We start from the raw sequence: 71,467 nt of genomic DNA, 5'->3' as shown, positions 1-71,467 counted from the left end.
AGGAACTGGTGCTATTTTCACAACCTCTGAATGACTTCTTCTGTGTTTAATCCCTTGCTGCTCTCTATCCATTTGTGTACACCTGAGTGACACAGCTAAGAAGGCTTTTCGTGACAAATTGTCCCTGCTTTTCCAGCTGACTGGTGCATTGCTGTGGGTTTTTCTCTGCTGTGGTGCTGCAGTGGCTCTATTGTGCTCTGAGGAGATGGTCAGCTCTAAAAGAGCTGGTTCCTGACATTGCCAAGCACCCCTTGGTGCTGAGCCCACCCCACTCACTGCCATTGCTTCACTGAAAGAAGTGACCACAGCAGGTAAGCAGCCCTTTAATTAGCTTTGTGAGTTCAGGATGCACTTGGGAGATGCCTTTGGTGTTGATAGCGGCCATGCAAGTATTTAGATACCTCGTTTCTAGAGGCACTGAGCAGTTGAAGTTCTTGCCAATTTTCTCTGGAGTAATGAGCACTCAATGCTTCTGAAAACATGCATTAATTAGCCTGCTTGACATTTTAAACAGCCTTTGCCTTGACCTGAGAGTACAGCTACACCAATAAATACAGCAGACCAGCGCTGCCTGCTAGCCCTGAGGACAAGCAGCGTCACCCAGCCTGTGTCCTGACAGCTGAGACTTCTTCACCCCTCAACTAGGGTGGCCTTACCCATGTCTGACTACAGTCCGAGAGCGAGTTGGCACAAGCCAAATCCACGCCAGGGAGTGTGCTTAGCACAAAACCAGCATAGGATGATCCCCAGACAGTGCTCAGGCCCTGGGCATATTCAGCACAGATGTGGTCTCGGAGATAAGGATGGGCCACGGGGAATCTGTATGTTGCAAACACCCCTATCTGCATGCAGCATGAGAAGGGCAGGTTGGTCATGGCCAAGTTTCAATAAGCCACAGGAAAAATCTCACTGCCTTGTTGCTTTTTGAATTTACGGCAAGGAAGAGATTGATCTCTCGGCTGCAGGAGTAAGGCTTGGCGTGGAAGCTCCTCCTGGGGCAACTTGGAGAGCTACTACGATGGCACCACCCCAGAGCACCCAGAGTGGATCTGAGCTTGCCTGCTGCTGGGCCATTTCGTGGGCACGGCGGGGAGATGAGATGCTAGAAAAGTAGCAAGAGTCTTAGCTGCGTCCCTTTGGCACTGACTGCGTTGGCTTTCCTGCTCTTGCTGCCCCACTGCCCCGCTGTGCAGGCTTCTTGCTGCTCCTTCCTTCAGGCCCTTAGGAGGAAGCGATGGCTGATCTTGCTGGATGGGACACACACGTGTGCATCAGGAGCAATGGCTGGTGTTACCCAGGAGGAGAAGTCGCGTGGATAACAAAGAGAAAATGAATCCCTGGTCTCTCAGCACTCCCAAAACCAGCCTGCAGTAAGGGCTACATCATTGCAACACTTTTGGCTTTCTCAGAGCCAAATGCCAGCAGCCGAGTTATCTTCTTTTTTAACTGTATGATGGGCTTTTCTGAGATTATATTGTTTTGATTGAATATTCCTTGGGTCTGGTTCAATTTTCTACCAACATCAGTCCCAAGCCAGGCCTTGGAGTCTTCTAATGAGGTCAAGAAGCTACCACAAAATTTAGAGCAAATGGGAAAAAAGCAACATTGGTGACAGGTCGCCTACAATTTTAAAGAGCAAGAGCCATCCTCCCTGGCAGGCTGCCCTTTTCTATCTGTAATCTGTCTTACAAAGTGGATGAGAGATAACTCACTGGCAGATCCCTCCCCTGTACCGATAAAAGGGGTTTTAATTTACCAGCACGTTAGCTTGGCACTGCAGAGCAATATTAGAATGATGACTCCCCTCACGCTCAATGCACTTCCAAACCCTATTTCTAAACTTAAAAAAAAGGAGCTGAGGATTCATTGTCCTTTGGATGAAGAAGAGGAAGTAAAATGACACATACGTCTTGAAGTTTCCCCCATTTAATAGCCACAAATATTTTGTTCTGATGCACCACCTCCATCAAAAAAATGTACAGTTTTTCTGAGGTCAACCTCTGGTTTTCTTAGGGAAAAAAAAAAGGAAAAATTATCATCTCTATAGATAGGAAAGCAGAGGCAAAAAGAGGGCAAGAGACTTGTTCTGCAGAGCTGGAAAAAGATCACATCACTGATTACTAGAGTAGTAATTTGATCACAAGTCCTTTAACTTTGAGGGCAGATTAGCTAATGATGCAATTAGCAAAGAAAATACACATATTGCCACTTGCAATGTGCTGGGCTAATCTGTTGCTTATTTTGTTATACAGCTGTCTACCTACAGCAAGAATCAACACAGTTTAGAAAATCCTTTTTGTCTACCCATATCCTTTGAAGTTAAAAAAAAAACTTCATTGGCTCTTTCCCTGAGCCCTAGTATTTGGGGCAGGGCAGGATGGTAGTGTTTAATACATATGTTAGAAAAATAGACATTTTTTTAGTCTTATTTACTGAAAGAAAACAATTGCCTTTTTGTATAAGGTTGTCCTGCCTTTCTGCCTGTCAGATCTTCCTTAAAAACTTCTGCATCCCTTGGCCAGTGTTAACCATGCTTGCTGGAAGCATTGAGCTCTCGGCAGTAATTACGTTCTTATGAGTTTCGTGTAGTTTAGCTACGAAGAGAGCAGGGGCAGCAGACAGTGCCTCCTGGAAGGAAAAGTGAGCAAGACTTGGCAAAAAGCCTTTTGGAAATTTGGAAAAGTTGGGAGGGTCTGGGGAAAAAAACACCCCAAACCCCCAAAACTAGAAGTCCCCATGCAGCGTAGCATCCATGGGTGGCTGGTGCCCTTGTGCTTGGCTGAGAAGGGCCCACCAGCAACTCCTGAGGATGGCCTGGTCTACTGGTGGGACATATCCATCTACCTTTCCAACCATACTAATTTTAAGAACCCACTAATGTTAGAAATTAGTCAAACTGGGGAAAAGACAAACAAAAGTAAATCTTTTGTGTGTCTCTGATAGCTCCAGTTTCAGAGTTAGAAAAGGGATTGTTTTGTAGGTGTCCAAATCTTCCCCAGAACTTCTGAGGCCAGAGGGTTCCTCCTCTCAGTCTCAGGCTCCGTCTCCTGCAGGACAGACTGACTGCAGAGAGGCAAGGAGTGATTTTTATTCTTAACATTTTGCATTTAACCATAATGGGAGGTGGTACAAAGTGAGACCGGGAGGATGGAGGGAGGCTCTTTGGTTTTGACTGAAGCCCTCTGAAGGCTGCTAAAAACCCCATAACTGGGGTTTCTAATTGGGCCAGGGAAACAAATGCCTGTGTGCTAATCCTATTAGAGAGTGAGGCTTAAGCCTTGGGTATCTGTCAGCATGAACCTGTTCCCCCAGGCCTTGGTGGTGCTGGCTTCTTAGCGAAGGCTTCCTGCTGTGTGTAAACTATTGTACCACTAAGCCTATGAGCAGAACAAGGCTGCGTTAGCTTTTCCCATGGTGCTGCCTAGACCGGCTCCAAGCCGTAGATGACGTGATGCCAAACGCAGCATCAGCTCGCCAAGGTCATCGTCTCATCGGTGCCAGCCCAGGTATTAGTACAAGGAGGAGACAGCTTCACCATGTCCTCACCACAGCCCTGCCTTGGGTTTGACTGCCAAAATGGAGCTGTACCATGCATGCCATCACCTGCACGTCATCACAGAGAGGACACGAAAAGCCACGGAGGAAACTGCCATCTCCTGCCTGAAGGTTTACCTGAAAGCAGGGGCATCGGCAGCCGCTTTGGGAAGACTGCATTTGATGTGCATCAGCTGCTCTTTGTCTCATGGGAATTTAAATACACTGGATTTGGGGTGATCCTGAGCAGAGCGCAGTAAAGAGAAAGGCAGAAGCCCACGTTGCAGGCCAGATGGATCCAGGCAAAGCTGATTTTGAGAGCAGGCATGTCTAACAACATTTTATTTTCCACTACTAGAACTGTATGTCGACAGATTTCAAATATCTTGCAAAGTCCCAGTAGGCTGACTGAAAGTGGTATGTCTTTACCAGACCGGTTATGGCCCTTCTGAAATGTGAGTCTCACTAACTGCATCCAAATCTTGTACTTTGAGTACGTTCCTAATTAAAGCAGATTAGGCCTTTGGGGAACGAGGGGCTGCAAACCATTTCCTAAAGCACTTTCTACTTGAATTTTATTTAGAGAAAATATACCTGAAGGATGATGCAGGAACTAGGATCAAGACAAATTTGGGTTTGGTGGGTCAATCATACTTTCATAGTAAGTTTCTGAGGGACAGTGAGAAGTGCAGGAAGCCCAAGTGATGAGCCTGAGGGAGCCTAAGGGTTTGACACAGAGGTTTCACCCTTCGGAAGTATAAGGCATGAACTTAAAGCCACTGTTAAGGTGCTGACATCTTTTTATTTTAGAAATGCCTTAGAGCTGTTTTCTTCAATCATTTTGAATGTGAACTGAAAAAAGCTATTCAGGCTAAACCAGAGGGATAAACCACCCGTCTCCCCGGTGTAATAAATACCAGTTCAAACACAAATGAAATCATCTCTCATCAGACAGGCCCTACAATGTTGTGCCAGAGACTTTCTGCTGCCACCTACACAAGAAACCATCAGGCAGGAAATAAGAACATGAAAAACAGGTTTCTGCAGTAGTAAAGCGGAGCCGGTTTGATGGCTGACGCAGGATGACGCCAGCACGAGCTCCGAGGAGGAAAGTGTAGATGCATCTGAGTCACCTTCCTCCTGGCAGCATCAGCCTTAGTTTAAACCTAAAATAGTCATTTTGTAGTAGTTGTTTCTACTGCTAAAACTCTTTCTCTGTGGAGATCCGGACACATCTCGTGTAAATGACACAAGCTGGGTTCATGCTGCTGCTGGGTAAAGCACAGCCCTCACCTGCCTCCAGGTGTGGGATTTGCCTTGCCCAGGTGATGCTGTTGATGAGTGTGGGGAGAGGGGATATAAAGAGGGGATATAAATGCTCCCCTAGTAGTACTGCTAGATGGTATAGGGCATTTTATCCCCTGTACTGCTTACTTCCAAGAAAACTGCAGAGAAACTCTTTGCTGTTCCCTTCCCCATCATCTCTGGTTACCCTTCAAAATGTTTCATGGTTTCTGAACACAGCCCTAGAGGTAAGGATCCAGCCCTGTCTCTAGGAGGGTGGTGAAGTTCAAGGTGATGGTCTGTCCTAGCTAACGCCATGGGAGAGCCTGGGCTTCCCAGCAAAGCCCACCAGCAGCATGATCCCGGAGAAGCATCACTTGCTGCCCCAGAGGAGAGTTTCCCAAAGGATTCTCAGGCTCAGAGATAAAGAGTTGCTTGCCTGTTTCATTGCCAGCTTCTTATGTGACTTTTTCTACTTCAGTGCCGCTTTAGGGACATGGCAGCCTTGCAGTGTGATGTGCTGGAGAGAGGAAAGGCTGTGGTGTGCAGTAAATGGCTGGGTAAGTGCTTGCTTTCCCCTCTCCTCACCCTCAGTACATTGGATTTACCCACAGTGCCATAAAATAAATGTGCAGTGCCAGTTTACCCCTGAGCACCTTCTCCTGTGTAACAGGAGTCTCAATAAACTGGCTCTACAATCACCCTGGGCCAGGAGGATGGCTGTGGAGAGGAGGGGAAGGGCGAGGATGGGGCATGGAGCACTCCTGCCTCTCTGCTCCAATACACCTGAGAAATGAGGGGGACTCATGCGGATTAGCTGCCCCGAGTGGTGGTGAAGTCTAGATCAGGCTGAGTGCAGAAGGCAATGGGGAAGCTGGAAGCCCTCTTGAATGGTCATTAGGATAAAAATCTCAATTTGTTTGATTGCTTAAATGTGGAGAATTCACATGGGCAACCTAAAATAACATGTTCATTAAGGTTTTGGCTGAATTGAGTGACTAAAGTGCAAAGCAGGTGATGGCACAAGGTGGAGGATCTCATGCTTATTTGCACCTGCTGTGGATTTGGCCCACTGCAGTAATCATGGAAAGGATGAAATGTAGTTCTTCATGCTTCTCCTACCCCCATGGCTTCTGAATGCTTTAGTAGATGTACAGCAAACAGCTGCAAAGTAAAGCGTGTTTCTACCTGCCAGCAGCAGCAAATTCGTGAAGTTAGTGTTTTATGAATGCCAAATTACCCTGAACTGGGAGAATCTGCAGCAGATACAGAGCAGCGTAGAGCAGGAAGAAAAGACCGTGAAGCTTGGGGGTGAACAAACAGGTCTAACAGTAATAACTGTTGAAGCCAGTGTGAATCACTCTTCAGCTCGTTTCTTAAATCTTGGCTTTCCTGGTATTGCCTGTGCCACTGGTGACAGTGTAATGGGATCTACGTGGTGGGAAGGCTGCATTTCTGAAGGCTCAGCTTTATCCATCTGGTCAAAAATAAAAAATGAATCTTAACCAGGGGCAAGGAAAAGTTAATTGGGACAACACAGTTTGTGTGCTATTCTGCTTGCAGACTGTAACTCACATCAAGGGCTATCTCCCGTGGTCACTTTAAGGCATGTGCTGTGCTAAGCACGTTGGGTTATAGTACCTACTCTGCAAGGGAGAGAGCTTGACAAAGGATTTTCATCATGAAATGAATTTTTAATCTCTGCTGAACATATCTGGTGACAAGAGAAATGTAATCATCTGAGGTATCAACTGTCCCTCTCTACTGCTGGCAATGGGATTTGTGCCTCTTGCATGTGATACCTTCTCCCATGCTTTTCCTCTCAGGAGGAAGATAAATGTATGTAATGTCTTATTTTGGACAGTATAGTTTTTCTTTAGGTTTGAAATGGCTATTCCTGGAGCACTTCTTGTTGACTCTTCATTTCTTATGAGGTAGAAAGCTAAAAATATCACTGGTACATCTGTGTTGCCTTGGGATCCCCAGTGCTTGTTGCATGGATAGAAACGTAGGCAGGTGGGACATATTTCTACCATACTCCCTTGGTACTCCCAAGCAACTCAAGCTTGCAGGGAATGGGTGGGCTTTGCAGTGCTTAACTGACTATAAAGCCTAGTGCTCCCCAAAATAGCACATCTCTCGCTTTGGGCAGACTTGGGCTGGCACAAAGCTGGCAGTGGCATCTCTAGCTCTCAGAAGTACGTAACAGCGAAGGCCATAAATGACCTTTCTCTGCTGGGTCAGGGAGATGAGCTAGCATCTGGTTGAAAAGCAAGGAATGATCCAGAAACAACAAGGCTGCCAGCCTGCTGATATACCTCCTTGGCCAGCTGCTTTCCAGAAATCAGTTGCTGGGATAACTCATGCATGTGCTTTGGCTGATAACGCGGGTGTATCTTTCCCAATGGTTTCTTTCTGGTGTCTTTTCAGACCCTTCTCCTGCTTTTGATCTCGTTGTTTGTAGCTGAATTTCTAGCCCAGGGGGTCATAGGGAAGCGGATTCGCAGCCCCCAGGATGGTACCTAATGAGGCAGGTCTGCTCTAGCCAGGTCAGACATCCAAGTACCACATCTTTCTTCCTTCACCTAACCCTAAAATAACAGCCAGTACTCATCAGACCTAAAGAAAGATCTTCTTGTATCAGCTCCCACTAGACGCCTAACTGAATCGACCTTTTTGGCAGCGTTACGCTCTGAGGTTGCACGTTGGTCCCATTTCTCGAGCCGTGTGCCTCTCGGGCTGTTTGGTCTGGCAAATATTAAGCTAATCCTAAAAAAAGCTTCTTAACAAGCAATGTATGTGGCATCTAGATAGAAATTTAATGAGAGGAGGCTTAGAAGCAAAGCTGACAAAGCAGTGAACTTTCCTCTGTGGTGAGCCAGACAGAGTCCATCACAAGGTGCTGAGATTAATGAACATGTTGGTTCCAGCCAAAAGTAAATGGGCATTATTTATATCATAGGGCTATCTTATTGGGATGTAAATTTCATAGCGCTGAACTCTTTGCTCAAGAGAAGCCTTGAGCTGAGCCAGCACAAAGAATCATTGAATTATCTGCAATTCCTAACATGAGCATGCTCAGGGGTCAGGGCTGGAGCAATCTATCAAGTGTGGGGTTGGCCATCTGATATGATTTAGCAAGTAACTCATTGAAGAGGAGTACAGGTTTTCTGTATTTATGTCAATTTGCAACATGAAGTAATCAGCATACATTTTAGTCAAAAGAGAAAACAAGATGCAGCTATACTAATAAAGAAACTGTTATTACCAGGAATTCTGAGCCATCCATGTCCTGAACGCTGTCAGACTTTTTTGGCATTGTTTATAAAGTGCTAAAGTTTAGCCCTTTGGCCTATTTTGTGTTTTAAAGAATGACTTTGTCTGCTAGATCATCTGACCAAACATGCTATAACGTAAGAAGCAAAAGTTCTCTGTAAAGTTCATTTGATACTCATTTGTTGCAATGTAATTCTGAGCTTGCTACTGGGGAATGAGAGCGGGGATATCTCTGGTGGTTTCAGAGCTCCCTGGGTGGCAGTCGGCTTCCTGCAAGGAGAAGCAATGCCACCAGCAAACAATGGTTGGGTGGAGAGGGGTGTTGCATGACAAAAAAAAATTAAAAAAAAAAATTAAAAAAGATCTGAGCCTGGGACATGAATAGGGGTTGAGGAGACAACACTGAAAACAACAGGCAGCCTTGAGACTAGAGGCAAGGAGACGAGGTGTCGTGGCAAAAGTGGAAGGGTGACAGCAATGTAGGAACTGGTCTTCATGCACTGAGTTAGTCTGGAAAACTAGTAAAGGGACAAAAACACTGGAGCATCTGGGACAGAAAGGTATGTGCCAGCTAGACTCGGCTATTACGAGTACAATCTGCTCTCAGCTACAACTGCTGCAGCTCCATCAACAGTCTGGCCTTGGCCCCTGTTGTTCCTGCCTTTCTGTAGCCATTAAATGGTAGCTGGGATGAACTTCTATAAAAAAGTAACTGAAGCTATGAAGCTGAACTTGATGCATATTGAATGTTGGCCTTTCAAGCCTACTAATACTTAAAAAAAAAAATTAATGTAGAGACTGCTTGTCTGGCATTGACTCCCAGCCCTGCAACATCCATACAGGAAAGGAGGTGACTCCTTGTCATGGTCCTGTCTTGTTAGGGTCAGACGTTGGTAAGAGTTTAAGATTAGCCTTTATTGCAGACTGCTCAGACCTTGCTGGGAGAAGGCAAGAGATCAGACAAGAGGATCAGAACAGTTCCCTTTGGCCCTTTGTCTTCCTGTATGAGAGGAGAATAATTATCTTCTTGATAAGCACTTCTTGGCTTTAGACTGGGTTTAAAAAAAAAATCCCCCAAACATCAAAGTTAATGCAATTACTAATGCATTTAAGAAATAAAATTGCTCAACATAGGGTCAAGTGAGTCAGTACTCTGTGTCCTGGCGGATGGGGAGGGAGGGCAGGGGGAGGCGATGCTCTGGCACACTCTCATCTGGGCAATGCCCAGTGACAAAAATTGCTCCATATTTCTGAAAGGCACTGAAGTGTGTCTTGTACACGGCTTCATCTTCTCAACGCCTAATTAAGCACAAGGTCTGTGGTTTTGTGGAGATGATCTACGGGTGTGTGTCTGAGTTGTACTGCGTGTCCATTTCTTTTGACAGGTTTTAGTTCCACAAATTAAGTGACTTTAGTTTTATGTGTGTTAAAGGAAGTCATTTAGGTGCAGCAGGTTTCTGTGACAGGAGTCAGGGGTTTTTTTAGGGTCTCACAAAGATTAATCTGCTCTTTTAAAGTGCTAATCCTTCCATCTAAGCTGACGTGAGAATCCTAACCACCTTTCTATTACACCCCATTACCCAGATACATGAATCTGGTCAGGAAAAATCAGCTTCCAGCAGCTAGGAGTGATTCATTTTTGATGCAAGCAGAATCCACGCAGGTTTGACATGAGGTTCCAGCAAGGTAACAGGAATTAAAGGGCACATCTTAAGCTGATGAGACATTCGCATATCAGGATTCTTATGTTACAGTGTAAATAATCTCTTACCACTCCATTAAATGAGAGGCTTTTGGGGCATGCAGCTATTGTTAATGACCGCCTCCTAATCCTGCCTTTCACGGTGCGCTAATTCAAGGTCTCCCGGTAACTTTTGCAGAACGCAACTGTTTGCAAGTTAGGACTGCACAGGGAAAAGGATGCTAGGCTGAAATGCAAAATGAGAGGCCAGCGTGTGCAATGAATCCTTGCTGCAGTTGCTCAGTGATGCTTATTTACCTCACTTGAAGATAAAATTGCTGTGAAGGGGGAGGAGGGGAAAAAATCCTTTGCCAGCTTTAACCAGAAAGGAAGAGGAAAGCATGTTGCTAACAGATAGAAATGTCTGTTATTGACACAAAGCCAAGTCCAGAAGACCTTGATTTTTTGAAAGATGTTGAACTACTCCTATAAAAGCTTAATTTTAGGCACTATCAGCATTCCCAGTAAGGGTTTTTTTCTGTGAAGAAATTAAATAATTGTGTAAAAACTGGTTAAACCCAGCAAATATTTGCACTGCTGTAATTCCTTGGGCGGTGCCATGACTGAAAGCAGTGCAACACTGGAAGAAAGCTGATAAATGGTATTCATTTAAACTTGCAATTAAAGAAAAGAAAAAAATCTCTTCATTTGATGCTTGGAACAGTTTCACACAGATGGTCAAAACTGTCAGCACATCTTGTGGGTGTTCTTTGCCATACAGTGACAATTGTGGGGCCCTTCCTGCCGAAGGAAGAGGAGAACTTTTATGCGCTCATTGCGCTGAGCTGCGGCACTGCTTTTCACCTCTGAACAAGTCCAGCTCTTGCTGATGTGTGATATTAGGGCTACAAAGCCTTGGCTGCGAAGGTGACCTCCCTGGTGACAGCGGTGCTGGGTGGGATGCTTCTGGGCACTGGGCTTTGCAGGTTTGCATAAGAAACTGCTTGCTCCTGAGCCTGTTGCACTACAGTTACTGGCTGAGAGGTTTTATTTGGATGTTTGTCAGTTAGTTTCTGTGCTTCATGTATTTTAATTACTCAGGTGATAAAGCAAAGCTTTTATGATGTTCTAATATGAAAGCTAAAAGCACTCTTTTAATGCGGAGGTAGTAGCAATTTACCAGTCCAGTTGCTGTGGTCCATCTTGGGGCTTGCATCAGCGTGCCCATGAGGGGTTTTTTTGTTACTGCTGCAATGGTCTCACTGGCAAAGAGACCCTGTCCTTTGCTGGGGCATTTAAAGGAAGCAGAGGGAAAAGAGCTCGGAGTCCTTTTTGGATGAAGGTGCTCTTTCACAGATGCCAAAGGGAAGGGAATCTCCTGGCTACATCTGCAAAACCCAGACTGCCAAGGATGAAAATGGCTGATGATGAACGAATGATGAAGATGCAAAACCCATCTGTTTTGTGTGCTTTGAACCACAAGGAGTATCCTGGCTGTACATGCAAAATGCTAGCTCATCAAGTATAGAAATTAAGCTTATTCAGGCAGTTGTCTTCCAAGGGCATCCATCTGTGAGAAAGCTGTACCAAAGCTGACCACATCCACTTAGTTATGCTATTTGGGGGGGGTGGGGTGGTGTTTATAATCAGTGTTTCCATTAAAACATCAGTTCAGCCCAGCTTGGAGCCTGCAGCCTGGAGCCTGCGATTCCTGATGGATATACAGCCCCCTCTTCAACTGTTCACTGGTTCCACCACTCCAGCCAGGTCTTGCTTATTCCTCCTCGGTCATGCCGGGGAGACAAGACCTACCTTTGTCTGTATGGCAACACGGTGAGGGTGGGTAGAGACCGCATTTGTGGCTTTTCCCAGCACAAGATGCAGAAATGTCCTCATGAACTCCATAAACAGGAAATAGTTGGAGGCTGGAGGAGTATTTGGAAGCATAGCTATGTTTGCTCTAGTCTTATATTTTTTCCTGAGGCATCTGCTTTTGGCTTTGTTAGAGATTGGTATGTAGGGCTACATGCATGCTTAAGCAGCTTCAGCTCTTAAAGCCTTTGGAAAGTATCTGCTTTTGGTTTTGATAAGGATCTGCAGAGCTCTTTTGCCTCCTGCCAGCTATAAGCTCTGCATCCTCCCAGAGCAGTCTCTTAAACTAAACCCTGTTGATAGGAACAGACCTAGTGCCTTGTTTGTTCACTAGTGACAAAACAACTGCACATGAATTCCCAAATCCCTCTGTAAATAGGTGCTTACTGAGATCCTGTCCTTCAGGTTTTGGTTGTGGTGAGAAGGGTATGTGAAAAGCAAGCAGCTCTGAAGCAGACAAGCTAACCTCTTGCCTGCTGAAGAGTTGGATAAAGCAAAGCTATGTTCAAGTTGTAACCAATAACCTTAACTTGCTGTTATTGAGTGAGCCATATGGACAAAGACTTAGTGTAAAGTTTATTAGTCTAATCTCTGTATGTGCATATATGGAGAATGGCCCAATATAGACTCATTGGGGAGGGGGAAGTAAAAATGGATCCAGTGAGACTCGGTTCAAGTACCATGCCAGTTGCTCAGGACATGTGGGAGCTCTGGCACTGCTCCTCTACTGGTCTTCTACCCCAATGGGGAAGTCTAACTTGAGGGCTAAAGCTGTCCCATGATAGCACAGATGCTCCCAATGAAAATAAGTGTGAACCAACTAACAGTGACCTGAGTGGCTGTAAAAACTTATGTGAAATTTGTTATAAACGTCTGGAGGCACACTGGCAAGCAGAAAGCCTGTCCTGTAAAGCAAAGCTGCTCTCGGGCACAATCTACAGTCAGTTCAAGGTGCACTATTACTATTCATGGACAAGAAACCCCATTTAATAACATCAAGGCTGTGACATAAATGACTGTAAACAAGGAAGCTCATAGCTGAGCTTGGCACTCCATTCTGGCTTGGTCACCTGCCAGCAAGGTCTCTTCTGGGTGACATAACTACAGGAGTGGAGGTCACGGAGACGGCTTTGACCTCTGCAGCTCAAACTGAGGTGCTGCAGTGGGGTGCGCTTGGTCCCACGGGTGCACGCTTGGCTGGAAAGAGCAAAAAGTGCCTAAAACTAGAGAGGGCTTGTCGGAGATACTGTGTATGTGTAAATCTGCATAGAATGGTATTTTACAATAACCTTGGGGACTTTGGTCAAAGGTGTCACTAAAGTGCAAGGTAGCTAGTCCAAGGGAGGGCAGTCTGAAATATGGAGGTGGACAATCATATCTTACATCAGGATAGCACCAGGTCATGGCATCAGCAATGACTTTAGACCTCAAACCCACAACAGTGTCCTATCAATAGGTGCTGTTCAGGGGAGCTGAGCTTTGGCTGTAGACCCAGCAAACCTTAGAGCCTGGCTTGGTTTTTATTCTGAAGATGTGTAACACTGCACAGGAGGCTGCCTGAACCCATTTCTTGGTGTCTGTATTTATTTGGATCAGACCAGAGGTACCGACATTGTGCGTGAGGCAGCAAGTCTTACGTTTCCATCCTGTACTTACAGTATTTAGTCAAGACTGCAAAAAATATAGCAGGGATAAAACACTGCTGACCAATTTCTCTGCCTTAGTAATGCTCACCTGGAGTGAACAGAAAGTCTAGAATCAATAAAAAGCTTTATTTAGAAAGCTGAGGCCAGAGGAGAAAGAGCAAATGCTCTGCAAAAGGCAGAAAGGGTTAGACAGAGCAATTATGAAATGCAGAAAATTACACTCAACCTTTCGAGACATAAATGGGGTGCTATGTCAGCACTTTAATCATCCATCCTCTTTTCAGCACTATGTTTGGATTTAAAACTCCCTCAATAGGATATCCTGGGTAAATAAGGCTGGGTCAGGGGCATATTTTCTGCTCAGCAAGTGAAGTGAGTTAAATAGATACATGTTTTTCACCTTTTGAGGAGAGCTTGTTCCAAAGGAGGAGGAGTGGGAGCTCAGACCCCACTCGCAGGTAGTGCCTATTGCGCATGTCTTTCCCTCTGCCTTTTTCTCATTTTTTCAAAGGATTTTTGAGCTCCTCTGTGCCGTGTAATCAGAACTGATGATTCTTAAGGTGTCTCTTCATGAGAGAGGCTGGGGCCGAGGCAGGGCTGTGCCATAGCCTCCAGCTCCTCTGACAGGCTGGAGAACTCATGGCAGCGTACAGGAAGGAAAGGTCATGCGAGGCTTGCAGGCTTCTAAACCCAGCGCTGAAACGCTTCTCCCCTCACCTCGCAAAATGCCCTTGGGTTTTCACTTCAAGAAAAGAAGGCAAAAATCCTGTAATGGGGTGCTGGACATCGCAGTCAGGAAAAACATGTAGGCTGGGAAAGGAGCTACACATCACCCTGCTAAAAGCTGTGCCGTGCTCAGGTACAGCCCTTTGCATGTGAAAGCAAAGAGCAAAACCCACTGTGTGTCAGTCTGGGGCAGCTTCATCTGCTGCCTCAAATGCCAGACTGCCATTCCCTGGCTCTTCGTGGTGTGTATCAAAGAGAAACGAAGGGTATCGAAGAAAGCAGACCCCGAGCAGTAGTCGGGGTTCTGGACTCTCATTTCTATAATTGTAGGGTGAGGTACTCTGGGGTTGAATCGTGCGCTGTGATGTTACAGTACTAACCAACCGGTCCATGGTCCCCACAGAGGGGAAGCAGCACTCTTCAGTGCTGACTCAGGGAGAGCATCAGCAATGTCACCTCTTAAACTCTCTTTTTTGTTTTTTTTCTATCTTCCTTAAAGCCCGTGTATATCAGCTCTGCTTACGTGCAGCACAGCTGATGGAGAGAACCATGGGAATGCAGCAAATAGAAAAACACAGCTTGCAGCTCACTGCAGAGGACTTTCTCCTTGTAGCCCTCACTGGGACTCTATTCCTGGTTTATGCTCTGTTACGGCCTGGTCTGGCACCCTTTGAATAGCAGGAAGTTTTAGTCAAGCCTTTATTGACTGGAGTGTAAATCCTCCCCAACTGCTGCAGACTTTTTTGAGATAAACAAATGAAAGCAGTGGATTTTGTTTAGATTAGATCTCCCAAGTGACTTAAGCTGTCAGTCAAATCAGGATCTGCTTTAATTGATTTAAAATAGACATGAAAAGTTTCAGGAAATGAGAGTTTAAGAAATGAAGAGTGATTTGTCTTGAATACCTTGAAACCCAAGTTTCAAAATTAATGTTTTCCAGTTCTTGATAAGCAGCTGCTCAATGGAATAAAACCACTGGGAGTCTGGACACACACAGGTAGTCGGTTCCTCAGCGTTACTCTCGCTGCACCTGACAGAAGAGCCTGGTAGAGCCTTTCCCATTTTACAGAGGAGACAAGTAGAGGTGCAGAGCCCGGAGGGTCCCCCAGGGGGATGGCAGAGTCAGGGGTAGCATTTGCCTTGCTGTCCACTGTGCTGCTAAGCACAAAGTGATTCCCACAGCTGCAAACACAGTGCCAAAAAAATGGAAGGGAAATATCTGAAGAAAAGGGTTTGTTTTTTTTTTAAACCTAATCCAGGTTAGGTTAAGTTGCTCATGCTTTTTAAATACCATAGGATCTTACACCATATGCAGGCTGGCAAATTGGCCATAGACTTGATTGTGATTTTCTAGTCACCTTCAGCTTCTCTCTGCTTTGTGTCACTCCAGATAAGACCCCCTGAGAGTTGCGGTAAGTCCAAAGTGCGTTTCAGGTGCTGTCAGCATGGGACAGTTGTGGAAAACAGCATCTCGGCAAGGAACTGCAGAGCGGTGCTAGTGAGCTCCAACCTCTTTTGTCATTTCTGCTGCAGACTCCATGTAATATAGAAAAGCCTCAAATGGTTCTGAAGGAGGCAAGTTTGGCAGAAAACAGATAAGAATGAGTATGCATAAAAAATTGACTGTAAAATCTCTTATTTGAGTAGACACAAGCTGGGCCAAGAGAGGCTGGGGACTCAAACAAGGGAACTCAGACCGTGTGGTGTTGGATGCTCTGAACTTTTCCCATCTCATCCATGGCATTTATTTGGTCTCTTCCATTTTGGCTGCTCTTTCACTTTGGAGAAATACAAAGAAATGTTTTAATGCACACAAGTAGCTGTCGGAGCCTAAGGATCCACAGGGCGTATGCGAAGGCTGAGCACCTGGGGAAATGCTGTCAGCCCGCGCCATGTGCCTGAGCAGTGGCTGAGTAGCTCCGGGCTATTGTGCCTTGTTTGGTTTTTTGTTACAGCCTTGACAGCATATCCAGTAAGGAAATGATTGTATTACCTTATATTTTTTCCACTCTAATTATAATACCATTATAACTAAAGGAAATGTCAAAGAATCTTATCGAGTCAAATCAAGCTTTTCCACTTTATTGTTACAAATTCGTGTTTTATACATTGAGCCCAAATTAGTTTGATTATTAGATCTTTTGACTTCCTGAACTTTTAAATCTTTCTCTTTTACATTTCTATTACAATAATAACTTTAAAAAATCTAAATCGTTGCCTATACTTGACAGACCTTGTGTTCTGACCACATTTTACGGAGTCCTGATTTATAAGCTGTAGAAAAGTTTAGTGTATAGATGTCCTTTCTGTGCAAGTTCTGGCTGACCATTTTCCTCCAACGGAGTCAGCACACTTTGTAGCTGCAACTCCAGCTTGTTGGATGGTGGCTGCTTTTGGTTACAGACCTGGAGAACAGCAGGAACATGAGCAAACAGCAATACTCTGGTATCAAGGGCCTTTCAGACCAAGCTTCTTGTCCGGCTCCTGAGGGTGAGTTGTGTTGGCAGCTGAAGAGGTCTGGGACATCTAGCTGAGACCAGGGACCTCATTTAGGTAGCAAAGGTTAGGCTGAAGTTGATGGCTTGTTACTTGGGAGACCTGTTAGCCACAGATGTAGTATAATTCTTAGGAAATATCTTCTTGTAATTAATTGTAGTTACAAGGGAACAAGCGTGTCTGCTTTTTAAACTAGCTGGAGCTTCCAGGAGTTGCTTCGTGGGCACATACCTCCTTCTACCTTGCAATAAACCACGTGGCATTGAAATCTGTTATGAACACTCCTGAACTTGGAGAAGAGTTTTGATTTGTCTTAGCTGAAGTACTGTAGTGCGAGGCTTTCTCTGCCTTCAGGATCCTCACTTTCTCCTGCTATATGAATCTGTCCTTAAGCAAGTCATCTTGGAGAGGGTGATGTGGGCTGAAGGACGGAGCAAAGCAAAAAGACAAGGTTGAGTCAGCAGCAGGGTCAACAGGTAAAAGTCCATTTCGCTGTTAATGCTTTCCTATCCTGGAGTTTAATGATGAGAGAAATGAAATATTCAGGAAAACTAGTATTAGCTGGTGGAGCACTGAAGTGAGCTATTGCTTGTGCTGTCACACAATGTCAGTGTTAAGGAAAGTGCGTCACTTCTGTGCTGCAGCCTCTCGGGGTCTGAGCAAGGCTTCCCCGTCCAGCTGAGCACTGCAGCACCTTCCTGCAGCAAGCATCTGTCTCCCTGAGGCTGCCCAGCCAGCAGCATCCCACCTTCCTGGGATGTGAATTAGAAACTCGCTGTGTAGCTGCAAAACCAAACAGTGCTAGGGTTTATAACTCTGCCATGCTGACACCTAGAAGAAGCTGCAGTGGCGGATGGCAGTGTCGCAAGTCCCAGAGCATCGGGACCACCTGTGCGGAGCAGTGCTGAGGCATCATGTATCTGCTCATGAGCTGCTTTAATAACAGTATTTTTTCTTTCAGAGAACATGTCCTAAATATTCAGCATACAAATTCTTGCCATGAAAGACAACAAAAAAAAGAAAACCAAACTACAAAGTAGCGCTCCAAAGTCATGTTATTAATTTATGGGGGAAAATGAAGCTGCATGAAACCTTCTAGTGAGCTTGAGAATTTCCTGTTGTGCATTTCGGGATGTGAGCTTTCATGCCCGGAGACAAGAGTCTCGCTGAAGGACATGTAGCTGTGCTATTGCTGCCTGACTTTCTCATCCTGGACCACTGTGCAGGAGCCACAGCCTGACCCACCCAAACTGCAGAGGGTCCTGCAGGAGACCCCAGGAAAGCAGGGAATCCCCTCTGTCCCCTCTCTGGAGACAGCAGTAAGGCTTGTCTTAATATCACTCCTTTCAAAACCTCTCACAACCTGTTCTTCATACAAAGCAATTGTGCCTCTTTATCCTATCTGTGCCAACAAGGAAATTCAGCCTCCAGATTTTGGGAGTAATGGTGTATGCTCATCTAGACATGTCTTTCCTCAGACAGATGAGAGGTCCAGAAATGTTTCTCAGGTGTTTTAAAAACCCATCAGCCTTTCAGTGCCAATTCTGAGAGCTACTGAAGGAAGAAACTGCTCCAAGCAGAGGATTACCAAGGTGACATGTGCAGCTGTGGATTTAGTCAACTCATCAGAAGATGTTTCCTTGCAGCAAAGTGGGGAAACTGAAATCTGCTGTTTAACAGGCGATGTGCAATCCTCCAGTGTCAGTTCTGCCTTCCTACGAGCAGGGAGGTGCCCCAAGAGGTGCAGTGCCTTTGCATATCTTGGTTTGCTCTACCTGGATCTGCTTCCAGGAGGGAAGGATCTGAGGCTGCTGCTGCTTCTGCAGCAAACAAATGGTGCTCTCCCTAGCTGATGATTTCCCTACTGCAGCTGATTATGTCTTGTGGCTTTGGTTTTTCATAAAATTAGGGTATCAGGCTGCTTCTAAATAATTTTTATGCTGTATTTGCTGCAACTCTTCTGGCTCATCAGGAAGCCAGCCCTCCTAAACATTCATTAGTAACAGGGTAAAAATCTCTCTGCCCCCACAGTCTTTTGTAGTTAACAGTCAGACAAAAACACTACTTATTTGGTTTGGAGAAATCAGAACTTCCTTTTGAGTAGCTGACAAGTTCAGTGGTTTATTGAGATCACAGAGTAAAGGTTGTTTTGGGGGTACAGGTAGCTTTGAAGCTGCAATGAGCCATGTCTGCAAACCTCAGTGTTTAAAAGACATCCTATGCAGTCCTTTAATCCTCTTGGTTTTCAGACGTTGCGCATCCAAGAAGCATTAACGGTAAGTGATGAGTTGTTGTGGCTCAATGCAGAAGAACCATGAGATACTGGTTCTCCTGCTCTTGCCCATGTGTTACTTGAGTATTTGTTGTGTCAGAGGAAACCACGTAAAGCTGTGGCTCACCTCCCTGCTCAGTATTACAATAGCTGGAACCATGTTCAGTACTCCTCAAATCTGGACTCTTGCCATTTCCAGAGTAATTCAGGCTCATCTGGAAGCTTTCTGACACAGCAGAGGAGCACACTTTGCTTTTCTCTTCTAGTTCCTGGATACCAATAGTACAATTGCACACGCCATTTGAAAGCATATGAAAACACGATTGCAAATATAGCTTGTCACCTCAGCTTTGAGGGACCTCCTCAAAGCCTCCTAGTTGTCAAAAGCTTTCTGGGTGAACTAAGTTGGTACTAGATGGGAAGCTGAGCATCTCCTAATAAAGGTAGCTGGATGGCTGAGAATTTGCATGCAAGTTCTCCATTAAAATAACTGTAGATAAGGTAGCAACATCAGCAACCTTAACTGCATTCTCAATGGTACTTTTTCAATTTGGCTTGACAGCCTAACTTTTCACTCCTATGGATTTGGATTCATAAAAGGGACCTGAGTGTGAAGTGGAAGGGAAGTTAAACTGCGTTGGTGAGCTAGGTTTCTGGATAGGTGGTTGGAACTGCTATTGCACCTATTCATGTTGACTCAAACCTTAGGGGGGCTTGGTGGGGAGGGTGAGAAATGCAGGTGCACAAGCTGGATCTTATTTTTCAGCCATTCTCCTATAACTGCACAGCTGAGGAGACTTTTTGGTCTCACTTGTCGCACTCATGAGGTGGAACATCCTCTTCCCAAATCCCAACGTAAGTGTGCTATAAACTGAAATGAGGAGCAGGGACCTACTTGTGCTAATTTAGAGTTGCCTTATTTAGGGCTTCTGGACAGAACAACAGTGGCTTTCTGGGTGCAGGTATTGCAGGAACAAACCACGTGTAGTAAGTGCAACGTGCCTAAGACTCAACCTGTGCACAGACCAACTGTGAAATGCCTCTGCAGCGAGTTTGACAGTTCTCAGAAGCAAAATACCTTGTTTGTTGGAGGCTATGGGTAAATCTTCACACAGATTTCTGTCAATAATGTACTCCAAAATGTTTTTCATTGGCTTGGATATAATGTCTAGGTCCCCAGACCAGTATATAGGGATCTGTAAGAATTCCTGGGTAAGGATAATGAACCCGTGGGGCCCTTATGTTTGAGCATCATTCCTTCTGTTGACTAAACAGTGATGCTTTGCGCTGTGGCGATGTGATTTGTGCAGAGATGGGGGTCTCATTTCTGAATCCATGTGGGCATAGAGGCTCTTTCTGGAGAGGGCCTAATTGCTTTAAAAGATCACCAGAGGTTACCTTTGGAGCAGTGCCTTGGGAGCTGATGGGGATCGGCAGAGCTTTACAGGAAAGTCTGCCCAGTGCCCATTCGCATTTGTCTGCCTTTAGCAAAAGCTATCAAGTTAATGCTAATTTAAATTCTCACTTAGGCATCCGTAGGTATAATTGCATAAAGCACTGTGCATTAAATTGATTCCAAATCCATGTTTGGATATAGAGTCTTCAGCAGGACTACATATGTTAGCTTATTTCCAAAATACATTGGCCACTGAAGATCCAAAGCTATGATGCACCCCCTTTTTTTGCTTGAAAACATAATGATCCAAATTTACACTGGGTCAGTAATACCCCGGCACCAGTTTGGTTCCCACAGCTGTCCCATCCCTGTCATTGGGAAGCAGAGCCCTTAATATTGTTATGAACCATTTTGCTGATGGTTCCCAAGCACATGGATTACACAAGCTGATCAAGCTGGATAAATAAAAGCTCAGAAATTCAAGAGAAGCTACTTAAATCTCGGTTGTAACATGCTGTAATTAAGCACTGCTGCTGTGTAACGCCTGGAACTGGGCAGGAGCCTGAAGGCAAAGCAGGTCAGCCAAGTCCACCCTGAAACCTGCATGGAAGGCAAAGCCAGAGGGCAATTCTCACCTGCATATACCTTGTTCATATGGTGCCAGAGTTGTTTTTATTTTATTATGCAAAGTGCAATCTTAAAAGTGTACCTTTTAAGGAGAAACAATTCCTGTCACTTAGAGCTCCCAGGGAGGACGCAGTGTGAGCGTGTCCCCTGATGGCACTGGCAGCTCTCCAGTCACCCTGCCAAGGGGATGAGGAGCCCCATCCTACAACACAGTTGCGTTGCAGGGGGACGCAACCTGTGTCCGCTGGGCCCGTTTGCAAGGGGGAGATTGTAGTTGTCATTGAGAACTTCACAACTTTGTCCCCGAAAAATTGTTAATACCCAGTTTGGGGTCTCACCACAACTTCAGTGGCATTCTGCAAATTTTGTTTTCCATTTAAAACCTTTTTTTCCCAGGTTTTTTTTTTTCTTTTCCTCTCTAGTGATGGCCATGTCTGGGGTGCTGCTCTGCTGGAGAAAGCTGTCTCTCGCCGAGCAGCAACTGGAGAAGCTCAGCCTGCACACTGCTGCTCTCGGTGCTGAGCTGTCTTAGCACTGTATTAATTCTTTCTCCTTTGTGTGCATGGGTATAATTGAAACTTCTCTTGGGGAGGAAGCTTATTAGAAATAAGTTCCTAAATGATCAACTGAAGAAAACCCTGAAATGTTCTTTCACTTGATTTAATAATCCCTGCCAAATGCATATGTGTGCCAGGCTTTTAACTCTGTATTGGAGCTGAGTCTTGAAGAAGGATCTGTCTATACATGCTTCCTGCTTCAGTTTGGGGGCCCGGCGCTGATTGCAACCAAGTCTAACTAGAGAGCCGTAATCATAAATACACCGTGTTTCTGCGGGGGTCATGGAAAATAAAGGGCAAGTTTGGCCCTGAGGAAGGTGCTGTGGTCCCGGTCAGATCCTGCCTGCTGGGCACAGGGGCATGTGCTTTTGGGCTCTCTGCGGACGCCCGCACCTGGGACAGGAGATTGGGTCATCTGGTTTCCAAATACTTGGGCCACTCCACGGCTCCCCAGGACACCTCTGTAGCTCAGTGGTGGGTATACAGCGTGTTGGGGTGCCTCAGGGCAGCTGAAGGAGACGTGGGCAGACCCTGCAGAGGGTTTCTAAACATGACGTATTTTCCTCTGGGTGATGGACGCACTGAGCTGTGTCAAATGGAAGAGGCTTCGTGTTGCTGCCTATCACTCTTCCCTTCCCTTCTTCAGTGTCTCCTTTAGATTTAGGTTGCTGCCCTTAAAGCCCCAGCATTTTCTACTGGGCTTCACTCCCAGCTCCTCTGTTGGCTGATACTGAGGCTTATCTGGCTTCACTGGTGGAAGAGTCGCCTTCTGAGACACCTGATTCTTCTATTTCTTCCAGATCCCACCGGGTTTCACAGTCTTATGTATTTTTAAATCCCTCCTTTGACTTTTGAAACTGTTCCCCTGCAAGGCTGCCTCCTAAATCCCAGCTCTTCAGAAAGCCTTGAGAGGAGAGTTTTTGCAAAGGGTGAAGCTGTTCTGGGTTCGTGTGTGAGACCTCAGGTGTTGATGGCTTTTAGCAAATAGTGTATTCAGAGATACACTCTGCCTATCACTTTTGCAGGGGAGGAGTGAATCAGGATATGATAAATCACTAAATATTCACCTCCAAATGCTGCTTGGGATGTTGACGTTGTGCATAAATCCCTCCAAATGTGTTAGCTTTGTCCCTCTATACGTCTTGCCTCCCACAACACCGCTGCTGCTCTAGAGTATGATCTTTCTCTTAGCAGCTCAGTCTTGTTTTATTGGGATATTTATGCTCACTTTTCCCATATCTTTGGGGGTTTTTTAACATTTTGATACTGAATTATTTCTCCTGTGTTTAATTCTTAAAAAAAAAAAGGCAGATGGCCATGTGCGGCTCAGTCCTGCGTCGTACAGGAAGAGCGATGGCTGGTGTTGGAGGAGGCCCTCTCCAAAGCTGAAAGGAGTCTCCAGTCTCTGCACACCGCTTTTTGATGGATTTTGGTACTGTGAGGATCTGGAAAGAGCCAGTCCTTGTCCCAGATTGGATCTCTTGTTCTTCTTAAATTGCTCTTCCAACTCTTCAGGGTATAGTTTTAGATTTATGCTCATGTCCTCCAGTCTCAGTTCTTCCAATGCTTCCTTATTAAACGTGCCTCTGTCCTGTCTTTTCCCCAGCCTTTCCCTGCTAACATTGCCCTGCTGGTGTGATGGCTGATAGCTGCAGGCAACTCGATTCAGGTGCTCTTCACCAAGATGCAGCTCTGCCACTACAGCATTAGGACCAGCCATGTCTCTTTCCCTTCTCTGATAATGATGATGCAGAGCAACACGTGGGTGAAACACATGGCGGGGAGAGAATTTTATCTGCTTGCCTAGTTTGATGTTTAGTACATGAGGCAGAACCCCAAGCACTTGATCACGATGTTAGGCTAAGCCGCAACGGAGCATGTTGACAGCAACACAGTGGCTACGTGACAACCAGAATCAATCTGATATATGGAAGGGTTTAATACCTCTTGCAGTGATGCTGCAACTGAGCTGAGCCCCAGCCTGGGCCTAACTTAATCCCTGATCTGTGTGAAACATGTATGTAAGCTTTCTGGAGGCTGGAGCAGTTGACGAGGTTGCTCTCCATGAGCGCAGGATGGCAGCTGTGCACTAAAACTTGCTGAGCTGCCTCCCCAGTAAGTGATGGGTGGATGAGGGATTTAAAAGAAAAACTATTACAATGTCTTTGTTAGCCTTACTTAAATCAGAAGAGAGGCTCGCCTAAGCTGGCTGTTGGTGACTTGCTTTTTTTAATAAAAGCAAAATGTTTTCACTTTATAAATAAATATGCTATGAAGAGGGCTTCAAAGGAAAGATAAATGACTACTTAATATTTGTCTTTCTGTTGCTAAATTCATAGATGGAAGGTCCGTATGCTGCCTTGTTTAATGTCGCTCATACCTGATATAAACCATTAACGAGGCATTTGGTAATCCTTTATCAGCTGTCTGCATTAGGAGTGTATTTGATCAAATGACACCCCCAAAAGCAGGAATGAGAGAAACGGGTTAAACTGTAGGCAGGAAAGGGAAGGCAGGAACCAAGCAGCAAACAATTGGCACCTGGGCTCCATTGAAGACTAAAAGTGGAAAAAAATGGCTTAATTGAGAAATCTGCCCATTGTGTGTGACTGCTAGCCTCCAAGGGAAACAAACAAACCCATTCAAAGGAGGAAAAAAAAAGCAAAGAATTGGAAAATCCTGTGCTGCTGTGCAGAGTTGGGGTGTTTAACTCTTCCCAGCCCAAGACCATAGGTAGAAATATTTTTCATAACCAAGACACTATCTCCCTTGTTAAGACACTCAGTTGGATGAATAATTTAACTCCTCCTGGCATCTTCTATCACCAGCTGGAGCTACCAGGGGCTCCCAGGGCAGCATCAGACCTATGGAAAACCCTGGTCATGGTGGGATGTGTGGGGAGGGATGGTCCCTGATTTCTTTTCCATCACACAGGCGTCCTAAAAATACAGATCTCAGTTATCCTGCTCAGTTCAGTGTTGTTTGGGAGGTCTCCCCAAGTTCCCTAGAAGTGTTTTCAGTACGTTTCTACTTGAATAATAACTTTTTCTAGAGTTTGCAGACTGCAGCAGGTTTCTGCTGCATGGCAAGGCAATTTGGGGCTCGGTTTGCTTCTCTGCTGTCAAACCAAACGTTCCTCAGCTGTGAGTTGCTGAGAACCCCTTGAAGACAGTTTGGGAACCCTCATATATTATTCCTGAACCTGATCCATAGTGAGGATGGCTCACAGCAACAAGCCTGGTGCTCTCTGGTATGCGGCACGTTTCACTTTTGGATTAGCAGCTAGGAATAATGTCTTATTTACACAGTGCTCGCCAGAAATGTTGCTTTGATAAATATTGGATAAGCTAGGCCAGTCCTGGCTTCTTTGGACAAGCAGCTTTTGTGCAAAAGCTCTTAATAGTTCTAGGTGGATGCAAGGTGTAATTTCATTGAATTATCATATCCAACTGTATTTTGCAGAGCACACAGATGCTTCAACCCAGTTGTCTGCTGTATGAAATGCCATAGCCCTAGCGGCATTGGCTAGCGTTGCCTCCAGCTTGAAGTGCTCTGGGCTTCAGTAGGCAAGATGCTATTTGTAATGAGATAGAAGCCCTGAGTCCTCAAAGAGGTCAGTTCTTCCCATAACACTACAGATGTCCTTCGTGCTGTTTATTCTGCCTCTTAACTTTCCACTTATCCAATCGCTGAACTGCTCCTCATGCATTTTTATAAAGTTATGTTTGAATAGGACGGATTTGCAGGCTTTTTAAATGTGACTCTCTGGGGTGTCTCTCCATGTTTAACCTTGCTGTTGAAAAAAGTCTAATGTGGACGGTGTCAAAGGCTAAGGATGGAGCTAATTTTAGACCATTCATAGTTGAAAACAAGACTTTCTCTTCCAAATTTGGCAAAATGAACATGAGGCAATTGGGTTTGTGCGCTGCAAGATAACTCCAGCAATGACTTCATTAGGCAGTGAATTTCATTGTCCTTTATTTTTTATAATTCTTTTGAGGGCACAGGATTTTTAAAATATTTTAATATGGATTTTGGTAGCATGGCTTATTGTTTCAGAGGCTTTTTATGATACAAACTAGAAGGGATTATTTTATTTTGCTTCTTTCTCTTTAATTTGTCCTTGGCACTGCTAAAGCAGTTGTGCTGATTCTGAGGTTTTCTGTGCATGAAACAGTGGGGGGGGGGGGTCCTATTATACCGGATTTCTCTAGTTGTGTTTGGAGCTGCTGCAGCACCTTTGCGATGTTCAGGTACTTGTCTTAACTCTGTTCTATTAAGCTTGCAAGCAGTGGTGTAATTTCAGAACATCAGAAATCACTGTTTGTGCATATGCCCCGAAGGGCTGCTGCCCTCGAGGTACTAAAGAAGGGTCCATCCCATGCCGAAGCCCCAACGATATCTCCATGTTTCTGTGCAGGCGTGCTGCTGCTACGTCCTTTTTTAACTTGAGATCTCCCATGGTTTAAGCACTCCCCAGAAACTCGGAAGCCCTGGGTCTCAGGCTTGCTCCATGGAAAACACCTTCATTTTACATTATATCATTATATTTTAGACCTATCTCTGGTGCCCCAAAGCTGCAATATCTTGTGCATATTTTCCCTCTCTTTCTGGTCTAACAAACCCTTAATTATGCTATAAAGAGTGCCAAAGCTCTAACAGGAGAGTCTTTTCCTACCCCAAAATGTTCTGCAGCTTGGGGTGGTGGATGTGAGTCACCTGAGGGGTTTCTATCCGGGGTCTCTCCCGCTCTGGTCGATGCCCTGATGGCTGGGCTGGGTTACTGGAGCTTTCCGTCCTCTAAACAGGCTTCCAAAGGTGTCCTGCTTATGGAGGGAACCACCTTGGTAGCCCCTTTGCCTGGAGATCCCCATGCTGTTGAGATGCAAGTGTGGGAGCAGGGAAGGAGCACAAAGGAGGTCTGTAGAGAGAAAAAAGGCTTTTCCACAGGCAGGTGCTTGGCTAACTAGATGACTGCCCATTCAGAGAGCTAGTTGTTGGCAGTCCTACTCAGAGGGGCCTTTTTCTCATCTAGCTTTAACAGCAAGCGCGTATGCCAGAAGTTCGACTCGCTGCATTACAGAGATAAGTCACCTGCAAGTGACTGTAGTGCTCTTTGCAGACTAGCCCCAGGCCCTGCTCTAACATTATCGTCTTTCATATTGTTAACAAAAATAATAGTGCCAGCGTGTCAGGAGTTCAACCGTCTGGCTAAAAGCAGCCCACAGAGCCACGGCATATGCCTGCCTTTTTACTCTAATCCAAGAGTTTTAGCAGCGTTGAATTATGAAAGTCCTGCTGGCAGAGGCGGCAACGCAAGGCTGTCACGGAACTGAAAGCCCCGCTCTAGTTTCCTGAGCCGTGGATTTAATGCCTGTTCGTGTCCCATGTAAATCAGGTTCAAAATCAGGTCCGTAAGTACGTATCTCCGTTGCAGAGTCACTCTGTGCTGGGGAGAGCAGGGAAGAAGCCCGGGCGTGGGAGAGCAGGAGTGGCACAGGCTGTGGTGCTTGGGCACAGCTGGGAAGGGGAGAGGGTTTTAGCTGTTTGCTGTAGCATCTGCCCACACTATGCCTTCCTCTAGTCGGTACCATCAGTCCCTTATCAGCCAAGGTTTTACCTTGAACTTCCAGAAAGGCTACGCTCCAGCACCCCATTGGGAGGATAATGCTATTAGAAAGGCTTTTAAGTAATTATATTTGAGCTTTAAGATTCCACAAGAAAAGAAGGCCATAAATTCACATCTGCTTCAGCGTCAGACACAGCTCACCCCTGGTGCCGCTTTATGAAATTGCTCCATCGGTGCTCGCAGGGCACAGCCATCTCCTCGAGGAGGAGGGAAGGGCAGGACGGAGCTCGGCGTGGAGGCAGCGATGGCACTGCCAGCACAGCAGCTGGTTGATATTTCAGAGGACATGAGTGAGCAGTGACTTTGTGGCAGATTAAACCAGCCAAAGTCCCACGTGCTCCCGTAAATACTCCTGCATCTGCTTCCTTCGTGTGCCGACGAGGCAGCTCTAATCCGTGTTCCTCTCAAAACCGAAACAAATGGGGAAATGTATCAATTTGATATCGTACTTATTTGCATTAAAAGTAAAGGATTCTCTATTAGGATGCAGTGGTGGCACACAGCGTGCAGCCCGAACATGTATTATTAACGCCATCTATTTGGCTACAGCCCTAGAAAACGACATGAAGAGGGAGTCAGGGTTGAGCTTACGGGTAAAGCACACCATGGGGATGCTCCAGCCCCAAGAAAATGCATGCTGAGGAATTCAAATTGAAATCTAAGTTACTAACATTTTAAAGAGAAGCACAAAGATGTTAAGACATAGAAATGCAAAAATAAGCACCCAAGCCACCTTAACTCTGCCCTGAAGTAATGTTAGGAGTGGAAATGTTAATTTGGGATTATTCTCTTTCATTATTTAGTCTCCAACTAAATTGACTTACTCATGGTTATTTGTCTAATTTGTGATGAAGGAAGAATTAAGGCTGTTGGCTTCAGTCATGAAATTAAAACAAAAGTTGTTTCCAGCCTCAAATATCTGAAAACAAGCTCGCTTTCCAGATCATGGGGCTTGCTTGCTGTTGCTTATTCCTCTCCTCAACATTATATTACCCCTTACGCTCTCTTTCTCTTTTATGATACTCTCTGGTGTGCCAGTACTTATTAAAGAAAAAAATGAAAAATTCATACACAGAGGATTCTGAGACATAAAAATGTTATGGATAATGGTGCAATAGTTGTCTCTTCTTTTTTTCCCGCTTTTGGCATTTTTATAACATCTAAAGGTTTAGGGAGCACGTACACTCTTTAGCACATACAGTAGATGGTCAGAAGACTTACGTTGCCTGTGTTGCTTTGCAGAGCCTTTCAATTTGCTCTTTTGTCCTCTCGGTGTGAAATGAAGGTCTGTTTGCTCTGCAAGGCCACTGTCTGAAGCGTGTCATGGCAAGGTGAGGAGCTGTAACCCTCCCCAGGCAGGCTGCCAGGCGGCCACTGCCGTGCTCTCTGCAGAGGAATTGGAGCTGAGGGCAAGAGATACTCCTTTGGTGGGGCTTAGGAAGCAGACAGGAGTCTGCTGTTGCTCCTCACCCGCTGGTGTGGGCCTGGAGCAAGACAATCAAGCTTCAAGAGCCCTTTTCTTCCCACGTTCATATTTATAACTCAAGCTGTTGTGTAAGTAGAAAAGCCCCTTGATAGGCACCTGATCGGGGAACGGATGTGACTGGCTTTCAGACCAGGCGGTGTCAATAACACATAGCGGGTATTCAAAATTTGCTTGGCACAAGAAGGTAGGAGTCTCCTCCCACCTTGCAGTTCATCCCTGCACTGGAGCCTGTGGGCAGGAACGGAGCTCTCTTTCCCCCTACCCCTAAGAGCTTCCTAGCCTGACGTGTTTTGCCTGTCCATTAACCCTCACGGGATTTCCAAGCGCTTGTGCAGCCCAAGTGCTGCTCCTGAATCCATGCGAGCACCTGCACCTCAGCACCCTTGGGCAGGGTGGCCCCAGATCTTCTCCCCGCCGGGTGAAGAACCATCTCTTTGTGCCCCTCCTTGAATTTGGCTCTTACTAGTGTCATTCAAAGGCACCTCCTTGTGTTGGAAGAGAGAGTCAACAACCGATGTCTCTTCACCTGCTCTGTGCCACTCGGGGTTGTGCTCTCATGTTGTAGGTGAGGAGGGTTGGAGAAAGAGTTAGACCTTGGTGCAGGAAAGTGGGCTGCCGTCGCCTTTGACCTGTCATTGTTCTCCTCGAGGAGCTACAGCTGTGGAAATGAAGAACAAGGACAGCTACAGCATTTCAACAGCTGCTGTTGACAGGGCTAATAAACATGATTTTTAACTGCTTCCTGGGAAAAGTAAAAATGTGCTTCATACAGGATGTGATGCACAAAATGTGGTTTCCCTGAAAAACCCACGGCCGTAAGCTGGAAGTTAAACTTACCAATGTGATTGAGAAATAGAAGCGTTTACGTGCAAAACTTCAATACAGAGTTAAGCAGGGCGCTATTTCCCTGCAACCAGTTACTAAAGTAAAGAAGACATCCAAGAGAAATTGTGAAATTGATTTTTCAGGTATTTAATAACTTCTGAGCAAGAGTATAGTGTTTTAATTCAGAAATAAGGAGTCTAGTGTCAGTTCACATCTTCCTTAAAGTACAAGCTGTTGGAACTGTAGGTTTCATATGAATCTCAGTTTGCCTTTTCTTTTCCCCTTTTTCTTTTTTCTTTTTTTTTTTTTTAAAGAAACACAAGTTTCAGGACTTGTGGAAAAAAGCTGAAAATGTGACCCAAATGTACGCTTGGAAGGCTGAAGCATGTCAGAAGAAATAAAAGGCGCCTCAGTTGGTTATTTCTATTTAAGTCGCAGCACTTTTGGAGGCTTGTTTTGGCACGATCAATTAGTTCCTTTGCGCTTTTTCTCCTTCCATAGAAGCAGTGGGAGCTTTACAAGTACCGTTTTTTAATCCTCAAACAACCTCCTAATGCTTTTGTTTCCCATCAATTTGTTGCCAGGCACAAAGGGGTTTAATCACAAAATGATTGATAACTCTATTTAAACAGAACATTAGCCTAATGACGTATGAAACTGTAGCAGAGTTGTTAGCTTATGTACAAATGTATTCCTTAAAGAGCGACTGAAGTTGCCTTGTCTGGCGTCCGAATCGGTTCGCTAATCTCTCTGCAAATTTCTCCTTCGTATTAATCTTGTGCTGATGAACACTCATTAGGCACATTGCAAGCGCTCGCTTGGTGCCCACGGCCATTCCCAGTGTCTTGGGAGAGAGTCGGCGGTGTAAGAAGAGACCTAGATGGTAGGTGACAACAGGACACCCGTGTTCAAGGCTATGAAAAACTGCACGTAGCCCACTCCGTCAGCGCAGCCCGCGCTGCCCCGTACTTTCTCTCCATACGAGGCTGCTCCACCTCAGAGGTCATGAGGCCACGTCTTTGAAGTCTTCCTGAACACTCTATTACCCGAATTGTACTGTGATTTCTTGTCAGAAGAGGTGAATCTTTTAGCTACCTTATCCAGCGGTTTTCTTCAAAACACCGGTAATTAAGAGCCAAAAGCACAGCGCAAGCGTTTAGGAATCTGGCCAGCAGCGTGCTCTCCTGGATGCCATACCAGCTCTGGGTGACTCCTGTGTTTCTAGTCAAACCAGCTCCCTGGGGACTGGGCTGAACTGGCTTGCTGCAGCTGGGCTCTGCTTGAGCCCTGCAGAGGATCCATGTTACATCTAGGACTCGCATCCCAGATTTTTTTCCTCCCAAAGGCTCAAGCTGACAAAATTCATGGAGGGTGAGCAGTATGTGGAAATAATGATGAGACAGCAAGACTCTAATACCGGCCATACAACGATCACAATGTTTTGCAGTATGACATCCTCTACTTAAGAGCACGACTTAATCACGTTGTAGTTGTGTTTTGCATAGTTGGGGCTAGGCGATACAATGGATATCTGGCTCTCGTAACTATAACCAGTCAGCAGTTATTGGTATATGCCTTAAAACTCCATGAAGCTTTGGTTTTTCCAGCAGCCCTAGACATGCAGCTATTGCCTGGAAGCAGCAGGATCTTAGTGCCACCTTTTACCCTTCCCAGAACTCCCCCAGCAGCAAGTTTTTTAACAAAGGACTTGGCCAACAGGACCATGCAATTGCTGCAGATGTATTAAGGGTTGTCTAAGGGAAACCAGGCTTTGCATTGTACGCCTGGGCTCATGGCCAAAGCAGCCGGGATGGTGAAGCTTCTGCTGAGCCCTGCATTTGCCATCTTTAATGGGAGATGTTTCATAAAAGACTCCCAGCTGTAATGGAGTTAATCTTTGCGTGAACCAGAACTCACCTGACCTCCATTTGAAACCTCTGGTATTTTTCCATTATCGCACACTTAGAGCAAATCAGGTTTTTTTAGCCAGTGTATTTATAAAGATTATGCAGGCTACATCACCATTTTAGAAAGGCTTTTCACTGCACACTTATTTTTCTTCATTCCTTCTAATTAGTATTTGGCTAAGGAAAGCTCCAGCTCCACTTTTAATGCTACTTGTCCCTGGGTGACCAGCTAAGAAATACTTCATGTGTCATTACGTGGTTATCCTCTATCTTCACCCTAAATGTCTTCTTATGGATGAAAGGGTCCCTCCTGGTAACTGATCCCCACGCATCCTGACAAGTCCGTCAATCCTGCTCTGCAGAGCATGTGTCTACCCCAGATACCTGATGACAAATGAACTATGATTGATATTCCCTTCATACCCTGCAACGGCAGCCATTAACCCTGCTGGAGTTGTTCTGTCGCACTGAAGACTACCGGGAGGATGGTTTGCAAGTCTTTTATACCTAAAATGCAGCTATTTATATCCTGAATGCTGTACGGGAATGATGGGAAGTGAATCATCAAAGATGTTTTGATTACACGAATAAGATTCAATTTCAAGTTTATCATAATGATGCAAATATCCTTCCCTGGAGATGCACGCATAGTCTCCTGCCACACTGGCAGCTGCACACGGTAGGGCTTTGCCCCTTTCAGATCTGGCAAATTAAAGAGAAGGACCAGGTCAGTAATTTGGTGGGAGACCTCCAAGCCAAATTTGGCATAAGGGAGAGAGTGGTCACTTTTACTCATTACGTCACAGATCTTTCTATCTGAATTCATACCAAACCCGTAGACCACGCCGTCCAGGAAGGAAGTCACGCCTCGGCCGGCTGGAGCTGTCACCCATGGGCAGAAGTGGTTTATCTTGGCAAGGCTTTAGCGCTTCTTTCTGCTCTGCTTTCTGCCCTGCTCGCACTGTCTTTTATCATCTTCCACCGCGGTTTCCCACTTGCAAAACACCAGCTAAGTGGCTGCAGCTCAGCCTGGGAAGGAAAACCCATGGCAAGGAGCTGGGGACGGGGAGCCCTGGGGCCACCCCAAGGCGCACCACACTGCCGCCTGACTCGGGCACTGGAGATCTGGGTGGGTTTTCTGCAAGGCGAGGCTTCCCAGCACTGATACCCCGTTTTAAGTGTTACTTTAGACAGGTATGTGCTGCCTCCCTCCAGTCCTGCTTGCAATGGGACAAGATTTTTCTCCTCGTGTTGCAGAAACTGATATGTTTCAATCTGGAGCTGGTGACCGCAGGCATGGTTCTTGTACATCAGATGCTAGCTGATGGCATTCATTACTATTATTTATTACACTCTTTGCAATAAATTAATAAGACCCCACTATCGGAAGAGATCAAAAATAGACTACTTCAACATGCAGTAGAATTAATACTTGTGGAGAGATCTTGAGGAAAGCGAAAGAGATGTGCAAGATTGCTAGAGGAGCTTCTCCTTCCCCACCATCTATAAATAGCCTCACGCTGGGAGCTTGAGGAGAGGTCTTTAATTAAACAGAATGGTTTATAATTGTCGTGGTTTAACCCCAGCCAGCAACTAAGCCCCACACAGCCGCTCGCTCACTCCCTGCCGGTGGGATGGGGGAGAGAATCAGAAGAGTAAAAGTGAGAAAACTCATGGGTTGAGATAAAGACAGTTTAATAGGGAAAGCAAAAGCCGTGCACGCAAGCAAAGCAAACTAAGGAATTCATTCACCACTTCCCATGGGCAGGCAGGTGTTCAGCCATCTCCAGGAAAGCAGGGCTCCATCACGCGTAACGGTTACTTGGGCAGACAAACGCCATCACTCTGAACGTCCCCCCCTTCCTCCTTCTTCCCCAGCTTTCTATGCTGAGCATGACGCCATTTGGTGTGGAATGTCCCTTTGGTCAGCTGGGGTCAGCTGTCCCGGCTGTGTCCCCTCCCAGCTTCTTGTGCCCCCCCAGCCTCCTCGCTGGTGGGGTGGGGTGAGAGGCAGAAAATGCCTTGACTCTGTGTCAGCACTGCTCAGCAGGAGCGAAAACATCCCTGTATTACCAACACTGTTTCCAGCACAAATCCAAAACAGAGCCCCATACTAGCTACTGTGAAGAAAATGAAGAAAATTAGCTCTATCCCAGCCAAAACTAGCACATTCTCCATCCCTTATTCCATGCTATTTATGTCATGCTCAGGTCCCACACTATCCAATATATCCTCATTAACCGCCAACCCCTTCCCATCCTTTGATACAATACACAGGTATCATTCCCTTAGTCTATGGACCACCCCTGTGGAATGTCTGTAAAATGTCCATAAATGTCCACACATGTCCATTGAGTTCATTTAGTCCATCAAAAAAATGAGTCTGGAGATGCTGATGACCTCATCTGGTATTTCCTGCCATTGTCCTGGATCTCAGTCATCTTTAAGCCTTAAAATATTTAAGGTAGTTCTGACAGAAACAAGGAATGGCAGGTAACTCTCATTTTCCATGTCTTCCCAGGTGGGGTGCACCTATATGATGCATATATAGTGGGAAACTAGCTTGGAAACTAGCCTCTTTCATGCAAGCAAAACACCTGTGATGAACCATTTCCTACCAGTCCCACGCTAGGTCCAAGATACAAACCAATGGCATTTCTATATATAAGGAAACATTTCCATTGAATGTGTCTTTTTTTCCTCTTGCAGTTTCACTGCTTTTGTCAGCACATTTACCTATAGAAAATGCTTAATTTTATTCTTACAAATAGTCACCATTGTTTTCAGGAGGAATGGATGGTTCCTACAGCACAGCCATCTGCTGCTTGTTGCAGGCTGGTAGCCACCCACTGTTTTTAAACACAACCACAGCTACGCGTATGTAGCACCTGAAAGTGAGTTGACTAGCACCCCATCCCTTTTCCTCCTCTTTTCCTCTAGCAATTTTTGACACGCTCTTTCAAATCCATGCTTTCCCCCCACCCCCACATCAGTTTTTCCCATTTATGTCTTTCTGTAGACTAAGAAGCGTTGTCTCAAAATCTGTGCTGTGCTCGTGTGGAGGTGACCTGGCAGCAAGCAGGGATGCAGAGATGCACGTGTGATGCTGGGGGGACAAAAACAAGAGCGCCCTGATTTGGGAGGAGAAATCCCAAACTGCCATGGGTGTTTTTATACCTATTTAGGACATTTGTTGTCCTTCATTCGGTGTTTTACTGGTTTGTCTCTCTCCTGCTATAAAGTTCTGATTGCAAATAATAATTTATTAAAGAACTATATAATTTATTATTATTATTTATTTTGTTATATTAAAAACAAAGCAAAGCAAATACTCATTTCTGTGGAAGCATATTCTTTACCATGCAGGCTGCCGCAGGTTGATTAGCCCAGTTTCATGCTAAGAAAAGCTGTGCTGGTGGTAATGTCCTTCTACCTGCCTGCAGGAAAAAAAAAAATCATTTTTTTACTAGGAGAATTGAAAATCAATGTTAGTTTTACTGGCTGGAGCTCAGCTACAGCAAAACTTGGGCCAAAATCTCCGCAGGTGTAAAGCGGTACAGCTGCTCCGGCTGGAGGGTACTCGTGCCAGCTGAGCCAGCCAGGTTTTATTGCTTATTTGATCAAATTAAAGGATATTCATGTCTCAAGTCAATTCTGACAAAGAGATGTGCAAGCAGGAGCATTAAGGATGGGGAAAAGTCATGCATACGACCACTAATTGTTTTGTATAGTAAAAAAAATAAATCAGGCTTGCATTGTCAGCACAGCATCCCCAGGCTGTTACTGACCCTAAGACCTGTCCTGCTCCCGGTGAGGTCAAACGGGGCTGTTACTCACACGGTGTGAGCAATCACCCTAAAAACTGAGAGGGACCCCACTGTTTGCACCGGCGAAGAGCCTGCCCCATCACCTCCAGCAGTTACCAGTCCTGTAAAATCCTGGGAGTACATTGCTCATGGGGACTGGGCAGTGTAAGCGATGGGATATGGTCCTGAGCGAGGAGGGATGTCCCTTGTGGGTATCAGTCCAGTCAAAGACTGTGGGGATCTTTATTAATACAGTTTCTCATGCCTCTGCAGAAAACCAGCTCAATTTCTTCCACTAAACCCAGATAAGCAAACTAGACTTTTCATCATATCCTTGAAAAACCAAATAAAAATTGCAATGTATCTGCCTGCAGGTGATGAGTACAATTATATCCTCCCCCTCCTCCTTTTTTTTTCCCCCAAAGAAAAAAGCATCTTTCACTGCAGAAAAATCTGTCCTTCATTTAGCAAAGCCGGCAGCTGTTGGGAGAGGAAAGACGCAGATTGACAGGGGAAAGAAACAGCAAAAGAGCTCCCAGAACATTGTACAAAAAAAAAAAATCTTAAGATGTTGACCTCGCACAGAAGTGTGTATAATCAAAGAAAAAACAGCAATATAATGTCCTGGTTATTTCCTAAATGGGAATACTGTATACATTGCAAGGCATCCCATTCTGAGAGCCTGCAGTTATATTTTTCTTGTGATTTTTTTCCTCCAGAACAGGAAATCTGGCATGTTTAGAGGTTGGTCCCCTTATTTCTGAAACCCCTGCACTTTTTTTTTTTTTACCCTATCTCCTTTCTTGATCATATTATTGTCTGGTTTTATCAAATTACTTCGGGGTTGGTAATTTGCAAGGGCACTGGCGCAGTTGCGTTAAATTTGTGGCCTGTGTGAGAAATCACATACTGTATCATTAAAACCCAAATAATTTTTTAAAATATAATAATTTCTTCCATCTCCTCTCCTTGAGTTCATGTAGTCTTTGAATTTTTCCTCCACTTTAATATTCTTTGTGTCTATAATCCAGTTCACTTCCAGACCCTGCTGTTCAGCTGTTACTGAAACGTCGTCTTCAGAAACACCAAGCGGGGAAATGTTGATTTGTTTTGATCTCAGGGGAAATAATGTAACTCATTGACAAGCCCACCAACAGCAACTCTTAATACACAGCTGGACACCTTGCAGAGAAATCGCCTTGCTGTTAGGCTGCATACACATATTTAATTGCATTTCATTCTTGAACGCTGATACAACTCTCTTCAGCTGTATGAAAAATGGGTGGTTTTTTGGTTCACTGGCTGAACCAAAGGAGACTAGAGGAAAAAAAAGCCAAAACATTTTGGCTATGAATGTGCATTTTGCCAGGCAGAACTGGGGCAGGCACAAATGCGAGACCAACACGCACCAAAATGACTTTTTTTTCCCCGTAATCACATTGCACTTCTCCCACTGGTTTTCTTACAAATGCTGAATTTTCAGACTCTGTGGCCTCTCGGGGTACTAACGTGACCACGCTGGGAACAGATTTCCTATGCAAGATTACTTCCTCACAAAATGGGACTATTCTTTCAGTCATGACTCCTAGAACCGTGCAGGGTTTGGCCAGGGCTGATGTGCACTTTACCAGTTTACCGGGCTACCTGCTGGCCAGCCAGCTTTCCTAAAGCAAAGTATTTATTCAGAACAAAAGCATTTCAGAGGAAAAACTATTAGAGCAGCGATGCTATGCCCGCCTCACTCCAGAGGTGGTCACCCCTCTCCCCCCCAAGACCCAGCAGGCTGGTGGCACCGACACGCACCGTGCACCAAAGGTGCTGTGCTGGGACCATCACGTCCAAAGCATTTGCCATCCAGTGGCTTCCTGAATCAGGTCAAAACACCCTCTGCCATCAGGGAATAAATCATGGATGGATTTGTTGCTGGCATTATTTCTGCATTTGGGGAACTGCAGTCATTATCCTGCAGTATACTTAGTTCCCGTTTGAAGCTTCTTCTAGACTACCTATCGAGCTCGAAAGTTACGTCACTAACCCAGACACCTCCAATGCCAAGTTAATGTCAAGGGCTGAATGCCTCCTGCTTCCACAACACCTGTAGTTGAAACGTTGGCACTTCAATATAACAGTCCCGAAATACCCCACGGTGCCAGGGTCTTCCCTGTACCTTACTGTCCCCACACTGTTCCCACTGGAGGCAACCAGCCACCCTCCGGTGAGGGGCTGCGGGCTGTCAGAGAGGACACGTGGGAGCGGAGATGAGTGGAGATGGAGGAGAGGAGCTGGAGAAGAACCCAGCGTGGAGGATTTCAAGGGCCAGGGTACAAAGACGTGAGCTGTCAGCCACGTGGCAGGCTGACCCTGCTCCAGGGACCTTGGAGCAGCTTGCTACAAAACGAGACTAACACAGAAATAAACCCTGGTTTTTAATTAATGTGTTCTTTCATTCATGCACAAAATTAAAAACCCATCCATCCTCAATCACCATCATCTTTTTTCCTTTTTTTTTTAATTAGGCGTTTTTGCTATACTAATTGTTACATTTGTCCATTTCCATCAAATCAAATCAAATTAATGACAGCCAGATGGTCGCGGCTCTCAAGATGCCTCACTCAGGACTAATCCATGCCCTCTGCTGTGCAGAAGCAAGGAGCAGAGGGAGCCTGTCCTCTTCCTCCGGGCACTGAAAGGACAGGATTAAAAAATACATACTTAGTCAGCAGGAGGCAAAGCTGGTGAATATCACTGCGACCAGCTCTCCCCACAGAGCCGAGGCTGGATTATCCACACCGTTCATACATTGTCGTCAAAAAACATGCAAAAAGATGGATGGGGAAGAGTCAGCTCATGCCTCTGGAGCAGAAACAAGGTGCGTTTGATCTCTTCAGTCACTTTGAAGGATGTAAAGATTCGTACATGCCCCCTGCCTGCACGCTCCTGGCGTGCTGTGTAGATGCTGTGTTCATCCTCTTGCACACCCTCTACCTCCTGCTTGGTCCATAACCCGCGCACACAAAATTATCAAGGGCGAGATTTGTACCCACGTCTTTCGCTCTGCAATAAGAGACTCAAGATGTTGCTCCCGGCAGCTCCTGATAATACACGCATATTAATAATTACAGCAGTTTATTTAAGGAGCGGTGGGTCAAACCTGTTGTGATCACTTGAATGATACTTGAAAATTATTACAGGGTGCACCCATTGTAAGTTAGGATAATTAAGGCTGCTGTTATTAACACTCTGCCCTTCCCTATTGCTGGTTTAATTTCCTCGAACATTTTTACATCCTACTCCTCCTCCTGCCTCGGGGTTTTGTAGTAAAATTCAATAACCATTTTCCTTTCTAATTTTTCTATTAAAGCACCATCTTATTTCACCATCAGAGCTCAGAAGCGAGTTAAGCCTCCATGCAAACTTGTCTGCTGTTAGCGTTTCCCCCTGCTCAGGGCCGATGGCCCAGCCAGAAACTGGGGGAGCTTGTGCAGCTCTTTCATCACATCCCGCAAGCAGTTAATAAGAGTCTCTCCGAGGACCTTGAGGCAGGCTTTAACACCCACGGATTTTGGGAGGCTTGACTAGTTGAGCATTGGAGCAGACTTTTCGGAGTCATCTGTTGGCCTATTAGTTTTGCTGGATATTTTTTTCCTAACTTCACGCTGGTACATGCAGCAGGCATGTGCATCCAGAAGATATACCGCCCATCCTATACATTGCCCCTATACAAAGCCAAGAGTCCTGGCTGGGGAGCGCTCACCTACCCAGCGCACGGGGCAGAGGCGTGCAGCCTCTCGGCATGCCACCAGCACGGTTTACTGGGATGTGGGCACCCACGTACTGGGCAGGGCTCTGCCCGCAGCTGCGTTGCACCCGTGTCCAGCCCGGTGCCAGCGCATGGGTGCGCAGAGCCAAAAACCTGGGCAACACCTCCCCGATGCAGGAGGGTTTTTTAAATTCTCTGTGTTCCCAAAGTCAGGACGAAAACCACCAGGCTGCCACAGCCATAGCCACCACCAGCTGCAGCCCGCCTTTAACGGGAAAACCTCAGCTTTCCATCTATCCCTTTTTTGATGGACAAACACATTAGGAAGAAAAAAACACGACCATGGACTGCGGTTCCTCGATCTTAGCTACAAAAAAAGTGTGGCTCATTTTTTTGTTTATATTTTTTTACTGATGCAAGCAGAAGCTTGTTCACCTGGCATTCAGGCAATGCTGTCTCTCTGTAATTCGAATGGTTTAGCCAAAGTTTCAAGTTAAGGGAAGCTTTCCTTCATACCTTTCAGTGTCTGGGGATATTAAGGTTCCCTCTGAGATAACCCTTGAGCTCTGTCTCCAAAAGGCAATGCTGAAGAGCAGCTTTTGGGGGTTTTAGAACCCTTGGCTTGCATCAAATGCTTTATTCTGGTGTGTTTCAAAAGAGCAGATGCTCCTGCAGATACCACAGGGGCTTCAGCTCTTTCTCAAGTTCTCAAGCTATGGCTAAAGACATCAGGAATCAATCTTCAGGCTGTTTAAAAGCAGGTATTGCTAGCAAGGTCGTGATGGGATTTTCTCTGTGTTCAGGCTAGGCTGCCCACCTCAGTTAGCAGCCTGCATTGGGAAGGCTCCCATCGTGCTTTTTTCCATGTCAAACTGTTTTACAAATCACAGCGGCCGACACTTTCACATCCAGACACCAGAACAAGTAGCACTGCACTCACAAAACAGAGAGGCAGTGCCTGTGGCTGCCACTGGCCCTCCTGAGACAGGCGAGGAAGGGTTAAAAGGCACATGGGACTGTTGCACCTGGGGCCTAATGATGACGTGCTCCAGCTATAAAAGGCTGCAGGAGGAGCTCTTGAAATGGAGACTAGGACCTGGGTCCTGGTGTAGCCTTGATACACAAAATGTGTGTGTCTGGTGGGAAAGGAGATGTGAGAACTGATTGTGCTGCTGAAAGTAAGTGATTTTTTGGGGGTGAAAGAGCTGAGGTGCTGGTGCCAGGGTGTAGTGCCTGTGTGGTGGAGAGGTGCTGGTGCATGTGGTAAGAGAGGCTGGGCAGTCCTTTGATAGATGTTGGCTATCAGATAGGAGTCAAAGATTTCTCTGCTAATATAACATTTTCTTCCCTTGTGATGGATGCTGGTATCCACTTGTCCCTGTATTTTTATTTTGGAAAGGTTAACAGCCATTTGGTTAAGCCTGAAGGGGTTTCTGCCCCAACTTTTGGCAGGAGGGCAGATCTGGGAGAGATGAGGAAAATTGTCTGTGCCAATACACTAGACTGGAAATCACAGTCTTCTAGCTGCGGCTTCATAGCCTGTGTGACCTGACCTTATGGGTCAAGGGGCAGACAAAATTCAACATCATCTGCTTACCTGCAAAATTCAACACCATCAGCATCATACTTAACCCAAAAGTTTGGGTCGGCAGCCTCAGTGAGCTACAGCTGTGCTGGATGTAATAGGTTTAGCTTTGGGAGGCATCCAATGCCTGAATAAGCCCAGGGGATGTGGTAACCCCCTGGGGAGATTTGGGATGGTGCTGAGCTGGTGTCTCCCCCAGCTCTGCTTCATGCAAACCTCCTGTGGCCTTGGGATGCTGATGTCTCTCCCTCTGGCTGGTCCCAGTTTGGGTGCCCAGTTTCCAGCCTGTATAGCTGCAGAACACCTGGGTGTTTAACTGCCTGTTGCAAGGATCTTGTCCTGCCTGCCAAAAGCTCGCAGCAGCTGCCCAGGCTAATGTTACAAGTCAGGTGTTTGCCTCTGACAGGCAACTCTTCATATCTTTATGGCTAGACATTATTATATTGTTCTTTCATTTGATAACTGCTCCAGTAATGGCTTCCATTTGCAGTAAATCTCTTGCGCTGTCTTTTTTCCCCCCTATTAAACATAAGATGATAACCTTTGCGGGAGGCTGTGTGCAGAAATTAGCAAAGCTTTAAGAGGTTGGGGAGGAGGGGAGACATGGAGGGGAAACATGGTCAGCACTAGCAAAGTGCCTGGTGGGAAGATGCTTTTGGAGAAACTTAATTATACCCTGGAGCACTTGGAAGAACCTACCCAGCATGTAAGTTGAACTGGAAAATGAATATTTAAATGGCTTTTCAAGTTAGTAAGTCTTTGGAAAGCGCTGCTCAATACCTGGAAAATATGCTTGTGACACAAGAACAGATGAGTTTGAATGTGACTCAACACAAATATTTGCCTTTATTTTACCACCACCATGGAGCAGAACCTATCCCAGGGGCTTTGTAGATACCAACTAAAATACTTTTATCGGCTATCCCCAACACACAGCCGGTTCAGCTTTACCTTCCCCAGTAGTGCAGCCTTTGGTTTGCAATAGGCAATGCTGGAGCTTGCCCAGAAACCTGAGCTGGGAGCAGGCAAAACCCCCAAAGACCTTCTCTGCAGCTGCTCTTGGGCTACAGCTCCTCTTCCTCATGAGCTTTTTAATATGTATTTTATACATATAGTCACCCTGGAGGGTGATAGCACAAGGAGAGAGGACATCAACACCCAGGAGCTTTGCACTCTTTTTCCCCTGTTGCAAGATGTCTTTGGTGGCCAGTACTGCAGGTCTGGCTTATCTGGCGGCTCGTTCGCTCTGGAGTTGAGCTGAAACTTGTCAGCAAGCTGCAGTGCTCGGTAGCTAAACACATCCCTGAGAAATGCAGCGAGCTGCACAGAGGTCTGCCTAACTCAGACAGGTAACAGCACGTCTGCGTGCTTCAAAGCAGGTAACTAATACTGGGTGTGCAATTGCAGGAGGAAGAGGAGAGACCACAGCTCTGAACGTCACCGCTTTGGTGCCAAGCAGCAGTGCTGTGAGCGTGTGTTTCAGCCGGCCCGTGCAGATGAGGTGTTACCTGTCATCCTGTGTCTGTAAGTCCCCACGAGTGAAGAGGGCTGAGAAAGGGGTGGGAGCGGGGCTCCGGTGCTGTGTACGGCCTCCTGCACCACTGGCTGTAGCAGAGCAGCTTCAGCTGGGTGTGCAGTGTCTGCTGCAGGGTGGTAGTGACTGCTTCAGTTTAATTCGGTGTTGATACTGGTATTAAACCAGAGCCTGGAGCTCTTTGGGGGATGCTAGGTGGTCATGGTCCAAGTCCCTGTGCACAGCTCAACAAGCTGGGCTGGAAATGCAAGAGAGCCCTAAGGGGCCCAAAAAAGCACAACAAATGTTATTGAGTGGAGCCCCGAATGTGGGCAGCCCCTGCTGCCTCTCAATCAGAAGTGCATGTGTGGAAAATATCACAGGACTTGATCTTCTAACTCCTGGATGTGCTGGGGTTATGGCCAGGAGATGTTTTCCCGCCATAGGGATTTAAAATGCAGGTTGCAAAATAACCTCTAAACTGGAGGAAAGGGCTCACCCATCTAAATTACCCCAGCTGCAAAAGGGCCTTTACCTTCAGTCTGAAAATAGGATGGAAAATTACAGTGGTTATCTACAGCATGTTTAAGTTTGCTTCAGACAATGCCTATTTGGTTGGTTTCCTCAGTCCCAATTAAATCACCATTTCCACGCTATAATTTAAAGCATGTACTCTGCTGGTAAAATCCCTAAGAGCTATAAAGTGTGTGTATACAGTCATTATTGTTGCTATTCAGTTTCTTATCTATTTTAATAGCTAAAATATTAAAATGGGAAAAGCAAAGTACTGATTATCCACAGATATGCCTAATTTCACACTGCAAAAGGTATCTGCTAAAATAACATGTATATAATATAGGTAAATGAATGTTCATGGGAGACTAAAGCTGGAACACAGCAGCGATTCCAGAAATAATCATTTCTTCGGGGGGGAGAAAGAGCCTACCCTAAAGCTTCAAATAAAGCCTTTTGCTACGCTTTTAAAAATAAATGCTAGCAACGCATTTTAATTTCCCACGTGGTTAGATACACTGGTGTTATGAGAAATCCCTTATTTATGAAGCTCCTGGATAAACCCGGGTGCTGATCCTGGAAATGCCTCTATCCCTGTTGATTATTTCTTCAGCAGCTCAAAAATAAAAAGCATTTTGCCTTTTTTTTTTTTTGAACCTGGCAACCCTACCAGCAGCAGGACGGGAACAGCTCATGCAAGGAAGGATGTACGGCATTAATCTCTTATTGTGTGACTGGGTTGATTTGGAAAAAAAAAACTAAAAAAAGTGAGGGGGAAGGGTGGTTCATCCCTCAGGCTGCCTGTTGTCGGCCCTGGGGTGAAACGTGGATGCTGTGGCCAGAGGAGTTTCTGCTGTAGGGTTTATTTTTATTTTCTTTTTCTTGCTTAGAGATGTGGAGAGTGATGGTGGATGAACAAATGCAATGTTTTAGATGGAAAAATATTTGGCCGTTCTAACTTTGTAAAGAGAAAAAAATCATCTGTTGTCTAAAGGGGAACGGTGAACTCTTGTCCTCAGGCACCAGTGCACACACAAAAATCCTGCTTTTTCAGAGGGTGAATCTTCAAACAGGTTGGATGCCATAAGCCAAGAACATGCTTCAATTTCAAGCGCTCATGGGTTTTTTAATTTTAAAAGAATAAAAGGTGCTGTTAGTTTGTCTCTCACCTTTTCTAAACTTTTTTTTGTGCCAAAGCCACCTTTTTGGTGGCTAAAAGCTTAAGTTTTTGCTGCTGCTGGGGCCTAGGGTGCCCCCCTGTACCCCCCCCGCACCTCGGCGGGTTGTGGGGCTAGGCCCTGACTGGCCTCCCGCGGGTCAGGGCCAGTAAGGCCTTATTTTTGAGGGGAAAAAACCCACCAGATGGGAGAGACGTGGCTGGCGGGGAGTGCTGCCAGCCCCCCCACGCACGCTGCCCCCACGGGAGGCGGGAATTCGGCGCTGGGGGGGGGAGACGCAGGTTGGTCCCCAGGTGCGGCCCTGCTGCAGACCTGACCCGGGCCGGGCTGAGGCCGTGGGCTGAGCCCACGCGCGCCCCCGCCGCCCCGCCCGGGCTGCGTGCTCGCGCCCGCAGGGAGCGAGGGCGGCGGCGTGCGCGTGCGCGCGGGGCGAGCGGGCGCGTCCTCGGGGCGGGGCTGCGCGTGCCGCTGCGAGGGGCCGCGCCGCCCCGGGAGCGGGGGCGGCCTCAGGTCAGTGCGGGGGGGGCGCGAGGCGGCCGTTACCGGGCGCTCGCGCCGCGCTGAGGGGTAGGGGTGGGTGGGTGGGGGCGGCGGGGGGAGCGGTGAGGGGCCGGGGCAGCCCCGCTGGGCCCCGGGCGTTGCGGGGCCGGGGGCGCCCTGCGGAGGGTGAGGGAGCTGCCGCGGCGCCGGGTGGAGAGGCGCGGCGGGGCCCGTTCCCGACAGCGGGCGGGCCGGGCTGCGGTGGCGGCGAGGGGGCAGGGACAGGCAGGCAGGCGGCCGTTGGTCCCCAGCCGCCCTGCGGGGCCGCCTCCGTGAGGGACGGGGTGGAGCGGCCGCACCTGAGCGCCGGCATCGCCGGGCGCTGCCCGCGCCCGCCGCCAAAGTTGGGAAGAGGGAGCGGGGGAGTTTGTGTGGGGAGCGGTTCTCGGAGCGCCCGGCCCGGCTGCCGCGGGGTCGGCGCTGAAGCGGTCGGCTTACCCGGCACAAAGAGCCCCGTGGAGAACGGTGTTTGCCCGATCAAAGTCATTACTTGTGTCTGCAGCCGTTTCGAGGGGTTTCATTATTACTTTTTTTTTTTTTTCTTTTTGCTGAGTGTTATGCAGCTGCCTTTTGTGGAGAAGCGGGTTGGCTTCGTCGTGGTACCGGGAGTGAACCGGCGGTGACAAACCGCTCTAACAGTCGGGTGGTTTGGGATCAAACGGGAAGAGTGAGGAGCACCGAACTTGGGACCTGGCTGTGCCAAGGCGCCAGGGCCCTGGCTCCTCCGCGGGTGCGTGTGTAGGGTCGCGCTTTGCTTGGAAAAACTCAAAGTTAGGTAAACCTAAAAGTTGGGGTTTGGGGTTTCTTCCCCCTGCTTAAGGTAATGCTTCTTTAAAAGAACTATTTTAAGTATCAATTAAATAAAGCTTCCTAGAGGAACAATTAATGATTGCACCCGGTTTGACATAAATACCGCCTCCTCATCCCCATGTTGTTGGCTGAACTTCCTTATGTACGTATGTCTGAAGACTGAGTGGTTTCAGTTAAGGGCCCACAGCTTTACAATTTACTATTTTCCTGTTTGTTTTGTTTCAAGAAAGTCCATCTGTGGTAACCTTCAGGTTAAGTTTGTAAATTCATTTGCCTGTAGTGTTTGCTGAGTTGCGGTGCGTTTAAAAATAGGAGGGAGTAGTGAGTTGTTCTCGCTCGAAGTAAGTAAAAGATTGAATTGAAGTTATGATACTTAGGTGTGCCGAAAATGATGATTACTAACATACCTAATTAAAACAACAAAGACTGACTGTGTCTTATCTGAAGGGTGCTGGTGCAGGTTTTCTGCATTGTTGTTAGTCTTCGCTATGCTTTGTTTTCAGCGTGTAATCTATATGTCAAACTTAAGCCGAGTCCTGGGCTTTTTGTTTATTTTTTGTAGAGAGAGGTGATGTTGGGTTGTAGGTATACAATACTACATTTGATGCTACTTTAACTGTTTTATGCTAGAGTCAGGCTTCAAATAGCTTTTATTTTGGTGGGAAATAACTAGTCTCACCATTTCCTATAGAAAGTTAAGTGCAGTATGTCATAACACATAGTATCTTGGCTTCACTGGGTAACATAACTTTGCAAATGAAATCCCTTAGGACCTTATTTGTTTGAAATAAGTTCTGCAGGATTGCCAAAGTTGAATGTAGAGTGCAATACTACTTTTTTTTTTTTTAATCCCCCACAGTAAGTGCACTGCAGCTAACTGCACAATAACTTTCCTTGTGTTTCCCCTCCAGTGATCCTCAGCTCTGCCCTGGAGGAAACACCTTTCAGAAGCAATATGGAATTCCTTTAGCGTGCCCTTTAAGGCTGAGAAAAAAGATGCAGGTTGCAACAGTAATTTTTATTATTTGGACACTTGCTCGTTAGAGCTTGTGAGCAAATATTTTTTCTAAAGTTACCAAACAGTTGTTATGCTTATGATGAAAGCATCAGTGCTAGGGTAGACTCAATTAAAACAGAGGTCTGATGATGATAGGCCGTGCATTATGTTTTCAGAAGAAATTTAGGTCTTCATCTGTTGTGTGAACTTGTGCAAATGACACTAGTTTTGCAGCAGAATGTCGTTCATGCCCAGCATTAGCTTTCTCTGATAATTCAAGATAGTCCTCTTGTGATACTCTCTCTATTAACTCCTCAAAGCTTGCAGGCTGTTGTTTTGTTTTACATGAGCGATGTTCAGATACCTGAGCTGGCGTGGAAGCACCGTTTTGTGAGGCACTGTATAAATAAGTGATAAGCAACAGTTTCTATCTCAAAGAGCTGATGGATAAGGCAAAAGAAGGAAATAAGAGATGGGAATCTTGGAAGGAAAATATTAAAAGTTTTGTGTGGTGGAAGTTGTCTTTGGTTCTGTTTTCTGCCATAAAGTTGAATTCCAATCCTGTGCCTCAATTACAAAACTAAATTATGTATGTGTGTATGTCAGAAAACTGAGGGGGGGAGAGCTTAAGTAAAAGGTCATTTCATTTGAATTTGCAAACTTCCCATTTTCTGAGCCTGTTTTGTCTGTTTTCTGATTCTGCTGCCCTGTCTGAAGTTTGATAACTCAGCAAGCTAAAGTAAAAGAAAACCAAGTGAGTACACCATCTGGAAAGTGGCTGCATTTTAAAACACTGGTGAACTGGTTGGTGATCTGTGAATGTCTGCTGGCTGTCCCAGGTACGTAGGGTGTAGAATCGCAGAAAGCAGATTCGGAAGGCATCTTGAGACATCACATCACTTTGTCCAGCCCTATTACCTGTACCCTGAGGTTACCTGATATCCTGAATAAATATTTCACCAGGGGATCATGTACCACTTCAGTACAGGGCTGAATGGCTTGTTGATAACATCCTCCTGTGACTCAGTATTTATGTACCAAGTTACACTCTGTATCCGCCCTGGCGGCAGGTTCTCCTCTTCACATCCAAAGCAATTGAAAGGAGTCATTTTCTTCAAAAAACTACATTCTCTGGAATTACAGCTCTGCTGCCTCCCTGTTTGCTCAAAGTGTGCTTGGTTGCAAGGGTTTTCTGAGAGCATGAAAAGAAAGCAACTCTTCAGTCCGGTGGCATGTTTGCTTGTGCCTGATAGGCATGAGGTTTTATATGTAGGCTTGCAATAGGTGAGGGAACAAAATCCCTTTAAAATCTAATGCATAATATGCCACGTGCTTCTTCGTGGCATGTCACCTTGCCCACTTAGCAGGGGAGGAAAGTGCAAGCCATAGTCTTTAACGCTGGGGAGGAGCTGAAGCTAGCTGTGTATTGTTTACAACACAAATATATGCAGTGGCTTACACTGTCCCTTTGTTGCAGTATTTTGCCTTCCTTTGGAGTCCTCACATACAGTTCAACTCGGAGATGAAAGAAATCTCTGCCCTATTAGACAGCTTGCTCATTTTCTGTCGAGGAACATAGCTCAAAGGAATACTGTGTGATGTTAGGGTAGTATAATGCACTTAAACATGTACAAAGTGGAGCTAGGTGCATGTGATTTCCTAGTGCTATTTGATTTTTGTCTTCAGTAATACTCTCCTGTCGGACCAAGGTGATACTACTCCGTGTATGCTGAGAAAAAGTAAAGGTTTCACACTATATACTTTATAATACATAAAACTAATGTGTGTGTATGTATGTTTACCTTGCACAGTCCCTTAGTTACGCTCTCATGTTTGATTACTTGTTGCTTCCTTGATTTTTTTCTTTTTCTCTACAGAAGTTCTGACATGTCCTAGAGTCTCTGAAACAGAGTTATTGTGAAGGAGAACAGGCATTTGAGATATCCCAATATTGCTAGACAAATATGTCTTAATGCTTGAAAGTATATTCTGAAACCAGAATTTGAGGAGTATGTATATGTTCGTCTTGAAAATTGATTAGTGCAAAGTAACTGCCATTCACTTGTAAAGAGGAGAAGAAACTAATAGAAATACTAAAGCATAACTGATCTAATAGACAAGTGTGACTGCAATATTTGCAGCAAAGGAAAGTAAATCTGATTTTCTAAGACAGTTAAGATAAAAATTCAGCAACATCTTTATCCCCCTGTGGAACAGCCATTCAAACAGAAGCTGCGTGTGCTGTGAGAGTCTGGAAACAAGGGCAAGTAACAAGATCCACAGCTTCTAACATGGCAAAGGAAGATTAGTTCAGTACAGTGCCATTTAATGGACGTAATGGTTTGTTCTATTCCTTGAACTATTTGGATACAGCTCAGGTTAGCAGCAATCAGTCTCTCATATCTAAAAATTGGGGTTATTAAACAACTGTAAAAAAATTGCAAGAGTTGTTGTTCGTGGGTTTTGATTCTGACTTTTGAGAAGTGAGAGCCACTGTGTTTGAGAATGTATTTATTATCAAATGCTTGTTTTGCTTATGGACTGACCTGTTCCTCTTTTGCTAACTGGGGTAGTCTTCCTCTTTTGTTGTTTAAAATGCAGTAGAAACAAGAAGCTGTACCGATTTTCCCCCTTGTTTAAGCTCATTTAAAATACTTTTACTGAATGGTTCCAGGTATGCACTTCTACTGTAAACACAAGTGTGCCAAATCACTGATGTGCTTTGCATTGTTAAGGCACATGGTTTACATCTAGTGAAGTTCAGGGAACTACGGATTGCCATGATGTAGTTTTCCCATGAAAGACCCTAATGACATTTACATTACAACACCTAACCAAGCTTTCCAGAAGTCCCCTCCATTTTTCTTAACCTTGTTGGAAGGTGCTGGTAGCATGGCAGTCCCAGGAGACTGAAGTTTGCAGGCCACAGAACAGGTATGGTGTGGGTTATAGCAAGTGGTTGTAGTCTCCCCCTCTTTTGCCCCACAGGGTACTTCAACGCTAAGGTTTGATGTGGTGAACGTAGATTGTCTGCACGTGAAAAATGTAGTCCTTGAATTATATGCCAACGTAATCAACTGTAATGCAGTCCCCCTGTGGATACTCACGGGGTAGTTACCCTTCCAGTGCTATCACAAGTGATATATGACAAGTGATAGGCTCTCACAAGTGAGGACTCACTGAGAAAGTGTCTTCTCTTTACCTGTGTTAGCACTTGCGTTTTGCAAACTTATTGTATGTAGGGAGACAAAGACATTGGGAACCGCTGTTGTAAAGGAGTAGGACCAGTCACCTTCCAACCTGCCCTTTATCAGAGCCTATATTAATTTAACTATTCAGTTCAAAAGAATAGTTTCTGAGCCAAGTTAAAATTACTGTAACGGTTTGTCTACCTAGGCAAGATCTGTCTGTAAGATAGGAAGTTCTGTCTGTAGTCATCCGATGCCGATCTCTCCCTTGAAATAGGCAGCATGTGCGTACTAATTGTAGTGGTGGTTTTTCTGAAGTGCACTAAGATCACTAGCTTCTTTCTCACAGGGCACTGAACGATCATTAAATGCTAATGACTTTTGATTACTGTTGACCTCGGTCAATTTAGAATTAGTGACCTAGAGACGAAAACCACTGTATCTCATTACCAATTTCCTGAGCTTTCCTTTGTAAGTCAGTTTTGGTAAGAGGCAGACTAGAATTAAAGTTGACCTCTGCCTTAGAAAAAGGGTTGAATGCTTTCAGGTTTGCAATATCATGTTTAGAAATAAATTTTAATAATGGCAGCCACTAAGAAAGAACTTATTCTTTGACCCTACAGATTGTCAAGAGCAAAACTCAACGTGAAATGAAATGGACAAGTTAGAGTAGTAGTGATGGGGAAGAAATGCATAATCTGTCACTTTTAAATTAGTAGAAAAACAGTTTATCTCTTGTAACCTTGAATTGGATTTCTCATTTTGTAGTTGCAGGTTTTCTCATCTCAGAGTTCATTTATAATTCTTGTTTTTACTTTGAACTATCAAGAAGCAAATTAATGTTTATAGAATAAATTGCATATTCTGCTCTGGGATATTTTCTACCTGCAGTTCCCAAACTATGACATGGGGGAATATATCTCAGCAGGCTGGTAAAATAATATATTTCATGTTGTAATGAAGCATTTCATATTATTTCTTTCCATATGCACAGAAGAGAATGTTTGTGTGATAATTCACCGTAACAGGATCAAATATGTTGTTCACTGTAGGTTGTTTAAACATAAGCCTTTCTTTATGCGGTTGTGGTTTATATGGACTGTCATTCGTGCAGCAAGCATGGTATTGAAATGATAATGAAAATACAAGAGAATTTTAAACATTTTTTTCTTTCTCGCTTTAGTACACTAGCTATATTTATTTTGACCCAGCTGGGAACAAACCCTTTGACTTTAAAAGCAAAACTCAACAGTGTAGAGAAGTCTTTTGTGTTACATTGTGTTTGGGGAGTAAATATAAAGTTATTGAACCTCTTGCTGGGGTTAAATTGCAAACTTTAAGCAGCTAAGCAAGAAAGTAACAGGAAAAAAATGACAGCAGGGGATGTTGTGCTTGTAGAACAGATTCGTGGAGAGCCAATTGAAATCCACACAGAAGGAAAGTGGATGTTTATTCTCAAGTAAACATGGCGTTAAATGTTATTCTTAAATATAATGTTTTGTTTTGATTGCTTTGTCTCAGAAAAGGTATTGCTGTAAAAAAACAAAATGAAAAAGATTGCAGATACAAAAAGGACATATAATGTTAAGGCTGCTTTGGTAGGGAGACCAAAAAGAAATGCCATGCAGAGACATAGCCTATAAGCTAGCAAATAATACAAGAATGACAGAGTAAAAGACATCTGAATGCTCATTCTTTAAGCTTCTATTTTATGTAAGTTTTTATTTACCTGTTGACTACCCTGCTCAAGGCTTTCTGCTTTTTTCTCTAAAGCATTAAGGGCACTTAGGAAAAAAATGTAAAAAGTATCTTAGTGGATAATATTATGCAAAATATTTAAATCTCATACTTTAAATGCTAAGCAGAGTTAAGAATAATATTTGCCAACAAGTATGTTGCTACTATAGCATAAGAGCTATAGCAAAATACAATTCAGCTGTTTTGGGCTTTGGTTTAAAGCTTCTAGTGTTGGTTCAAGATGCAATTCTACTCTGATACTATTCTGCTCTTTCCCAGCTCTTGGCAATTCTGGGAAAGAAACGCTCTCTATTTTTTACCCTATATTCTGGCATCTCTGAGGGTCTTTACAATTTTGCCCATCTTTCTCCCTGCTTTTAGTTGTCCTTTTTTTTTCCATAGAAGACCTTACAGAGTAAGACTTCAGGGCCAGCTTTTCCATGCACCAGACAGAAGCAGATACAATCTTGGTTACTTTCAGTGCTGCCGGTCAGAAACTTATGAGAGAGGAGATTGGAAGTTTTTGTCAACTCTAATGCAGTTTTTCACTTGAGGAAATCAAGAGTAGAGCTATCAGTCCTCTTTCCAAATGAGTGTTTTTACAAACAGAAGAGTTGGTATGGTGATTGGGAAGGATTCTTCCAGGTGACTAAATAATTCATAGATAGGTGAACAGAACTAGACTCCTCAGCTGTGTGGTTTGTTGAGTTTTTTGGTTTTGGTTTTTGAACTTGTACATTCCATTTCTAAATGAGTGCTTAAAGTCAACTTAAATTCAATGAAAATTAGCAGTGGACAGGTAGATTCATTAGACAGCAACATCGTGTGTTTATTTTGGTTTATCGAGATGCATCATTTCTTTCCTTGTAAGAGGAAATCCAGAATTTAAACAAAGAATGTTAATAATACATAGGCATAATAACTGCCAAGGGAGAGACTTGGCAACTTTACAAAAAAGAAATATATGCATTTTCTCATTGCCTACTTGGAATTCATTCCTTTATTCATGATCTGGTTGTAACAGACAATTGGGAATTTTGATGAAAGCTTGTTTTTTATAGAATTGTCCAGTTCATGTTACTACATGACAAACGGACCTGTAAATGAGAGATACAGAAAACCACAACTTACTAGAAGAAGGAAAAAAAAATAGAAAAACTTGGGTATACTTGCTATTGTGGCAGGAGAGACTGATGTAATATGAGGAAGAGTACTCCCATGAACCCTGGAAATTAAATGATTTCTCGATTGGAAGTTACCTTTAGAAAGGCGTAATTATAGTAGTACCATACTATTAAAAGTTGTACCAAGAGGCGGGCTATAATGTGACTCCTGTGCCAACCATCACAATGATGTCAAGGTATATTATGGTCTTAAGGGATAAATGAAACTGGGATTGCAGGTATAATGCACACGTTTGGATTTGAACAGCAAAACTGATGCTTCAGTTGTTCACAACATTTAGTCAGGAGCTGATTTCCAAGGGCTTGTAACTTGCTTCTAATAATTGGAAAGGGGCATGTAACTTGATGCTTAGTATCTCAGCTGTAGAATATAGTCCTTTGCTTAATTCTTCACCTCTGGCATTTTGGATTTTCATTAGGCCAGTGTTAAGATTTAAGCATGGAATTTCCTACACCATTTAAGTTAAAATATTTCTGGTTTCACTACTTTGCTTATAAAATAAAGATTAATGTGCCTTTGAAGAACTGTATTTCCCTTTTTCTAAGTTGTATATATCGAGTTTGGTTCTGTTAATATATAATTAATGAAGAAAAATGAAAATTGCTGAAGAAGATTAGGAACACATTGTAATAAGCTTTCAGAAATGGATAGATCTTTGGGTGAGAGAAGGTCAATTTCCTTGATCCTCTTGCCAGAGACAGACTGATTTGAACGTGGGATTTTGACTAGTCTTTTGACAGGGAGTAGTTCATAGGTTGCTTCTACTTACTGCTAGAGTATTGATTTGTAAATTCATTAACAGTATGTGTATAGTAAAAGAAGAAAACTATGTTGTACGAAACTAAATGGAAGTCGCTGCCAAAACTGAAAGAATAGTGGGTGCAACTAGCACTAATTCTTTGGGGGGGGGGGGGTTGCATTTCACATGCATCTAATGATTGGTTTAGGAGACTTAGTTTCAGAGCTGATGAAGTGCAGTGGAAGGTGGTATAAAGCCTGTAACAGGTTTGTAGTTTTTCATAGGAACTTTTAGAGTCTGTTGTGGAATCAGCACTATTTTCCGGTTATAGCAGACCAGATTTTGGTGGTGGCCTAAGAACAGGCAAAGATGGCAGTTAGGCTGTTTATTTACTGGGGTGGATTTTTATCCTGTCATGTAGACACTTCTTGTCTACTGGGGGTCTGTCTGACTTCTGGATTCAGGCAGAACATGCTTCAGCTGCAGCTTCTCCCTCCATTCCTTTCCCAGGAAAGCACAACATGCTATGCATGCGTTGTGTTTTACAGAAGTCAGAGGTATGGTGGACCCCTGTGGGTTCATGTTTATGATCTGTCTTTCCCAGACGGAATTGGCCAGTCAGTCTGTCTGTCATTCTCTTCTGTAGCCTTCCAGTGACCTTATCTGGTGTGCGTGTGTAATCTTTGGATTTGTACTGGTCAAATGGTTTGAAAAAAATGTATGAGGACCTTGATTTTTATATACTTTGGTAGTCTATAAAATGAATTTATGGAATGAAAATCAAATCTCTCATATGAATCTCCTAACCCCTGCTGTCTTTCGCCTTCTGCCAACTGCAATGCTGAGAACCAGATTTTCTGGAGAGTGCGTGGTTTTTCTGTATCTTTAGGGTTTTTTTTAAAAAAATTCTTCCTTTTGAAATGTCTGTCCTGTGCAGTGGCAAAAGGGTTATTTTTGTAACTACAAGGGCTGGAAATTTACATAAGGAGGGGAAAAAAAACTTATGCAAACTTGACAAACTCACATTTTGTGCTGAGAATGCCTGCTGTGTCCCTGTTACAAACTCTCAGCTGTGAGCAGTTATAAACATCCCATCAGTGGGATGAGTTTCTTCTCCTTTACCCCTTCTTTTACCTCTCTACAGTTCAATATGGCTTAGGCTGTTAGTTTCCCTTCCAAATCAATCTGTTGCAGGTAAAAAAGGAAAACAAAGAGAAAAGGGGGAAGAAAAGAAAGAAAAGCTTGCTAGAAAGTATTTCTTTGGAAATTGCATAACCTGCCTCTCAATGTATGTAGGAACATAGCTGATTTTCAGCCACACCAGGCATAATCTACCATCTTCTTTTAAGTTGCTGGTGAAGGTGATTTTGCGCTAAGACGTTGGGTTGTGAAATGCAGCAGCTGAGGCATGGACACATATACTTCTGTTTCTCCCTTCCATGAGCAATGGCTTCAGACAGAGGGGACAGATGTGTGTCTGGAAATGGTATCATCTCAAGCCACTGCAGCAAAGTCTCTAGACAGCCAACTGCCAGGGTGTTTAGTTAGTGCTTAGTACGGAGTGCCTCCCAAGGAGGCCTCATAATCTTTGAAATACCTGCACTTAGGTTTTACAGTTTCAGGTTTAAAGACATTCAGAGATTGTGTGTTACAAAGGCATAGCTGTGATTCAAGCAATTGTGATGGTGTTTCAATAAATGCCTGAGTAACATTCCTGTGCTTCAGTTTAAGTCAGTGGCAGATTTCTGTCAGGGGTTGCAGCAAGGTCAGCCATTTCTCCATCAACCTTTGATGACTTTAATTTCACTGTTGTACTCTTGTCCAGCAAAACTATTTAAGGCTGAAGGTGGCTAAATTTGCTTTGAAAGCAAAGAGGATTTTTTTTCTTTAAAACTTGAAAATAATTATGAAATCGTATTTTAATTATCTTCCCCCAATATTTTAAGGTGTGAAATGTTGACACCTAATACCTAATATTTCTTATTTCCCTGCTTTTGTTTTTAAGTGGCTATGCTTGCTTTTTTTTTTATACACTTGACCTACTATTAAGGAAATCTGATCTAAATTTAAGTTCTAAGTAAACTAATGACTGAAAGTTAGTCGTCTTTCCTATTTAAATGGTTTGGTTGGCATAGCTTATATCCTGTTTATTTCAGAAAGTATTTGTGAATAAAATTGGAGTGTGTTTGCATGTCAAGGGTTGATTTCTGCCTGAGACTCTCTAAATCATTCAGTCTTTTTCATTTAATGCTTTGAAATATTGATTAAATATATTCACTCTGGTTTGCTTTAATCTGATTGCACATCTAGAAGTTTTCTTCTGATGTGGTGCAGCCATGTCTGGTGTAAGCTCGCTTAATTAGCACTGCTTAGTGATTTGGGACCCCTGTCAAAGGCTATTATGTTATCTAGAAACATAAGGAGTTAAAGCTAAAGCTGTGACCTCATCTCTATTCATGTTACAGTGGAGTAGAAGCTGTGCTGAAAGGGATTGTTTAACTGCATCGCTGTCTTTGCTGCTGCTAGTTGATTGCTTTAATTTGGTTCTGATAGCTGTAGCGTGCTTTTGCTGAACAACTGTTACGGTAGGGATTTGTGGGAATACTAGAGACATATGAGGTCATGCTAATATCGACTGCATGGGGAAATAGCTCCCGTGGAAATATTCAGACTCAAATATGTCTTTCTACCTGATTTCAACTTTTTATTGCTTCCCCTGTGAAAATTCAAGCAGCATCAAGGAGAGCTAAAACACACATGCTTCTGGCTAGTCATGCACTTACGCAACTGTGCATGCCATTTATTACTTTTATTACTTAGCGTTCCGTATTAACGGAAGAGTGCAACTGCTGTCGCTTTAATGTCAGAGCGGTGTGCGTTACAATAGGTGTCACTGTGCGGCTGGGTCCAATCGTTATCGGTGACTTCAGCTATTGGCTCCGAACGCTGGCTGACTTCATCCGCAGGGCTGCAATACCTACTCTGTTCCGATCCGTTCAACGCACAAGTTCAGCTCGCCGAGCAGACTAGCAGTGCTATCGCACGTCTTGCTAGCCCCCTTCAGAAAGCCGGTGCTGCAGCCACGCGCGTACCCTCCTCGCAGCGTGTAGTGCTTTCAGGCGATTCCTGATCAGGAGATCTGGAAGGAAATAAAACTGGCAGGAATGATGGGGATGTATTTAACGATTCAAGTACTGGATCAAACTTAAAGCCAGTTTCTTACTCGGTGCACTGGAAAGGTCACCTTGTCTTGCTGGAAAAGAAGCAAACTCTCAGCTCTGCTGCTCTCTGTTTAACAGCTTCCACGTGCATTTCTTTATGTTCCTGGCTAGTTAGGCTATCTAGCTTTACAGACAAGTATACTCATGGTAGATGAGAAAGGAAAGAACATGAAATGTCTCACCTTCTTCTTGATGCTTCCAGAGACGGTCAAGAACAGGTCCAAGAAGAGCTCTAAGAAGGGAAATAGCAGCAGCAGTAGCAGCAGCAAATTGCCTCCAGTTTGCTATGAAATCATTACCTTGAAGACCAAAAAGAAGAAGAAGATGGCTGCTGATATCTTTCCCCGAAAGAAACCAGCCAACACTAATACAACTGCTGTCCAGCAGTACCACCAGCAAAATCTCAATAACAACAATACTATTCCAGCACCTAATTGGCAAGGACTTTATCCAACCATCAGAGAGAGGTAAGTTCAGGGCAGTTTATTTTTGCTGTTTGAATGGAGTGGTGAAAAGTAGCAAAATGTTCGTAATGCATATGTTTAGTTATTCATTTATTTGCTGAAGAGAACACAGTTCTCTCCCCCCCCCCCGTGTGTGAAACAAGTATTTTGGTAATGGAAAATATTTTAATATCTCTTTCCCAGACAGTGCAGCTGTTTGTCTTGAGTAAATAAAAATGTTGCTGGAAGCTACAGTGTACCCATAAAGATTTGCTTTTAGACCTTAGTGGGGATTTTCAGTGATACATGCTCTTGACTTTGATTTCCACTGTTTGAAAAGTTCTCATAAGTTTGGGTTGTTTTTTTTTTTTTTATTGCGCACACACACACCCCCCCTGCACACGCATCCCTCCCTTACTTTTTTTCTCTGGTATATTTGTGTGATGATGTGTAAAGTAGCTTAAAACAAAGTGTGACCTGCTTCTCTTTTCTAGCATGCAACTTCACGTTGTTAAGAAATTAAATTTCTTGGGTCTGGGGTAAGCACAGTGTTACTGCACGCCATAAATTAACATGCTGCCTCTGTTTGTAGAAATGCAGTGATGTTCAACAATGACTTGATGGCAGATGTTCATTTTGTGGTCGGGCCACCAGGTGGGACCCAGCGGCTGCCAGGACACAAAGTAAGCAACAGCTGCATTATCAGCTTGGGCGGGGATAGCCAGAGTGAGCTCCCACGGTTACACCAGGACATAGCGTGGGAGACTCGGCTCTTCTGGGACAGGCACAATTCTGTATTTTAAAAGGCTGTGTGCAGTGGAATAGTCTGTCCCTTGCTTTTCTTTGTGTTTTCGGTTAAACAGTACACTTGTGTTAAGGCAGTCATTGTAAAGTTAGGAATACTGCTTTGTGCTGCTGATTAATAATACTCTTGAGATTTTTCTAGAAATAGTTAACTTCTGTAGTGGATATGAGCGTTTTCCAGTAGCTAATGCATATATGCCCGTGAGAGTAAAATGCAGGGAAAATGTGTAATTCTGTTCTTAACTTTGACTTAATTTCTTACTGAAGTGTGTCTATAGAGTCTGTCAGTGAAGCCCAGTATGCTCAGAGTGGCTCTCCCACATTGTTTTTGCTGGCAGTGCTTTCAGTTTAAAGCATGAAATAAGATTTCCCTTTCCCAACAGTATGTCCTGGCTGTTGGGAGCTCTGTATTCCATGCGATGTTTTACGGAGAGCTTGCTGAGGACAAAGATGAAATCCGTATACCAGATGTTGAGCCGGCTGCTTTTCTCGCAATGCTGAAGTAAGCATCGTTCATCTGCTGGATATGTTTTCCTTTATGATGTGTACATACACTGGTAATGTCATAGTTAAAGTATTAGACTTGCGTATAAACAGAAAGAAAGCAATTGCTTAAAATATTCCTCTTTGTATGTTTCAAGTATTTTGAACTTTTAGCTCATTTTGATCTTCCCCTCTACTTCCAGGCACGCATGTATTAGACTAATGTAGGCAGTTATAAATAACGACTTTGATGGGATCTTTGGGCACATTGTATACTGTAATGCCTATTGATCTGATTTGTCACTACCCGTTACACAAAAGAATGGAGTTACTAAAAAGAATTGTCAGATGTAACAAAAAAAACCTGTTCTGCTTTGCAAGCATAGTGAAAAGTTAAAAACACAAAAAACCCCCCAAAACCTAGAATTGCTGGGTTTGTATATTGACATCATTCCAGCTCTTGTATAAACTTGCTGTATGCAGGTCTTGTCTTAGAAAAACGACCTTAAGTTATTGAATATAGCCTCTGAAAATTAAATTTCTCCTCATCTATCATATTGATGCATTTGGAAAGTGATAAAAAGGCTGTTTACATGAACAGGGTTTTTTATTCTAACGAGGGAAAAACAGTTTACATGATCATTATTTTTCTTCTTCCAAACTGCATAAGAAATGCTATCTTTTCCTAAATGAGCATAATGAAGCAGCTTCCCTGCTGACTTGTCCTTGAATGTATCTATAAACTCTGATTATTAACGAGAAATGCCCTATCACAGAAATGCTATGGCTTTGAGGATTTTTTCCCTTCAGCTTTAGTAACTGCCATTGCTTTCTGATAAAGAATATACATTGGTATCTGATAGTGATCCTTTTAATATGCTGCAGATTTTCTTGCATGTAATGGTGTAATCGCCGGCTAGCAACTTACTGTATGTCATAGATTGTTTTGAGTAGCTTGTGATTACAGAATGGTTTCTTTTTTTCTTTTACATTTCAGTGGCACTGTAGATGAACATTCAAAGTTGCATACAGAGTTTGTTGCATAGAGTTTTTATAGGTTATCATGAACATTAGAAATGTTCTGTGCAAATATCAATAACTGCCAGGAAAAGCTGAAGTCACACAGATGTTCTATAGACCTGGAATATAAAGTTAAGATATATGACATTATGTAAGTAGGTGTGTTATGGATCCCTGCTTTGGACCTTTCTGGTTTTGCGGGTGTTTTCTGCAGAGCTCAGACTTGTGCTTCACTTTCATGCAGAATTTTACAAGGCACAAATACAAGATACTTGGATTCCCCTAGCCCCCCTTCCTTTTTGAACAGCAGTTCTATTTCACTGTGACTAAACATGATTTGCCATATAAAAACTGAATGCTTTCTGAATTTATTATTAAGAAATGTGTTCAGAGAGCAAACCTAGAAAAGAGAGTATCAATACTGACATCTAGGTCTTGGCATATTATTTAGCCCATGGCAATTTAGGAAACTATCTTTGAGAGCATGGCCAGAACCATGGAATTCTTCAACTTCCCAGCTTTTATTTTAAAAAACGACCACAAAAAGTTTGTGGTCTGTATGGATGTTGAGCTAACCTTGCCAGTGCTAACTTCCACTGATGCAGTGTGCCTGAACCTGCAGAGTGCTTCTGTGTCTGTGAATGCCAGGGGTGTCTGCAGCTGTGACAGTGCAGGGAAGGAAAAGGGATGCTGCTCAGCAGTGCAGCATTCCCCTCCTTGCAGGATCCAGTCCATGTGCTGCACTGGGTGGAGCCTGGCAAGGAGCCACGGTCCCCTTCACTTCTCTCCCCCTGGGAAATCATCCCCATGAGTGTTGCTTGGAACTGCTGTGAGCAGTGGATGGCAGAAGGCTCATGATACTGTTGCTACAGAAAGAAAGGAAAAGACTTTTTACCTGTCCCAAAGCAGCCCTCTTCTTCATATGCTCCTTTCTGCAGTCAGGAGGAATGCATCATAATCTTTGTCAGAAAATATATTGACAAAATACATTGTTTTTGTGGGGTTTTGGGGTTGGGTTGGTTTTTTTGTTTTGTTTTGTTTTCCCTGGACAGTGAATTCTTATACCATAAATATTTTTTGTCTTTTACTATATAGTGGGCATTCTGACAACAAACATCAGACGAGGTATTGCCAGATGTAACATAGGAAATAATACCTCAACTGGTAGATACTGATTATTATCCCAGTTAAATTGCTTTGGCTGTTCTCTACGGTTTTAAAAATAGGGTTAAATTCATAGTCTAGCTGACACACTGAATTGGTGTCTTTAATGTATTGTATCTTATCTTAATCTTGACTGTTCGAGTTAGAACCGTGGTCTCATCTTATCCCAGGATGAATATATTACTAAACCATCAAGCCCTGTGGTCTAGCAGAATCCTCTGTTTAAGAACAGGGTGAAACTGGAATATCAGTAATTGCAGACCAGAGTCGAGGTGCATTGGCAGCGTGAGAAGTGTGGAATATTGCTGACAGCCGATCTGTGCTGTGTCTGTTGTAAATCAGTGATATTAGTTCTTCACTTTCATGAATATTAAACTAGCAACTTTTGTACTATTTCAATTTAAAACAGATGTCATCATTCACTGCTGTACTAGCAGGCAAAGAGAAGTAATAGAAGGGAGAAAAGAGTTGGAGAACAATGAGGAGAATCATAAAAACGAATGAATTGATACATTGAAAATTTTTTGGACAGTAAAGGAGCTAAGCCTGTAACCAGTGATATATAGATGTGCTTTTTGTTGTTACAAATAGCCCAGCTGAAACCAAGTAATAAAGGTTAAAAAAAAAAAGTTTGAGTCTGTATAAGTATTCTTTTTCTCTGTAACCTCTTAGATTTTATTATATTGCTTGAGCAGTATCTGCTCTGAGCATGTTTTCTAAGTGTGGCTTGGAGGATAGTACCTTGCACCTGCAAAAATACAAGTAAAGATATTTACAACTATAATCAGATCAATGTAGATACTAATTCCACTTTATAAGCACATCTGTTCTGCAAAAAATTCATTGTGTTGGGAAACCTGCTAACTAGAAAATTTTAATTAGCGCAGGGTCGCGTACAACTTCAGCTTTACTGGAGGAAGACACTTCTATCAACCATAACCATCAAGACTTGCTTATCCCTATGAAGAGTAAAATTGCATTTGGCATGGTTTTAGCGCATTGCATTCACCAGCTGCAAATGGGGCCCTGAAGCATGAGATATTAAAAAGAACAAACTGTACAATGCTTCATTTCTCTGAGCAATGAATCCCAGCGGTTTAGTCACATAAATAGAATTTCACCTTCATCTCTTCCACCACACTAGCGTAGCAGTAAAGCTTTTTTTTCTTCCTTATGCAATGAGACTGAGAGAAAACACTGTGGTAGTGGAGCTAGGATGCTATAAGCATTAGTAAACCTGACAATTAGAATTCTGTGCCTTGTCCTATATGTTTCATCACCCTGTTAAAAAACAAAACAAAACACAAAAAAAACCCAACCTCTTTCCCCCTCCCCCCCCCAAAAAAAAAAACCCTAGCAGTTATGAAGATGGCTAGCACCTGATATACTTTGATAGTATTTCTATTCTTAGACTAGCTAGTTATTCCCAGTAAACTTGTTTTCATTCCTGTATTTATATATACACCTCAGTAAATCATCATTCACCATCATGGGACATCCAGTCCAAGTATGCTTTGTAACACGTGTTCCAGGCTGTTGTGTTAGCCAAGTAAGGTAGCCCTTGAGGAGCTGCTGCCTGGGTCAGATAGCCTCTTATTAGCCAAAGCATGTATGGAAAGAAGACAGGGCAGGAGGGGCCATAGTCTGTAAACATAACCATTGTCTACATAGCATGTACCCCAAATGTGAAGTTTTAATCACCTTAGATTTAAGCCTGTTCTCTTCCATGGTCTTACATGAGTGATGAATTTGGTTTGTACTTTCTTTCTAGATTCAATCAACGTTCCCCAAAAGCACTGCTTAGTTTTAGTGTGCAGCCAGTTAAATATTCTTTCTTTATAATTTTCAAATGTTGTTGACAAATTACGTTTTTGCATTAAGTGGCAGTGTTACATGCATGTGTTTTATTTCAGATACATATATTGTGATGAAATTGATTTGGCTGCAGATACCGTACTGGCCACTCTTTATGCTGCCAAGAAATATATCGTCCCTCATCTTGCCCGCGCCTGCGTCAACTTTCTAGAGACAAGTCTAAGTGCAAAGAATGCCTGCGTGCTGCTTTCCCAGAGCTGCTTATTCGAGGAACCTGACCTGACCCAGCGCTGTTGGGAAGTGATTGATGCCCAAGCTGAGCTAGCTTTGAAGTCTGAGGGCTTCTGTGACATTGATTTTCAGACACTTGAAAGCATTCTCCGAAGGGAGACTCTGAATGCCAAAGAAATAGTTGTTTTCGAAGCAGCTCTGAACTGGGCTGAAGTGGAGTGTCAGCGGCAAGAGCTAACAGCTACCATAGAGAACAAGCGCAAAGTCCTCGGGAAGGCTCTGTACTTGATACGCATCCCTACCATGGCACTCGATGACTTCGCAAACGGCGCTGCTCAGTCTGGTATTCTGACTCTCAACGAAACTAATGATATCTTCCTCTGGTATACGGCTGCCAAAAAGCCAGAGTTACAGTTTGTAAGCAAGCCCCGGAAAGGCCTCGTTCCTCAGCGATGCCACCGTTTCCAGTCCTGTGCTTACCGCAGCAACCAGTGGCGATACAGGGGCCGGTGTGACAGCATCCAGTTTGCTGTTGATAAGAGAGTGTTTATTGCTGGCTTTGGGCTGTACGGCTCCAGCTGTGGATCAGCAGAGTACAGTGCCAAGATTGAACTCAAACGACAAGGAGTTATCCTAGGCCAGAACTTGAGTAAATATTTCTCAGATGGTTCTAGTAACACTTTTCCCGTGTGGTTTGAATATCCAGTGCAGATTGAGCCTGACACCTTTTACACAGCTAGTGTGATTCTGGATGGTAACGAACTCAGCTATTTTGGACAAGAAGGAATGACAGAAGTTCAGTGTGGGAAGGTGACTGTTCAGTTTCAGTGCTCTTCGGACAGTACAAATGGCACTGGGGTACAGGGAGGGCAAATTCCCGAACTCATATTTTATGCTTGAATGAAAGTGTGTGGAGACAAAGCATTTTGCTATGAAGAACCTGTCCGGTTCAGGCCTACTGACACTTAGCTTTTTATCTGCAGATATGTGATCGGTGCAGGTAATGTGTAACTAAACGCTGTGGGCAAGTTACTGGCTTGCTGTACTTGTAGCATCGTTGGTGATAAACTTTAAGTGTAATGTTTAAACTGGAAGCTCTTAGGAACAAGCAAGTTTTAAAGGCTTTGTAAGAGAGGTGCCTGTTTGCTGGTGATGCTGACCCTTTCTTTGATGCACCTGTGAATCACCATAGGATGTCCCCCTCTTGTATCTCACTAAATGCTGTATTCATTGATCCATTTTCTCTTTCTCAATTTCCTGCTTTCTGTTTGTAATTGTTTGGGGAGGTAGGGGTAGAAAATGAAGAGCCTTGTTTTATAGCTCTCTCCTGTCTGCTTTTCAGACTTAAGAGATTCCAATAATGAGCTGCTTTTGATCATGGAAGCTCAAAGAACTGCTTCAGTTGTAAGCAGAAAAAGCACAGGTTTAAACCTTCATCCGGTGAGATTCTCCTGTGGCCAACTGTTTGGGATGGCTGCAGGGGAAGATGGAGAGAAGCAAGCAGCTTTCAGGAAGCTACACAGCATGCTGACCACGTCCACAGTGCATGGACATGTTTACAGTGAGGGGAGGAATGTGGGCTTGGCAAGTTACCCTCAGAGTTCATTTTCTAGGAGTCCCACCTCAAAGGCAAGGAAGTACTTGCACATGTTCAAATTGTATATGCAGCTCTTGAAACTCTACTCCTATGACCTAGTTTTTCCTACACTGAAGTTGATTTGCTGTTTAAATGGCTTTTGTTTGAACCCTTGTGTCATGGTTTAACCCCAGCCGGCAGCTAAGCTCCACACAGCTGCTTGCTCACTCCCTGCCGGTGGGATGGGGGAGAGAATCAGAAGAGTAAAAGTGAGAAAACTTGTGGGTTGAGATAAAGACAGTTTAATAGGGAAAGCAAAAGCCGTGCACGCAAGCAAAGCAAACCAAGGAATTCATTCACCACTTCCCATGGGCAGGCAGGTGTTCAGCCATCTCCAGGAAAGCAGGGCTCCATCACACCTAACGGTTACTTGGGCAGACAAACGCCATCACTCCGAACACCCCCCCTTCCTCCTTCTTCCCCAGCTTTCTATGCTGAGCATGACGCCATATGGTGTGGAATATCCCTTTGGTCAGTTGGGGTCAGCTGTCCCGGCTGTGTCCCCTCCCAGCTTCTTGTGCCCCCCCAGCCTCCTCGCTGGTGGGGTGGGGTGAGAGGCAGAAAAGGCCTTGACTCTGTGTCAGCACTGCTCAGCAGGAACGAAAACATCCCTGTATTACCAACACTGTTTTCAGCACAAATCCAAAACAGAGCCCCATACTAGCTATTGTGAAGAAAATTAATTCTATCCCAGCCAAAACCAGCACACCTTGCTAAATAAATGGGAATTAATATCTGTCATCCAATACAGGATAATTTTTTGTTTGTTTTGGGTGGGGTTTTTTTTCTTCCTCCTAAACATGGTAGAGGCAGATTATAGAGGAACAAAAGAATGTACCAATCCTGACTTGGACTTTTTTCTGTAATATGAGATGACTTCTTTTTATTACCATACATTATCAGTGGAAATTTAGACAAAAGACAAGAAGATTCCCAGCTGTGGTCATATTACACTTAGTGTATACCATCAGATAACAGTGAGGAGGAGGAGGAAGTCTTCTCTAATGTGTTAATGTTGTATCTCTTGCAACTGCTTATGGTAACACATCAATCAGAGGATTATGTGGTGCAGAACTCTTTCTTGTTTGATCCTCCCCCCCAACTTCCTGTCATATCTCTGTATCAGTTTTGGAAAAGTATTAGGGATCATGAGTCCTTTATCAGGGAAGGAAACCAGTATAAATAGCAAATACAGGTACTATTTAAACATAAGAAAATCCTTCACCATTGCATTGGGACAGTTGCTTCTCAGAGGGACACTACCTATTGTAAAGCATCTCATTCTTATTTCATCTCTGAAGTGGGTTCTGTTTGTTGTGTATGTTTTAACGAAATGAGAGGACCAAATGATTCTTTAGACAGACTGAAGATCAATGGTATAGTATATCAACACATTAATGCAGCATAACCCTAAATTCGCTTGTCAGTTTTGTAATAAAAATGTTTTTCTCATATGATTTCTTACCAGTTTAATACTATCACTCTAAGTGTTTCTTGACGGTTGGAATCCTGGCCCCTGGCCATCATAAAGTGCCAATACATCTTTGCAGTGTCCAGAATACCATCTGAAGTAAAGAAAACGAGCATAGACATCGAACACTTTATGGCCAAAGCCCAGATCTTCTCTCTAGGTAATAAAAGAAGAGCCAGGTAGAAAACTGCCCTGCAAGATCTGTGCACCCACCTTAGTGTTTAATGTTTTATATACATACATACATACATGTGCGTGTAAGCAATGTTCTTCCTGAAATGTAAATACCCTAAAAATATATAGAAAAATGTTTTGGGTTTGTTTTTTTTTTAACAGATATACATAATCCAGACTGTTAGTGAAATCTAAACAGAATGCTCCATGGAAAACTCCCAGAGAGAGATTTAAAAAACCTCCAGATAATTATATTTAGATCTGCAGCCTAAAATAGACAACAGTGTAATTGTATGGACTGGAGGAAGAGTTGCTGAAGAGACTGCAAAAAGGAGCGTAAGATTGTGATGAGGTAATGGTCATCTGCTTTTAGACAACGTCTGAGCAGCAGTTCCATTTATTTAAATACATTTGAAAGCAGAGAAAGACGCTAATCAGCTGATTAAGTTTTCTTACAGCAAGTGGTTGATGTAGATGTAATTACTCTGAGTGATGATCAGATTGACAAGTTGCTTGCAGTAGCAAGCTGCATTCTGAGTTGTTTGGAAAAAAATCAGGTGCCTCAGCTGGTGGGACAAATCAGAGAGTACTGTACTGGTATAACTAGACTTGGGTTCTCACTTTTAATTTATTTTTTTGGTTTTTACTTATCTGCAGATAAAGGTGAGTTATCTACTACGCTGACTGGCTGGGACAGAAGTTAGGAGATCAGAATACTGTGTAGCTGTAATATGTAGAAAAGGAGCTGTTATTTAATTATTTTTATTTGCTACTGTTATGAAATCTTTTTGACGAAGTAGGATGAAAGCTACCTCTAGCTTAATTCCTCTGATTTCATCCCAGGTTTTAGGAGCTGGTGCATGTAAAGTTTTTCAATATGGATGAATAAACAAAAGCACCCTAAAACACCTTTTGATGCTTACAGCGTGACTTGATTCTGAGCGCTGCTTCATGCTAACAAGTACTGCTGTATAAGAATGTGACTAGTACCAGTCACCTTAGGACATCAGGGCACTTAAATAGGTGTCTAAATGTGGATTTGGTTGGTTTGGCAGTAGCATCCAAGCTTGAATACGTTGATTGACATTTTGCAAGCATCAGCCATATCAACCTGGAATGCAAGCATAGTGTCGTTAGAGATCCTCTCGTAGATTCTGTCTTCAGCTGTACCTGGCCATCTTTGCTACTTGTATGTTTGATTTTCCTGGTGAGGGGAATCTGTGATAAGAGAGTATAATGTAATATACTTTCTGCATATCTAAAATGGTATTTAAGTAAACATTTTAATTTCTACATACTTATTGCACTGAACAGTTTTGGGTTTGTTGGGGTTTTTTTATTTGTTGTGATAAACTCGGCTGACTTCAGGTCCCAGCACCCATTTGTGCTGGAGCAGTGTTTGACCTTAGCAGGCTTACAGCATTATTTATAACGGACAGATATATATAAATATGAAGTACCTCATGTTGAATGTTATTGTACTGTATCTTTAATGTCACAGTGCAGATCTTGTTGGACTCATGAATGTGTATAATCGCATTAAACATATAAATAAAAATGGTTCTTAAATGGTTGTTCCCTGCAGTATCTCTGAAGCATGAGCTGTGAAAGCCTTTACTTAGTTATCTCTTTTTAGCGATTTCTGTTGTTGTACAGTTGTGCACAGATATTTGTTGAGCTTATGTATTCAGAGATCTTTTGATCCCCAAAGAAGTAAAAGTCTAAGGAAAAAACAAGGAAGAACAATGAAAATGTTAATCAGTTACATTGTAAAAAGGTTGACGATTAAGCTAATGAGCTAGAGTGAATGAATTCATTTATGTGCTTTATGAAAGACCTTGTCTACTAGCATTAATATTTTAATGTTCTATTAATATTATTAAGTATGTGGAGATGAAGGGGGAGGATCTCGTGTTTTATTCTAAAAGACAGTTGGCACAGGAAAGGCCATGGTTTTCAGTCTCTGATATATCAGAATAAAGGACATGGTTAGTGCCAAGAGGCTGTTCTCTGCTGAAAAGTTAATTATGTGATATTGTTCAGAATTCTGACTATTTTCTTACTTAACAATTTTCTTTCAGGACATTTGAAACTTCATTTTAAATGCTTTTATGGTCAGTGAAGCTGAAGCCCCACTTCCGTAGTGGTCATCTCGACCTTTCAGATATTACCTAGCTAATTATAAGAAATACTCCACAGTGTGATATAGAGACATGGAAATTTATTTGAGGAAGTCTTCCCCAGTAAAAATGGTACCTTCAGACTTCATCCAAAATTTTGATTAAAGCATGTTTATAGGCATCAATCCTGTCACTTCTGGTAAGTTGTTTTTCTAGAATTCTTACTGCTATACTTGGTACCACACTGCTACATTCTTGATCGAAATTCTCTTTGTGTCCAGTGCTTCGCATTAGTTTGGAACTGGCTTCAAACAGGAACTGTCCTATGCCTTGTTCTGTACTAATGATACCAGCTCTTAAATGTGTGGTAGATACCAATGGGATTTGGTGCAGGAAGGACCACATGAGCAGCAGCAGTCTAGCTAGGTATGTTAGAGGAGATCAGTGCTGCTAGCAGCCTCAGTTTCTCTGATAAACAGATAAGAACTAAGTGGAGAAGATGAATAAAGGCTGGCCTGTCTCATCCAAAGGGACATTCTCCTCTGTTTCTGGCTGAAATCTGACAGAAGCGCTAGGACACTTGCTTTGGAAATTTGATGTTAGGTAGAGCTGTGTCAGTCTCTTGCACTGTGTTCAGTGATGCAGAGAAGCATGTGTGTATTCAACCAGAAAAAAAGGAGTTTGAAGTGGAAGGAAAAAAGTGATAGGATGTTTCTGGGTTTGGGAGGAAGAAGACTCCAAGAGCTGAATTTAGTTGTTTGTCTCCCAGGTAGAATCCTGGTTGGTGGAGAAGGACTCTCTGTTCCCACTTATTTGGAAACACCTCTGGAGCTGACAGCCACTGCCTCTCACGAAAGCAAGGGCCCGTCTAAAACAGGCTCCTTGCAAGTGTTCAGGTCTCAGGAGTAGGAACCCAAGATTTCTTGGCCTCTGATAGGCAACACTACTTATCCTACAGTCCAGGACAAGGCTGTACCTCCTTAAAAAAGCCAACTGGGACTGCTGTAAACAGGAGGGTCTTTTTGGACCTCCCAAGCTCAGCACTCAGTGGAATCTGAGATCCTGGCACAAGGGGGTGACAGGGACTTCAGCCCGTCAGCATTATTTGGCTACTGAAAAGCAGCAGCTTTTAAGCCAGCGTATTCTACCATGCTTACGTGGGAGCAGGAATACCTGCTGATTTCCTGAGGGCAATGAAAGGAGCTGCTTTCTCACATAGCAGTATGACATGTTCAAAATAAAATTTAAAAAAGACTTTTTGGCATGCTGCTCCATTTCCAGAAGTCTGAATTTATTTTCTCCCCAAGACTTCCCCATAAAGTGAGGCCCTGGCCCAATTGAAATCAGTAGGAGTTGCCCTAGTGACCTCAATAAACCTAGGATTTTCATTTGCAGTGTTCAATTTGTGTGATTATTCCCAAAACACAACATAAAACTACCAAAGAAAGGGAAACTAATTTTGAAATCCCACTGTAATCTGATTATCTAAAATATAGGTAGAAACCTTTATATTAAATCTTACAAAACTGCTCATCAGATTTTATATGCCTGCCTCCAGGCTTTTCTACTAGTATGCTTTATCTTCAGCCATGAATCTATAGGCAGAACAGTAAATCTATAAGGGGCTTTATGTAGATGTTTACAATCTGTGTATGGAATTCATAGCACATAAGATGCATAGTATGGATAAAGTATTTTCAAGATTAGAAAGTGCGTGTAAATTGCCCATAGTCTGTTCAGCATGAAGGACAAACACAAACAGTTATTTTGCTTGAAGGCACTGGTATTTTGAAAGAGCTTGAAGTCTGCTGAGCTTGTTGATAGCATCAGAAATACATTTATATGAAGCCTTTAACTGTAGCATTTTTAAATGAGCTTTCTAATTGTTTTCTATAGACAAAGATAACATAAGTTGGCCTTCAGGGATCCTCCATCCTGGTCCAATAGGGTTTACATTTGAACAGATACTAGCAATTGCTATTTTCTACATCTCATTTTAAAGCTTCACAGTAATGTTAAGCGCTGCTTGGGGAGCATCAGCATTTCAAAAATAGCCATGGCTGGTTTTAGCCTAACACAAACAAGAGCGTGCACGGAGAGGTATCTTCAGTGGTGATGCTGTGGGTAAGTACAGAGGAAAGGTTTCCATTTGCCTGGGGGGGAAACCCCTTGTGTTGCCTTATGCTGGCAGCAACCGCGTGCTGAACATCACATCTAACAATTCAGCAGCCACGTAGAATTGGAAGGCATAAAATGCAATGGGGGACCGCTGCATGAAGGCAGCAGTGGAAGCTCCTGGATGCAGGGCTGTTGCGAGTAAGCTGATTTCATGAGCCAAAGAACTGGGATCCTGTATCATAATGCTCGCAGTGACGGAAGGTTATAGCTGGGCTGCTGAATGGCATGTGATTGTGGTTTTTTGCAACTGTGAATCCCATGTTGCATTTTATTGTTATTCTGGGAGGGTTTCCAGCTCTCCTCTACCCTGAGCTGCCTATTCCTGCTCTGTGCCAGAGGCTTCCGTGTGATTGAAGTCCAGCGATTCCCTGTGTGCTGAGACTGAGGGGACTGGAGCACCTGGTGGAAAGGACTGGCTGAGTGAGGGTGGGACAACCCAATGCTTTGGTGAGCTGCTTGCAAGCACTCCTGGATGTGCTGCACGCTGACATAGCATAGCAGGAGAGGGCAGGATAATTCTTATGTATGTGTGTGTATGTATGTATTTCAGTGTTCCCTAACCTCACTTTCTCCAGCCAATTGCTGGTTGTGCTTAAAAAGGAAAATGAGCATTCATTCACTTTTTTTGTAGGGTATAAGAATTGTGATTCTGCAAAGGCTAATTCATGCTTCTGTCTTTACAAAGTCAACAGTCCCAGTGGGCTCAGGGGAGGTAGTGGGGGTCAGGACTCATGTCTACCTTAAAAGCATACATGGAAACATCTGCTTTCTTCTCTAATGCCTTGTTCTTAGGAAGTCATGATGCAATAACATAAATTCAGAGAGAGCTGGAGCTTGGCATATCTGGCTTGTTTCTGAGGCAGGACTTTTTATGAATAAAAGAACCAAGGAACTGGATTTAGCTTAGAAATACTAAATCCTGCAGAACTTCCAGAGCATGGGGGTGTAGCACAGTATAAAGGTACTTCCAGATGTGAGGATATCGCCCTTTGGTTGCAATCTTCAGCTAAGGTGTGACACGTTCTTGCTTTTCTTTCTACACACCAGAGCATACTAGTAGTGGTATTACCATCAGGCACCACTGGTGCTTAGGGAGAAGCGATGCTGAGGGAGAGAAATGAAGGTGAGAGATCTGGAATACAGAGGAAAAGCCTCTCATCAGAAATAACAGCTCTCATCAGGCACAGACAATAGGCAGTAAACTGGCTTCAGGAGAGCTATTCAGGCATCATGGGAGCTGAATCAACAGGCATAAGGTAAGAATGCAGTCATGACAACTATTTAAATGAATTTTAAAAGTTGCTTATGCTTGAGACTGTCCTAGACCCTGCAAAGGGAGAAGTTGTTTTGCTGCCTTAGAATAAAACCCATACATGTTTTTGCCTTTGTCCTCCATGCTTCACATGGTAGTTTCTTTACAATATATGCTACATAAGCTGTTTTTCCTCCTCAGTGCCAGGGCACGAGCAGGCTGGCTGACCCTGCTTAGGAAAATAATTTTCAAATATAACCTGTAGTTGTCATATCAAACACTCTCCTTCACCCCTCTACGCACAGTCTTTGTTGGCTCGTAATAAGATGGCAAAGAGCTGGCAGAGAGCAGGAGTCCTGAGACACAGCTGGGAGAGGCAGCTTTCCCTGCACTCCCCCCCAGTGTTCCCAAGGACAGCAGTAGCAGGGTGCTGTATTCACTTATCAAATACTCACACCGATTTGATGTGAATCAGGAATTGGCTCAACGTGGTATCTTTCTGGTGAATTAGCTGGGGCACACAGGACAGCCTTTGTAAGTTCTGTGATTTCTGTGTCACCTTTCTGCCAGCCGTGGGGGGGATGGATGATCCCAGATCTGGCATAAATCCTGCCGATGTTTTGAACAAATATGAACTGACAGAGTGAGTTCATACTGGATCAGCATTTCATGGCTTTTCTGAGCTGGTAT

General features: G+C 44.0%; 1 protein-coding gene across 6 annotated transcripts; it reads left to right on the top strand.

Moving 5' to 3' along the window:
- Nucleotides 1-41,802: 41,802 nt before the first annotated feature.
- On the top strand, nt 41,803-66,806 carry BTBD3 (BTB domain containing 3). 6 transcript variants are annotated; one of them, XM_072857438.1, is made up of 5 exons: nt 41,803-41,889; nt 56,189-56,453; nt 57,022-57,112; nt 57,617-57,735; nt 61,814-66,805. In XM_072857438.1, exons 2-5 carry the CDS (start codon nt 56,311-56,313, stop codon nt 62,844-62,846), a joined length of 1,386 nt encoding a protein of 461 aa, XP_072713539.1. In that variant the 5' UTR covers nt 41,803-41,889; nt 56,189-56,310; the 3' UTR covers nt 62,847-66,805. The 6 variants fall into 6 exon arrangements, 4 of the variants coding, with proteins under 4 accessions (XP_072713539.1, XP_072713540.1, XP_072713538.1 ...); XM_072857439.1 differs by lacking the exon at nt 41,803-41,889 and adding an exon at nt 44,001-44,079; XM_072857437.1 differs by lacking the exon at nt 41,803-41,889 and adding an exon at nt 44,615-44,839.
- Nucleotides 66,807-71,467: the final 4,661 nt, after the last annotated feature.

Source organism: Ciconia boyciana, chromosome 3, assembly GCF_034638445.1.
Source record: "Ciconia boyciana chromosome 3, ASM3463844v1, whole genome shotgun sequence".
Classification (NCBI taxonomy): Eukaryota; Metazoa; Chordata; class Aves; order Ciconiiformes; family Ciconiidae; genus Ciconia; species Ciconia boyciana.
This window is presented reverse-complemented; position numbering and strand designations above follow the sequence as displayed.

Coding starts and splice junctions, on each gene's coding strand:
- BTBD3 (XM_072857436.1), top strand. CDS start 56,131: ATGGTAGATGAGAAAGGAAAGAACATGAAATGTCTCACCTTCTTCTTG. Junction 56,454..57,021: donor TATCCAACCATCAGAGAGAG/GTAAGTTCAGGG, acceptor CTCTGTTTGTAG/AAATGCAGTGATGTTCAACA. Junction 57,113..57,616: donor AGCGGCTGCCAGGACACAAA/GTAAGCAACAGC, acceptor CTTTCCCAACAG/TATGTCCTGGCTGTTGGGAG.